General features: G+C 38.5%; 4 protein-coding genes across 7 annotated transcripts; 3 read left to right on the top strand and 1 right to left on the bottom strand.

Annotated features, from left to right (window-relative positions):
• The first annotated feature begins 3,546 nt into the window (after positions 1–3,546).
• LOC141716796 (uncharacterized) lies at positions 3,547–6,910 on the top strand. The gene is made up of 2 exons (XM_074518978.1): positions 3,547–6,288; positions 6,375–6,910. The coding sequence occupies exons 1-2, from the start codon at positions 3,879–3,881 to the stop codon at positions 6,773–6,775; spliced, it is 2,811 nt and encodes a 936-aa protein (XP_074375079.1). The 5' UTR covers positions 3,547–3,878; the 3' UTR covers positions 6,776–6,910.
• Positions 6,911–15,668: 8,758 nt separating this feature from the next.
• LOC141718688 (uncharacterized) lies at positions 15,669–16,463 on the top strand. Its single transcript, XM_074521068.1, has one exon. The coding sequence runs from the start codon at positions 15,669–15,671 to the stop codon at positions 16,461–16,463; it is 795 nt and encodes a 264-aa protein (XP_074377169.1).
• A 10,590-nt stretch (positions 16,464–27,053) lies between these two features.
• Positions 27,054–32,269, top strand: LOC141718126 (uncharacterized). 4 transcript variants are annotated; one of them, XM_074520496.1, is made up of 2 exons: positions 27,054–29,275; positions 31,867–32,269. In XM_074520496.1, exon 1 carries the CDS (start codon positions 27,151–27,153, stop codon positions 29,167–29,169), a length of 2,019 nt encoding a protein of 672 aa, XP_074376597.1. In that variant the 5' UTR covers positions 27,054–27,150; the 3' UTR covers positions 29,170–29,275; positions 31,867–32,269. The 4 variants fall into 4 exon arrangements, with proteins under 4 accessions (XP_074376597.1, XP_074376596.1, XP_074376594.1 ...); XM_074520495.1 differs by having other exon boundaries at positions 31,861–32,269; XM_074520493.1 differs by lacking the exon at positions 31,867–32,269 and adding an exon at positions 29,801–30,037.
• An 8,475-nt stretch (positions 32,270–40,744) lies between these two features.
• On the bottom strand, positions 40,745–42,697 carry LOC141718124 (AP2-like ethylene-responsive transcription factor BBM2). Its single transcript, XM_074520492.1, has 6 exons — positions 42,306–42,697; positions 42,163–42,171; positions 41,983–42,071; positions 41,810–41,883; positions 41,594–41,721; positions 40,745–41,481 (listed from the first exon to the last, which is right to left on the bottom strand). The coding sequence occupies exons 1-6, from the start codon at positions 42,616–42,618 to the stop codon at positions 40,901–40,903; spliced, it is 1,194 nt and encodes a 397-aa protein (XP_074376593.1). The 5' UTR covers positions 42,619–42,697; the 3' UTR covers positions 40,745–40,900.
• Between the last annotated feature and the right edge of the window lie 9,081 nt (positions 42,698–51,778).

Raw genomic sequence — 51,778 nt, 5'->3', positions numbered from 1 at the left:
TCCAGTCCGCTCAAAGAAATATTTTACTTGAATTGCTGGACTCACGCCTTCCCCGTCCAACAAATGAACAGGAAGAAGATATTATTTTGGTTCTTAATCTAGCATCAACATGTTTATCTTCAGACCAAAAGCTTCGGCCAACAATGCTAGCTGTATCTCGAGAATTTTTAGACTGAAAAGAGTAATAAAGAGTAATAGTTCAGTTACCAAATCTATGAATGATACAGATATCCTGGGGCAGGTTAAAAGTTGTGAGAAAATATATTGCAAAAGTGTTATAAGAAGCAAAAATTGTTTCTGTTCCAGCGAGTAACATTGTGTATGCTCTTTCTTGTTTTTCTCATACAGAGTGTTGATCTATGGCTACTAACCATGCTTTAATAACAAAACAAAAGGATGTCTGACATAGTGACATGTGATCTCCTTTGTAAAACCTGTAAGCTGAGCTTCTATCAGCAGAACCTGTAATGATGTATCTGTCTTCGAGTATATATATGATTGGTTTATCTCATAAGTATTGCTGCGAATTCTATTCGGGTTAAATATCAAAGTGGTCACTCAACTCAAGGTCATATATCGTTTAATCATTAAACTTAACGGGGTATCATTTGGATCACTAAAGTAATAATAAATATCAAACAGATACCTCAAAATATGTGCTCGAGAATTAAAATTTATTTTATGGAGTTCTAAATATTTTTTTTAAATATTATTACAACCAAATGAAAAGTTATGAATTCATAGTATTTTACATGATTTTTTGAGATTTTTAAAAATTTATCTACTAATTATTTTTATTTAAATAAAGCAAATGACTACAAAATTAAAAATAAATAGTAGATAAATTTTAAAAAATCTTATTATATTATAGAAAATACTAGAATTCATACATTTTCATTTGGTTGTAATAGGATTCAAAAAAATATATATAGAACTCCATAAAATAAATTTTAATTCTCGAGTACATATTTTGAGGTATATGTATGATATTTATTATAATTTTAGTGATTCAAATGATACCCCGTTAACTTTAATGATTAAACTGATATATGAACTTCAGTTGAGTGACCATTTGATATTTAACCCGTTGAATAATTAGTTCATTTCTAGGGGTAACTGGAGACATAATGGCGAGTAACACTGATTTGGTTCAATATATTCAATTATGTTGTTATCTTGTATATTCTGCACGATAATCTATCATGCAAGGCCTAACCATGAAGTCAACTAGTTTCCTACGAGCTCAGATAATGCATCAGGAGAATCTGAAATATAGTAAGAGGCAGTTGCATTTTGGTGCTTAAAGTTTCAACTGAGTTTTAATGTTAGTTGTGGACTTGTAGTTTGAAATTTGTAACTGAGTGGCAAAATTTTTAACTGATTTTTAAAAGAATGCCCTACTTCGAGATTTACAAATTAGTGGCTATACTTTACACCTATTTTTGGCAAGGTGGCTTGCTTTAATAAATTAACACATATATTACTTCAGTACGTTGATATTTTAAAAAATATTGTAGATTTACTGATCAAAGTAAATTCTCCTTGTATGTTTGACTTCTCTGAATAGTTACCCATATGGTCATGAAGAATTTGTTGCTAAGAGAGGATATTGATCAGGTATGCCTATTTTGAGGTTCCATATCACATCTATTCAATTATTATCTGTTACTTCATGAGTAATAATATAAGTTAATGGCACACATTCTCTTTACTCTCTTGTTGTAGGTTCGTGGTGTCATAGAAAATATCCTCCTTATGAGTCCATTTTTGCCAAGTGATCATATAGAGAGTGTCAGATCCTTGACAATTTTCTTATGAAGGAGAGGTGAAAGGACTCTGCTTATCATTTGAGCAACAGGTTTGTACTTTGTGAAACTGCGCTAATTTGTGTATGTATGTATGTATGTTCTGAAGACGAAATCAGAAACAGCTGAAGGCGTTTTATGAATTTAGAAGCCTATTTTTGTTTGCATTCTTGATTTGTGAATCCTTTGTGCGCTGAAGTTCAAGTAGGCCGTATATTTTCCATACATGAGGTTAGGGTAACAGGAAATCTGAAAACTGATACAGATATCTGAGTGTGGCTCAGAACCAGGAGTCGAGGTGCATGCCAGTGTTGTCTTTATATTTTAGCTGTTTCATCAATATTTCTAAACCAACTTTTGAGGCATATTGTTGCTGAAAATATATTCTAAGGCAGTACTAATTGTTGCAAGTTTCCAGAAACAAATTGTTCAACCTGCAATGTGGGCAGCTCTTTTAAATATGCATAATTATCATTTCTTTTTAAGAAAAAATCTGTATTTTAGTGTTTGTTATGCAGAGAGAATTGTAAGATTCCTTATTAATGACACTGTAAGTTTGAATACAAATTATGGTGTGATGTCTAAAAATAACTTTGCCGCAATATTTTTTTAACTAAATTGTGTATTTAATTTTTCAAGTAATAAAATCTTGCAGAAGTGCTGTAGTAGACTGTTGTATTGGGTATTCTTAATTTTAGTGGGATATCAACTTTTTACTCTTTTGTAGTGTTTGAGAGAAAAAAAAACCAATAATTATAAAATCCTCAAAGTCTGTTAGATTTAGAAATTAAAATAACATTTAGCTCTTTGGCCTCTAGCTTGATACGATCATACATTTGTGAACAAACTAAACCTCAATCTGTGAGGCGATCTTGGTTGAAGACGGAAATGAAATTTATGGTGTCCTAAGCTATGATGTTGAGACTGTTGAATTAGATAGACCGGAAAGATTCTTTAAAAGAAAAGAAAAATGTGATTTGGAAAGACAAAAAGAGACATTTTGACATCAATGGATACAAACAACAGAGTTTGTTGAGAAATAGGCTAAATATTTAGCATCACAAAACATGTTTTGCAAAATTTAGAAATCTTTTTAGGTGACAAGTAATTGTCAAAATTTGTATCAGCAATTATATCAGTACTGATTAGTCGGTACCTTCTTTCACACTCCCACTGTTATATCTAAATACGGATTTCTGATAATGACCGATGGTAGTTAGCAAAGCCAGGGTCAGAGCACCTATAGAGTTGGAATACAATTCTTTGTTTACATTGAATTAGTGTTACACAGATAATCAGATATAGGTTCTTGAGAATAAACGAGTTCATGTGTGTGTTGCAAGCAAATATCACAGAGAATTTGTCAACTAATTAGATTGAGATCCAAGTTCTTGGGGATAAATGAGTTGGCGTTGAGCATGTGTAACATGCAGTGAATATTTGTCATATATTAAATAATTCTCTATTCAGAATGGCCGGAGGTCATTGCAGAGGTGATCGAATTTAGGCCCTTGAGAATGAATGAGTTGGAATTAATAAGGTTAATTATATATGCAAGCAACTAAGCAGCGAGTATCTGTAAACTTCTTTGGTTGACAAAGTTTAGGTTGTGTGTAAACTGTAAAGCCAACTGCTTAACTTAGCTTCACCAATTACCTGTCATCTTATTGCAATTGACTGTTCAGAGCAAACAATAGATTTCTATTTAGACACATTGAGACCCTCTCAACCAACCTCTAATTTGATGTGTACTTCGATCATGTGTCAAAATTTTCAATGAACCTGTTGCAAACTGCACAAGAAGACACATGCATGAATTGTATACTAATAATAATGCAGCAAGTAGACAAAGATATCTTCATTCACAAATTAATTAGTCAACCTGTAACAACTGTGATCAGAACATAAATGTATAAAGTATAAAAATAGTAGTCATATATAAGGCATCCATTGTTAGTCAATCCAAGAAGCTAAAACCATCTCTGTACATTTCTAAACTTTGACTCACTTGGGTTTTTGGAGATCTGAGCATGCATAACTAACCCATTAGTACAGTTATTGTAACGATTGCGCATGATGTCTTTCTCGGTAATTATTTCAGCTCTGATTTGCACATTAGTGGTGAGTAATATGGCTTCAGATATCAAATCCACTCATCCTTCAGTAGAGGCGCAAGCTCTACTTGATAGTGGTTGGTGGGGAAAATTCCATACTCCTGTAAATACTTATCAAAGTCATTGTACATGGAAAGGCATCAGTTGCAATGGCGCCGGGAGTATCACTAGAATAAATTTGAGTGGTCTCTATGTAGGACTTGAACTCGGCAATCTCAACTTTTCGACTTTTACAAGCCTTGAAAGCCTAAATCTCCGGTCCTGTAGTCTCAACGGGAGCTCCCTCAGTCATCTAAGTGGCACCCTTTCAAAACTCACCTATCTTGATCTCTCACAGAACCTTCTCACAGGTCAGCTACTTCTTTTCTTGACTAACCTCACTCAGCTAACACAGCTTGACGTCTCTGATAATTATCTTAGTGGTTTTATCCCCTCGCACATGGGATATAATCTCAAGAATCTTGCATTTTTGGATCTGGGTCGAAACAACTTTGTCGGCCAAATTCCTTTGTCTTTTGGGTCATTGACCCATTTGACACATCTTCACATGGATGGGAACAATTTTACAGGTCCAATTCCACCTACTTTGACACTTTTGAATGGTAGCTTGGCTGATTTAAACCTTGGAGACAATCAACTCAAAGGTCCCATTCCCTTGGAAATGGGAAATATGACCAAGTTGGTTAGTATTGTTCTCAGAAGAAACAATCTCACAGGTCCAATTCCTGCAACATTGGGTTCTCTGGCAAATCTTAACTACATTGACATAAGTTCCAATCCTTTCAATTGCACTTTACCATTAGAGCTAGGCAATTTAAGAAGTCTTGGCGTGCTAAGGCTCAGTCGCAGTCAATATTATGGTTCAGTCCCTCGGGCTCTAGGTAATCTAACAAACCTGACACTTCTAGATCTTGCTTACAATCAATTGCAAGGCTTCATTCCTCCTGAACTAGGTAACCTGAATAATATTGTAAGTTTGAGTTTAAATGGTAATAGGCTCTATGGTCCAATTCCTTCATCTTTAGGTCGCTTAAAAAATATAATGTACTTGGAACTTGGAAGGAACAAGTTGAGTGGATCCATTCCTCTAACACTTATGCAGTTAACAAAATTAAAATTTTTAAGTCTCACTAATAACAAGCTCATGGGTGCAATCCCTCCCTCCATTGGTAATTTAAGTGTTCTGAACTTTCTTAACCTTTCCTCGAATCAGTTTGATGGCTTGTTACCACCTGAGATTGGCATGCTTCCCAATCTTCGCACTCTTATTCTACACTCAAACCAGCTTGCAGGAAACATACCAGTTTTTAGATATTGTCACTTCCAGCATCTAGATCTCTCCAAGAATCTGCTTAATGGAAACATACCTGATGAACTTGGATTGTGCAACTCTCTGATTCACTTATCTTTAGATAGTAACAACTTAAGCGGACCCATACCAAAGAAACTTGTGAATTTGACGCACTTGCTGTTTCTCAACCTCTCATCAAATAATTTATATGGCACAATTCCTTCCTGTCTTTGCCACTTGTGCCAGGAGTCCTCATTTGACTTCACCCATAATGCTCTGGATTTTGTAAAGACCTGTCAAAAGAATTTTACAGGCAGCCAAGGTAACAATGACATCAAAGAAGACAAAAAGGAAAAGAGAGACCTGAGCACTGTCTACATTGTTCTTTCTATCTCTATTTCCATGACATTCTCCGTGCTTACCCTGGTATTATTTTGCTGGAGTAGGTTTGCAGTTAATCAAAGTAAGGATATTGATATGGAGAATGGAGATGTTTTTTCAGTATGGAATTTTGATGGAAACATTGCATATAAGGACATCATTAAAGCAACAAATGACTTTGATTTTAGATATTGCATTGGAACTGGTGGCTACGGCAGTGTATATGAGGCGAGGTTGCCAAATGGGAAAGTAGTGGCCGTCAAAAAACTTCACCGGTTAGAAGCTGAGAATCCAGCTTTTGGCAAGAGTTTCAGGAATGAGGTGCAAGTATTAACAAATGTAATGCACAAGAATATTGTGAGACTTTATGGATTCTGCTTGCACAATCAATGCATGTTTCTTATTTATGAGTACATGGAAAATGGAAGCCTATTTTGTGCTTTGAGAGATGATTCTGAAGCAATAAAATTAGATTGGAACAAAAGGGTGGAAATTGTTAAAGGGATAGCACTGGCATTATCATATATGCATCACGACTGTCCTCTGCCAATGGTGCACCGTGATATTTCAAGCAATAACATTTTGTTGAACTCCAAACTGGAGGCGTTTGTTGCTGACTTTGGTGCAGCAAGATTGCTAAGCCCTGATTCTTCTAACCAAACCATCCTTGCAGGCACTTGCGGCTACATTGCTCCAGGTCAAATCATTATCTCTAGTTTTTATATTTCTTCCCAGGTTTTCACATTGTAAAATTTGTTATGTTAACGCCCATCAATTCTACAGAGCTTGCATACACCATGCAGGTAAATGAAAAATGTGATGTATATAGCTTTGGGGTTGTGGCGCTAGAAACTATGAGCGGAAGGCATCCAGGAGAGCTTCTGTCAACTTTAAAGTCTTCCCGGCCTGCTCAAAGAAACATTTCACTTGAAGTTCTGGACACTCGCCTTCCCCATCCAACATATGAACAAAAACAAGACATCATTATGGTTCTCAATCTAGCATCAGCATGTCTATCTTCAGACCAAAAGCTTCGGCCAACAATGCTAGCTATATCTCAAGAGTTTTTAAGTGAAAAGGGCAGCACTTGTGTTACTAAATCTATTAAGGACACAGAGAAATCCACCGGGCTTAATAGAAGTTGGGAACACATTTGTTGTGAAAGTGATAGAAGCAGCGAATAACTTAATTGTATGGACAAATAATCTTTTACATGCTCTATCTTGTTCTTCTGCGGTTACAAACCATGGTTTGATATTCTTTTTCCTGTATAACCTAATGTTTCTTACATGAGATTCATTCAATGTTGTTTGATTTCATTTGAGCTTATATGCTACCCCTATCTTTCATGTGAGAAAACAAAGCAAAGTGCGCAACTTATCTTAACAACACATGGCATACATTATCATGTAATGGGGCATATGAGATCCCTCATTCATAATACGATGATGTCTTTTTCTTCAAAAATGCTAAATGACTAAATTTTTACCTATGCATCAAGCTTAATGGGAACATGTCTCAGTTCTTACCAAATTGAAATGCTTTCAACGCTCAATTTTCTCTTGGTGGCACCAGATGTTTAACAAATGTTTTACCTTTTTGGCTCTTATTTGAAATGCTTGATATCTCTAATATTCTCCCTCAGTGGCTTCATCAAGTAAGTGGTTACCTGGTGATAGTACATATGGCTCCTGGTAGGCCGACTCCTAAGCTCCTAACTCTATACAGCTCCTGCAAGGCCTACTCCTAGGCTCCTAACTCCATACAGCTCCTGGCAGGCCTACTCCTAAGCTCCTAATGTTGGAAAATATGGGTATAAGTCCCATATTGGTAAGTCATATTTTTGAGCATTATGACTAAAAGATGTGTGAGATATGATGATATTCTCTTAATAATGGAAATTATTATTTTCCATTAGAATTTGGCTCAAATATTATGGCATAAATTAATTTGATTTTGTTTCAGATTAATTGATATGGTGTATGTCTTGATATATTTAATCTGATTCTGTTTCAGATTATTTATGGAATAGAGTAGCTTGCAAGTATTACACCGATTCCATAATTAATGATATTTAATTATGGAAAAGAGTAGCGCACAAGTCTATCTACACCTATATAAACACCTCTAAGGCGTTAGGGTTAGACACACCAAAAACATATTCGCCTCTAAACACAAATCTCTCTCTCTCGGTGATAGTTTCGTGCCCGTTCAAGCTCGCTGAAGGTGCTCGTTATCCGTAACGCCGCCGTTACCTCGTTTTATCCTGGGAGGCTATCGACTCGCACATACAGTGAGAGGCGAAATAGCTTTAAGGAGACAGTTTCAACTGGACTCGAGGATCTCTCTTCTGTTTATATCTTTTCTTCCTCCGTTTGATTTCGTTTACTCACGCACACACTTGTTTGATTATTTGTATTAATCGCAGATTATTTTCACAATCTTAAAGCTATTTATTTTATATACATCTGTGACTGATACATCTGTATCTGCTTGTTTTGTTGAGTAACAGATCGATGGAGAACCAAACTGTGAACGATTCGATGAACATGACGGCCGATCCCAACGCACAGATCACTGGATCTGATGGGGTTCACCAGCAGCCGATTAACCCTAACGCACGGATCGTACGATCTGATGGGGGTCAAACGCCTGTTGGACATGTGCCTTCGGGACATGTGCCTGTGGGACACACTATCATTGGACAGTTTAGTGTTCCTCTTGGACAGATATCGGCAGGATTCACTCCTCCGATCATACCTGCGGTGCCTACTGGTGTGCATACACCTGTAGTACAGACGCACGTACCATCTGTTCCACCCGTGGTGCCTGCTGCACCTGTTATGCCAACTGTGCCTGCTGCACATGCTGAAAAACCTGAGAAGTTCAACGGAACGAACTTCAAACGTTGGAAACAAAAGATGCACTTTTATCTGACCACGTTGCATATGGATCGCTTCCTTAAGGAAGAACCACCGTTGCTCACTGCTGAGAGTAACATGCAGACTGTGTATGCTGCTGATGCTTGGAAGCACTCCGACTACATCTGTCGGAACTATATGTTAAATTGTTTGTCTGACTCGTTGTATAACGTATATAGCGCGAAGCCAACAGCTAAGGTCTTATGGGAGTCACTTGACCATAAGTATAAAACCGAGGACGCTGGGGCAAAGAAGTGGATTGTTGGCCGCTTTCTTGATTATAAGATGGCAGACTCTAAGACTGTGGTCAGTCAGGTGCAGGAACTGCAGGTGATCATTCATGACATTCATGCTGAGGGAATGGTCATAAGTGAGTCTTTCCAAGTTGCTGCTGTTATTGAAAAGCTTCCACCTGGATGGAAAGATTTCAAGAACTACCTTAAGCACAAGCGAAAGGAGATGTCTATGGAGGATCTTATTGTTAGACTTCGTATTGAAGAAGACAACAGAGGGTCCGAGAAGAAAGTTAACGTTGCCACTGAGAAGGCAAACATGGTGGAGCATGCTCAAAGCTCCAAGCCCAAGAAGGCTAATTCTGGTAAAGGGGCAAAGCTGGCACCCAAGGGAGGGATTTCGAAGTCGAAATTTCAAGGGAAGTGCTACAACTGTGATAAAGTTGGTCATAGGTCTTCTGACTGCAAGAAGCCCAAGAAGCCCAACAAGAAGAAAGAAGCAAACATGGTAGAGAATATCTCCAAGGAGATGGGTGACATAGACCTCTGTGCTACGGTCTCTGAAGTGAACCTGGTCGGTTCTAATCCACGTGAATGGTGGATTGATACTGGTGCTACTAGGCATGTTTGCTCAGACAAGGCGGTTTTCTCTAGCCTCAAAGCTTCCGATGCTGGTGAGAAGCTCTACATGGGGAATTCAGCAACTTCTACCATTGACGGTGAAGGCACGGTGATCCTGAAGATGACCTCTGGGAAGAATCTGACTTTGAAGAATGTACTTTATGTGCCTGATATTCGCAAGAACCTTGTGTCTGGTTCTCTGTTGAATAAGCATGGCTTTCGCATTGTAATAGAGTCAGATAAAGTTATTTTGTCTAAGAGTGGTATGTTTGTAGGCAAGGGTTATTTAACTGATGGGCTTTTTAAGCTCAATGTAATGTCCGTTAAGGACGATAATGAAATGAAGAATTCTTCTGCTTACTTGCTTGACTCTCCTAATTTATGGCATGCTAGATTAGGACATGTAAATTATGACACTTTACGACGTTTAAGTGCAAAAGAATACATACCTAAACTTACTATCGATCCAAAACATAAGTGTGAGACTTGTGTTGAGGCAAAATTAACGAGATCATCATTTAAACGTGTGGAAAGGAACACCAAAGTGCTAGACCTAATACATAGCGATATATGTGATTTAAAATTCGCTCCAACAAGAGGAGGAAACAAGTATCTTATTACATTCATTGATGATTGTACAAAGTACTGCTATGTATATTTGTTGAAAAGCAAAGACGAAGCTATAGATAAATTTAAAATCTATAAGGAAGAAGTTGAGACACAACAAACTGAGAAAATCAAAACGATACGAAGTGATCGTGGAGGTGAATATGTTGAACCGTTTGGGGAATTCTGTTCACAACATGGTATAATCCATGAGGTCACTGCACCATACTCCCCTCAGTCAAATGGTGTGGCTGAAAGGAAGAATCGCACTCTGAAAGAGATGATGAATGCGATGTTGTTAAGCTCTGGGCTCCCACAATCGATGTAGGGAGAAGCCATCTTAAGCGTAAATAATATTTTAAATATTACGATGCGCAAGAATAAGGATGTAAGTCCTTATGAAATGTGGAAGAAAAAGAAACCAAGTTACCAACACCTGAAAGTGTGGGGGTGCCTTGCAAAGGTACTGATCCCTACACCGAAGAAGGTGAAGATAGGTCCTAAGACTGTGGATTGTGTCTTCATCGGATATCCTCCACACAGCACTGCATATCGGTTTCTTGTTCATGAATCCAAGATTCCTGATATTCAAAAGAATACCATTATGGAATCAAGGAATGCCTCATTTTTTGAGACGATGTTTCCCTGTAATCCAGGAAACCAACAACCTATGACGTCTAAACGATCTCATGAGTCTGTAGATGACGATAATGAGAGTGACGAAAGTGAAGACGAAAATGTGGGGGTAGTGAGAAGGAGCAAAAGACAACGAACGGAGAAATCCTATGGGTCTGATTTTATGACCTATTTGCTCGAAGAAGGTGACCCAAAAACTTATAAGGAGGCGGTTACCTCACCTGATGGGCCTATGTGGAAAGAGGCCATCAAGAATGAAGTTGATTCAATTATGCAAAATCATACTTCGGAATTAGTGGACTTGCCAACTGGTTGCAAACCATTAGGTAGCAAGTGGGTTTTCAAGAAGAAGTTGAAAACTGATGGCACTATTGATAAGTATAAGGCCAGACTTGTAATTAAAGGATACAAGCAACAAAAAGGCCTTGATTACTTTGATACATATTCTCCTGTAACGAGAATAACGTCCATAAGGATGATGTTTGCTATTGCTGCAATGCGTAATCTAACTGTACATCAAATGGATGTGAAAACAGCTTTCCTAAATGGAGACATAGATGAAGAAATCTATATGGAACAACCTGAAGGGTTTGTTGTCCCAGGACAAGAAAGGAAAGTGTGTAGATTGGTAAAATCATTGTATGGTTTGAAACAAGCGCCTATGAAATGGCATGAAAAATTTGATGAGGTCGTGCTGGCCAATGGTTTCAAAATAAATGAATGTGATAGTTGTGCCTATTACAAGGATAACGAGAACAGCTATGTCAAGGAGAATGACAATGGCTATGTCATGATGACACTATATGTAGATGATCTACTTATTGCTGGAAGCAATGATAAAGTTATCAAATCTACAAAGGACATGTTGAAATCAAGGTTCGACATGAAAGATATGGGACTAGCAAATATAATTCTGGGAATTCAAATTTCTAGAACATCAGAGGGTCTCGCATTAAGTCAACCACATGATGTTGACAAGATCCTTGAGAAGTTTCTTAAGGATGACTTTGAGAAAGCTAGGACACCTGTGGATATGACTTTGCACCTATCCAAGAACAAAGGTGTAGCTGTTTCCCAATTGGAATACTCGAGGATAATTGGTAGTCTGATGTACCTCATGAGTTGTACAAGACCAGACATTGCATACTCAATTAGCAAGTTGAGTAGGTTTACGAGTAATCCGGGAGCTGATCACTGGAAAGCGATTATAAGGATACTAAGGTACTTGAGGGGAACTCGAGACTATGGACTGCACTATGGCAGATACCCAGCAGTATTAGAAGGATATACTGACGCAAATTGGATATCTAGCAAGAAAGCACTTAAGTCTACGAGTGGCTATGTGTTTACATTAGCTGGAGCGGCAATATCATGGAAATCCTCAAAACAAACGGTGATAACTCATTCCACGATGGAAGCTGAGTTTATGGCACTAGATAAATGCGCCGAAGAGGCTGAATATCTACGTCAGTTTCTGGAGGATATTCCAAGATGGCCAAAGCCTGTAACTGCAATAGGGATTCACTGTGATAGTCAATCCGCTATTGGCAGAGCACAGAGCACGATGTATAATGGAAAGTCTCGTCATATACGACGACGACACAGTTCCATTAGACAATTGATCTCAACCGGAATTATCACTATTGACTATATACCGTCAAAGGATAATATCGCGGATCCACTAACCAAAGGGTTATCAAGAGAAGTGGTTGAGAAATCATCGAGAGGGATGGGCCTTAAGCCTATTGCTTAACGGCATCATGGTGGACACCCAACCATTGCTGACTGGAGATCCCAAGAACTTGGTTCAATGGGACAACTAAATCATGATGACCAAATCACTGTGGGGGTAACCCCTGGCCTGTTCCTATGATGAGGAAACAGTGAGACCCGTAAGGTACGAGGTTAAGCTTTGAGCCTTTAATGATCTTTGATGAATACATGGAGCTCAGGAGTGAACGCATGGAATTCAGTTGAGTAAATGCGGGTTACTCTATAAGATAAAGATCACCTATGTGGGAGAGAAGTGGGGCCGCTTAAAAGGATAATTGCGAGGCATAATTCTTTAGAAACTTCTGCAGAACCAGGACGATGTTCCATGGCCAAAATGGACATACTCATGAGAGCTGAACGAGTCAGAAACGATATAGTGATAAGTATATCATCGTTTACATAAACGGTCGAACAGTTCAATGACAAGCACGTCTACTGTCTACCAGTAAAGTCGGTATGCTTACTCGAGCGAAGGTTCAAGGAGCATTCTCTACCTATCGTATGCTATATCTGATCGAAGAAACTATCACCAAGTCAAACTCCGTGTCTGTCTGTCTATCTGTCTGGTGTGTGCTACTAAGATCACCAATCTCACCCATGTGGGGGATTGTTAGAAAATATGGGTATAAGTCCCATATTGGTAAGTCATATTTTTGAGCATTATGACTAAAAGATGTGTGAGATATGATGATATTCTCTTAATAATGGAAATTATTATTTTCCATTAGAATTTGGCTCAAATATTATGGTATAAATTAATTTGATTTTGTTTCAGATTAATTGATATGGTGTATGTCTTGATATATTTAATCTGATTCTGTTTCAGATTATTTATGGAATAGAGTAGCTTGCAAGTATTACACCGATTCCATAATTAATGATATTTAATTATGGAAAAGAGTAGCGCACAAGTCTATCTACACCTATATAAACACCTCTAAGGCGTTAGGGTTAGACACACCAAAAACATATTCGCCTCTAAACACAAATCTCTCTCGCTCGGTGATAGTTTCGTGCCCGTTCAAGCTCGCTGAAGGTGCTCGTTATCCGTAACGCCGCCGTTACCTCGTTTTATCCTGGGAGGCTATCGACTCGCACATACGGTGAGAGGCGAAATAGCTTTAAGGAGACAGTTTCAACTGGACTCGAGGATCTCTCTTCTGTTTATATCTTTTCTTCCTCTGTTTGATTTCGTTTACTCACGCACACACTTGTTTGATTATTTGTATTAATCACAGATTATTTTCACACCTAACTCCATACAGCTCCTGAGAGGCCTACTCCTAGGCTCCTAACTCCACGTAGCTCTTGGAAGGAGTAATCCCGCACACTACCACTCCTAACTAGCTCAGTCCCGCAAGCGGAACCTTGATAAACCCCAGCACGTGAGACGTTGGCCCAAGCACGTGACAGAGACAACTATCACACATCAATTATGGGAATAATCAGGGCACGTGTCAGAGGATCCTCAGAACATTCCTCGACCAGTCCCGCGCTGACACGTGTAAAGCATCCACTCCCGCCAGGTGTCCTCCGCTCCCAGAACCAATGGCTACGATTCAAAGGTACCAACCCCAAAACCCTATCTTTGGGCTATAAATAGCCCAAGAAGGTGAGGTTTTGGGATTAATCATTCTTTCATACTCATACACACACACAGCAACCTTACATTCATATTCATCTCCATCTTCCCAAAAAGCTAGTTCTTACTCTCACGCCGGAGGCGCCGCGGGACTCCAACCCCCCTTCCGGTGTTGTTTTGTAGGAACCCAACCACAGCTACACATCTACAGCGGAGAAGGATCCAGGACGCCGTCGAAGGAGCAGTCACACCACCAGGAGTTATCATTATCATTTGGCGCTAGAAGGAGGGGTCGCTCCATCCTTGGGTCTCGGTGCCCCTGGATTCACCTTAACCAACAAGCTCTTCAAAGAGTCCATTTATTCAAACTTGTAAGAACCCAAGCAACCAACCTTTTCCATAAGCATGAATGTTGTTTATTTCAGCCACGTTTGTGTGTGCTCATTATTTTAGGCCACGTTTGTGTGAGCCCGTTTTGTTAATTTAAGCCACGTTTGTGTGAGCTATCGTTAGTTTTAATCGTTATTGCTCTAGTTTGAATATGGCATTTGCGTTGTACTTCATCGTTGAATAGTCCCATAAAATTGTTTGAACTGCCCCCAGGAAGCTACTTGTTAGTTTTTGTTATTATTCTGGGTAGTTTTTGCAAATTTTATAAAGCAACCATAGACCGATATTCTCTGTGGCATATTGTTGTTATTTGTTGTTGGTATTGTTGAGAAATGGCAAGACCAGGAAAGAATACCTCTGGAAGACCATCTGCTAGTACTCAGGTCCAGGAGCCGGACCACTCCCAGGCCCTTGACCCAGGAGCCGAGAGAGAAACGTTCCAGGAGCAACCACTACACACTCCCGTAGTGGAGAGAATTGTAAACACCAGGGATGCCAGGACCCTCATAGAGCTCAATCAGTACAAGTACACCAATGTCCCGGTAGCCGAAGAGCACATGGCCAACCTTATAAGCGATGAACTAGCAGAAACAATTAGACTATACAGACAGGAGCAAACACGGCTCCAAGAAGAGGTCGAACTAGAGGAGGAGCCGGAGGAGTCCGGGGACTCCCAGCAATCAAAGAGGTCTGTGTTCGACCGCATTGGAGCCAAAGGAAAGAAAAGCAAAAAAGATCAAGGCAAGAAAAAAGCAGAAGCTGCTAAACAGAGAAAGTTGGAAGAAGTCCGGGAGCAAATCAGGAAAGAAGAAGAAGCAAAGCTTGAGCTAAAGATCCAGAAGAGAATACAATTAGAAGAAGAGAAGCTGTTGGCCAAGTCTAGGAGCAAAAGAACCCAGAGAGACCCTACTCCGGAGCTGATTTTTGATGATGAAGAAGAAGAGAAGCAGAAGGACCTCAAAGACATGATATATGAATTACAGAGGAAGATGGACAGAGACTCAGGAGTGGAGATTGGAGAAACACTCACTCCTTTCAGCCACTCCTTGGAAGCTACCCCCGACAGCGGGACTTGAAACATTACAACTTTGACTCCTTTGATGGTCTGGGAGACCCGGAGGAGCACCTGAACTACTTTGAGCAGATAGCGTAGATATACTACTACAACGACTTGACGAAATCAAGGTTCTTCGCTTCAACTCTTAAGGGAGGGGCCCAGAGATGGTTCAGCAGAATCCCCTCCCGCAGCATCCACTCTTGGAAGAAATTTCGAGCCTCCTTCCTTCGGAGATTTCGGGCAAACAAAATGCACGAAATGCACATGTGTCACCTGGAGACGATCCGGAAGCATGACAATGAGTCCCTCTCTGCATACATGCGCCGGTTCCAGGAAGCAATCAATAAAGTTTCAAGTCTGGATGAGAGGGAAGCTTTAAGCATTTTCAGAAGAAACCTGGACCTAGAGCACAACGAGAGGTATATTGTGGAGCTAATCAATAAGGAGCTGCAAAGCCTGGCAGCAGCTTACTCAATGGCTGCCAGATTCATTAAGGAAACAGATGTGCTCCAGGCAATGAGGATGACCCGGAATGGGGGGTCCAGGAGTAAAAACACTGATGACCGACCGAAAGGGGCTTACCATCAGGACAAGAAATTCAATCAAAACAACCAAAGCCAAGAAAGACAAGCCAACCCGGTTTTTCAGAGACTTGGTCCGAAGCAGGAGTCGAACATCGACCCAGGACCCGTAAAGCAAGCTCGGGAGCCGAAGCAGGAGCCAGACTGGACTCCTCTCAAAAGGACCCGGGAGGAAATCTTGAAAGAAGTCAAAAACAAGCCTTTCTATTTTCCTCCAAAGCCAATGCAAACTCCCCCGGAGAGCAGGCCCTACAATAGGCAGTGTGATTATCATGAGACCTATGTCCACAAGACCGAGAATTGCTTATCACTCAAGTACTTCATTGAGGACCAAGTGAAGAAGGGGAATATGAACAAGTACTTAGTTCGGGACAGCAGCAGAGGGGAAGTGCAGAAGAAAGGAAAGAATGTAGTCAATGTGGTCCTAGGCGGATCCTACTCCCCACCCCGGAGCCCGGACTTCGGTGAATAAGTGCTCTCAATCCAATCACTCCCAGATCTGGTGATATCCTTCAGTAGCAAGGACTACGAAGGAGTCAACCCTCATCACAATGCAGCTTTGGTTGTCACTCTGGACATCTTTGATAATGAAGTGAGAAGAATGCTCATAGACAATGGTTCCTCAGTAAATATTCTCTTCAAACACACAGTGGATAGAATGCAGTTAGGGAGAGTCCGCTCAAATGAATGTCGGGAGGACCCACTCTATGGCTTCGGCCATAACTTAGTCCCGATCCAAGGAACTTTATATCTGCCAGTCATTTTTGGATCTGCTCCTAACCAGGTGACTCATGTCATCAAATTTTACGTGATCAACGCTCCTTCTTCATACAACGGAATCATTGGCAGATCCGCTCTAACCATGATGCAAGCAATAACTTCAATCTCCCATCTCAAGATCAAATTCCCAACCCCGACAGGAGTCGGAGAGATTAAAGAAGATTATGGAGTTGCTGAAACATGCTACAACCAGGGGTTAGTTATGGCAGAAACCCATCAAGATAACAAGAGGAAGGCTACGGTCCTTCGTAAGCAACAAAGCATGAAGAAGCACTGACCCCGGACAAGGGAAGAACCAAACAAAATAAGTTCAGAAGAACTGGCAAGCAACCAAGTCATGGTACTGGACAAGACAAGTCGAGTCCTAGACCAAACTTGTTCTATCATGCAAGAAACCAAAGAACCTGAACAAGCAAACACCTATCTGAAGAAGAACTCTGAAGCCCGAATTCATCAAATGGTTTCAAACAAAGAACAAGCAAAACTCAAGGCCGCAGTCGAAACAGAAGAAGTCGAAGTGGATGAAAATAATCCTAGCAAAAAAGTGAAGGTTGGGTCAGGACTCGAGGAGTCCTTCAAGGAGAGATTAGTAACCCTGCTCCGGGAGTACATAGATGTTTTTTTCCTGGAGTCCAAGGGACATGCCAGGACTACATGAGTCCATAGTAATGCACAACTTGGATGTCAACCCCAACAGGAAACGAGTAAAATAGAAGAGAAGAAACTTTGCTCCGGAGAGGCAAAGAGCCATTGACGAAGAAGTAGAAAAGCTACTCAAAGCAGGAATCATCAAAGAAATCAAATATCCGGAGTGGCTAGCTAATGTGGTCATGGTTAAGAAGTCCAAGGCAAATGGAGAATGTGTGTGGACTATACTAACCTAAATGATGCATGCCCGAAGGACCCGTATCCTCTTCCAAACATTGATCAACTGATAGATGCCACCTCAGGACATGTCATGCTAAGTTTCATGGATGCCTTCTCCGGATACAACCAGATAAAGATGAACCCAAAGGACATCCCCAAGACAGCATTCATAACTCACAGAGCACTCTACGCTTATGTGATGCTACCTTTCGGGCTTACCAGCGCAGGATCCACTTACCAAAGAGCAATGAACAAGATATTCAAGTCCCAGATTGGGAGGAATTTGGAGTGCTATGTCGATGACATGATTTCCAAATCAATAACTATACCAGGGCATGTGGAAGATCTGAAGGAATGCTTTGAAGACCTAAGGAAGAACCAGCTCAAGCTAAATCCAGAGAAATGCACTTTCAGAGTAGGAGCAGGCAAGTTCCTAGGATTCATGATCAGCAACAGAGGGATAGAAGCCAATCCGGAGAAAATAAAAGCAATCCAGGAGATGAAAGCTCCCAGGACCCAAAAAGATGTGCAGAAGCTAGCAGGATCACTAGCAGCACTCAAGAGATTTGTCTCAAAACTAGCAGAGAAGTGCCTACCTTTCTTTGATTTACTCAAAGGAGCAACCAACAAGAAAGAGGTAAACTGGAATCCGGAGTGCCAGAAAGCATTAGAGGAAATCAAGTCCTACCTCTCTCAACCACCAGTCCTAACTAAAGCTAAGCCAGGAGAGCCTCTCTACTTATACTTGTCAGCAGGAGCACAAGCCGTAGGAGCTGCCCTAATCAGGGAGGAAAATGGAACGCAGCAACCAGTCTACTATGTAAGCCAAGTCTTAAAAGATGCAGAAACAAGATACCCAAGATTGGAGAAGTTTGCCTTTGCTTTGGTTACAACCTCAAGGAAACTCAAGCACTACTTCCAAGGGAGGGAAATCAGAGTAGTGACAAGTCAACCACTAAGGAAAATAATCCACAAGCCAGATATCTCGGGAAGACTTGTCAATTGGGCTGTGGAATTGAGCCAGTTCAACCTAAACTTCATTCCCAGGACTGCAATCAAAGCTCAAGCTCTTACAGATTTCATAATCGAATGCAACTTCCCAGAAGAAGACCCAGAACCAATGGACATGGATCAGGAGCCAAAAAAAGGAAATGAGTCCGGGATCCTGGACCTTAAAGGTAGATGGCTCTTCAACAAGCGAGAGGTCAGGAGCCGGACTCATACTCAAGAGTCCAGAAGGATTCAAAATTCAGACAGCTATATCTTTTAGCTTCCCAGCAACAAACAATCAAGCAGAATATGAGGCGTTGATCGCAGGACTAAAGCTCTTCCGGACTCTAAGGGTCCAGGACTTAAAAATCTACAGCGACTCCCAGATAGTGGTCAAGCAAACAAATGGAGAATACATAGCAAAGGACCCTACTCTGGCGAAGTACCAAGCACTGGTTCAGAGCTACTTAGCTTCAATTCTAAGCCACCAAGTCCTCCAGATATGCCGAGAAGAAAATGAAGAAGCGGATATCCTATCCAAATTAGTCCGGAATTCATCAGATCTGGACTGCTCAGTCTACATCGAAGAACTCCACAAACCATCAATTGAATCCGGAGAGATCTTGGAAATAGAAAGCACTCAAAATTGGATGACTCCCTTCATAAACTACTTGGACAAAGGGGAGCTCCCAGAAGACAAAGGAAAAGCTCAAAGATTGAAAGCAAAAGCAGCCAAGTTCTTCCTCAAAGAAGGAGTACTCTACTGCAGGACCTTCTCATCTCCTATCCTGAAATGCATTGGCCCAGAAGAAGCAAAGTACTGTTTGGCAGAAGTGCATGAAGGGATATGCGGAGACCACATGTCCGCAAAGGCCCTAGCTCATAAGATTATAAGATAAGGCTACTACTGGCCAACCATTCATCATGATGCAATAGAATTCGTCAATAAGTGCAAGAAATGCCAGCTCTTCAGCAATGTGTCCAGGATAAGCCCAGTCCTACCATCCTCAGTCCTGTCACCTATCCCCTTCGCTGTTTGGGGTATTGATATTATGGGACCCTTCCCTCGAGCAAAAGGAGACCTCAGGTACCTACTAGTCTCTATTGACTACATGATAAAATGGGTTGAAGCAAAAGCAATGAGGACAATCAATCAGCAGGACTGCATAAAGTTTATGGACAACATTTTGATGAGGTTCGGGATACCACGAGTCCTAGTATCAGATAATGGGCCCCAATTCATCGGATCAGAGTTCGAGTCCTACCTCCAAGAGCGCGGGATCAAGCATAAAAAATCATCAGTGGCATATCCCCAAGGAAATGGCCAAGTAGAAGTAACCAACAGAATTCTGCTCCAAGGTATCAAGAAAAGACTCAAAGAAAGCAAAAGCAAGTGGCCAGAAGAACTACTAAGCGTACTTAGGTCCTACAGGACAAGCCCAAGGACAAGCACCGGAGAAACTCCATTCAAACTAGCCTATGGAACAGAAGCAATGCTGCCTATTGAAGTTGGCTCTCCTTCCCACAGAGTAATAAACTTTGAAGAAGAAGCAAATAAAGAAGGACTCAAAACAAACATGGAACTAATTGATGGGGTCCGGGACCAAGCTGTGGAAAGAATGGAAAAATACAAGGAGAAAACAAGAGAGCACTTCAGTAAGAAGTCAAGAGTCAAAAACTTCCAAGTTGGAGACTTAGTTCTTCGAGACACTGAAGCATCAGATCCCACAAACACCGGAAAGTTAATGCCCAAATGGGAAGGACCATACAAGATCAAAGAAGTCCTCAGGCCAGGAACCTACAAGCTCCTCAACATGGACGGCTCAGAAGTCCCAAACACCTGGCATGAACTAAGGCTAAGGAAATTCTACCAGTAGTAAAGCAAACAAAGCAACCAAAAATCTTGTAGCCAATATGGCAAACAACCAATATGTTTCTCCTTCTATATTGTATGAGTGATCAATGAAAAGCTTTTTCTTTAACTCGCATATTTTTCAAACGCACCACTAGTCCGGACAAGCTATTAGTCAGGACTAGAGCAACTAATTTTTTACTTAGAATTGATTTTCTAACTAAAAGCCATCACTAGTCCGGACAAGCTATTAGTCAGGACTAGAGCAACCAATTTTTACTTAGAATTAATTTTTTATCTAAAAGCAACCACTAGTCCGGACAAGCAACTAGTCCGGACTAGAGCAACCAATTTTTTACTTAGAATTGATTTTCTAACTAAAAGCCACCACTAGTCCGGTCAAGCTATTAGTCAAGACTAGAGCAACCAATTTTTACTTAAAATTAATTTTCTGTCTAAAAGCAACCACTAGTCCGGACAAGCAACTAGTCAGGACTAGAGCAACCAATTTTTTACTTAGAATTGATTTTCTAACTAAAAGCCACCACTAGTCCGGACAAGCTACTAGTCAGGACCATAGCAACCATTTTTTACTTAGAATTAATTTTCTAAGCCACCACTAGTCCGGACAAGCTGCTAGTCAGGACTAGAGCAACCATTTTTACTTAGAATTAATTTTCTAACTAAAAACCACCACTAGTCCGGACAATCTACTAGTCGGGACTAGAGCAACCAATTTTACTTGGATTGAATTTTCTACCTAAAAGAAAACATTAGTCCGGATAAGCTATTAGTCAGGACTAGTGCAATAAATTTTACTTGGAAAATTATTCTAAGGCAAAAAACAAGCAACAAAAATAAAGCTAAACAGTAGAAAAAAATCAAGAGTTGCCGGACCCAAACGACCCCGGAGCAAAGTACATATTACAAACACCAAATTTATCAAGTTTCAAATCAGCAGCAGAGTTATAAATCAAAATTACAAATTCAAGGCTCTGGAGCATCACAAGGTAGGAAACTAGGGCAGGGCCCGTCAAACGGCTCCGGATCCCCTAGCCCCAGCTCAAAGTCCTCCTTCGCCTTGATGAATTCAGCGACAAAGCTATCCCAATCGGCCTCCGGATTGGTCTTGATGTGTCGTTCAGCAACCAGCCAGCAGCGAGCTATCTCCTGAGCACCAGCATTGGCAAGGGCCCTATCGTACTCCTCAGATCTTTTAAATTCGGCTATAACTTCAGACTCCGGACGTACAGCGGACATCTGTCTCCGGAGCTCAGCTAACTCTGATTTCAAGTCAGAAACCTCCTTTTCAGCATTTTCCGCCCGGATGGTTACTTCATTCAGGTGCTTATTCAGTCCGGACAGAGAATTGTCTTTCATAATTATCTGATCCCGAAGCTGGATAATCTCAGCATCCTTATCGGCAACAGCAGTCCGGAAGCCTTTGAGCTCATTATATGCAAGAGAGGCTGAACCGGCCATATACCCACCAAGCTGCAAAAAACAGAGATACTTAAAAAATATTCTAAGGCAAATCAAAGCAACAAGAAATAACAGAAAGCAGAAGTACCTGGCCCCAGAGCCGGGAACATTCCTTCATAGTGGCGTCGAATCCGGACTCATTCATCCTCCTCCACTCAGTTTGAGTAGGAATCCCAGCCATGAAGCGAGCCACTTTCTCCTCCAGCCCCGGACCACCCTCATCCGGACCCTCTTCATCAACGGCTTTTCCTTTACCAGCCCCGGACCCAGAGCCAGCTTCAAAATTTTCAGCCCGGGGAGGTTTTGACCCAAAAGTACGGAGCCTCTTTCTCCTCCGTCCAGAATCAGCACCCGGAACCTCCCCAATAGGCCCAAGATCCTCAAGATTATCAAACTCATTTCCGATATCAAGCTCAACATTGTGCTCCGGAGTAGATTGGTTCACATGAACTTCAGGTTCCGGATTCAGATGCGCATTGCTCTGGGATCCCTCCTCAGCCGAGGCATTAGATCCGGACCCAGCAACAGCGTTCTTCTTGGGCAACTTGAAAGCCTTGCCCAGACTTTTCAAAGCATCACTGTACGCGGAGGATGACATGTCCGGATTGTAGTGTGGCAAACCTGCAAGAAATAAAGAAAAAACACAAGTCAAAACCAACAAACAACCAAAGCGAACGGAAGCAGCTAAGAAACATATGAAAGGTCCGGACAAAAAGCAAAACTACTTACAGCCTAATCTATGCATAGTCCTATGATTCATAAAAGTGTCTCGGGTCATTTGGAAACCCAAAGACTCACAAAATGCAAACATTAACCGCATAGCATCGCCCCGGAGCACATCTCTGCGGAAACGAGTTTGGACCCCTTCTGAAGCAATGTGGGGTAAGTAGTGCAAGTCTAACCCCCGGAGAATGATCAACTCCCCATTCCAATACTTCAGCGAAGATTGCTAGATGACAGGTCTGTAGGAACCACCATAGCCGCACTCCGGAGCCCGAAACCGAAGTTCATATAAGGGGAACTGACTAGACCGGACCAAATGAAAGATATGATGCCATAGCTTGAACGTGGGCTGAACCTTGAACTGATTGCAAGTAGCAATAAACCAGGTCATCCACTTTATACCATTAGGCGTAATCTGCATCGGAGAAAGCTTGTACACATATTTACACAGATGCTTCAAAAACATATGCCAATATGGATTCCACCCGGACCGGAGATGCTCCAGCCACACCGGAATAAACCCATCAGCCGGTCTATGATGAGCCCTCTCGTCCGGAGTCGGCCACCTCCACTGGACCCGGGGGTTCAACTGAAAGGCAGCCCGGACCGCAGAATCCTGAGCCGCATGATCTAGGGCAGCGTACTCATTCTTGAGCTCATAGTGCTCCTTAGACACTATGCTATCAGCAAATTTCCTATCAAACGCCTCCCTATCATAAGGCCCCGGATCAGCGTTCTGCTGCCTAGCGTATCCGGACCTAATGCTCCTAAAATAAAAGCTGTTTTCTATCTCCTCGCTCTTAGTAATAAAATAACCCAAATTCTCCACCCACAAACCCTCCGGACTGCAGGGTACCTTTCTTGAAGATATTTTAGCAACTGTAAGATTCGTTATTGCCTCAGAGTCCGAAGTGGAAGCCCTCTTCCCCATCTCAACCCGTTTAGAATCAGCAGAAGACTCAGAATCTGAACTTGATTGCTATGTAGGCCTTGGCAAGAGCTTTAGTCCGGACCATAAACCTAAAACAAGTGACAAAGCTTAGTCTAAAACCCTACAGTTTATTTATCTTCAATGCTAGATGGTCCGGACTACCCTATTATCAATTTTATTACAAGTCAAAAACAGACAGTCCGGAGACCCAATCCAAAATAAAACAAAAATCCAAAACTAAGTAGGCGCTCTGAACTGCAAAAACCCCGAAGCCAAGCAACCAAAACTAGCCTACTACTCCGAACTCAAACGACACAGAAACACAAAAACACCAACCAATTACAAACTACAAATCCTACCCAATGATTCCGGACTAGGTATCCAAGTCCGGACCCTAACAGAAAACCCTAATTCCAGAAACACTATCAAAACAGAATCAAACACCAAAATATAGACAAAAACACACATATATACACATACATACAAAAACATCCAACAAAAACCAAACACAATAGCACAAAGAAAGAATTCAATACAGCAGCAAACTAAAAGAATGGAACAAAAAGCAAAAAAGCAGGGGAAAAAGCTTACAAAGTAGAGATAACGGAGAGATTGGGGACGACCAAGAAACAGCAAAGAACCACCATAAACTCCTGTAATAAGCGGCGGCGGCGGAATAAACGGCGGCGACGGAAAGAGCAACAAAGAACAAGAGTCACAGAAAACAGAAAAAGTGGAGAGAAAAGATGAAGAAAGATAAAAAACAAGAAAGGAGGGCAGGGCCTCCTTTTATAGAGGCAGTGAAAAACTTAACAGCCACGCCACGTGGCACGATCCCAGCCACCCATCATAAGCAGTAATTATTAAAGAGTAATTATTACGGCACGTCTCTCCATATCCTTATAGCTGTAATAATTCAAATAATTGGGGGGAAAACCCCCAAAACCGTTTCAACTTCCAAGTCCGGACTACTTGCCACTCAGCAATCCGGACTGGGGGGCAAGAAAAGCTCAACTCCTGACAAGGACAACCACCTTAGTCCTGATTCGCCGAACTCAGCGCAATCCGGACTGGGGGGCAAGAAAAGCTCAACTTCTGACAAGGAAAACAACCTTAGTCCTGATTCGCCGAACTCAGCGCAATCCGGACTAGGGGCAAGAAAAGCTCAACTCCTGACAAGGATAACAACCTTAGTCCTGATTCGCCGAACTCAGCGAAATCCGGGCTGGGGGGCAAGAAAAGCTCAATTCCTGACAAGGACAACCACCTTAATCCTGATTCGCCGAACTCAGCGCAATCCGGACTGGGGGGCAAGAAAAGCTCAACTCCTGAGAAGGACAACCACCTTAGTCCTGATTCGCCGAACTCAGCGCAATCCGGACTGGGGGGCAAGAAAACCTCAACTCCTGACAAGGACAACAACCTTAGTCCTGATTCGCCGAACTCAGCGCAATCCGGACTGGGGGGCAAGAAAAGCTCAACTCCTGACAAGGACAACAACCTTAGTCCTGATTCGCCGAACTCAGCGAAATCCGGACTGGGGGGCAAAAAAAGCTCAATTCCTGACAAGGACAACCACCTTAGTCCTGATTCGCCGAACTCAGCGCAATCCGGACTGGGGGGCAAGAAAAACTCAACTCCTAACAAGGACAACCACCTTAGTCCTGATTCGCCGAACTCAGCGCAATCCGGACTGGGGGGCAAGAAAAGCTCAACTCCTGACAAGGACAACAACCTTAGTCCTGATTCGCCGAACTTAGCGAAATCCGGACTAGGGGCAAGAAAAGCTGAATTCCTGACAAGGACAACCACCTTAGCCCTGATTCGCCGAACTCGGCGCAATCCGGACTGGGGGGCAAGAAAAGCTCAACTCCTGACAAGGACAACCAACTTAGTCCTGATTAACCGAACTCGGCGCAATTCGGACTGGGGGCCAAGAAAATCTCAACTCCCGATAAGGACAACCACCTTAGTCCTGATTCGCCGAACTCGGCGCAATTCGGACTGGGGGCCAAGAAAAGTTCGACTCCTGACAAGGACAACCACCTTAGTCCTGATTAGCCGAACTCAGCGCAATCCGGACTGGGGGGCAAGAAAAGCTTAACTCCGGACAAGGACAACAACCTTAGTCCTGATTCGCCGAACTCAGCGCAATCCGGACTGGGGGGCAAGAAAAGCTCAACTCCTTCCAACAAAACAATAAAAAGCTAATGTTCTACAAACAAACCCAAATTCACTCCCCCATCCAGAAAATCTGCATAAGGGAGTGGGGGGCACATGATAGTACATATGGCTCCTGGTAGGCCGACTCCTAAGCTCCTAACTCCATACAGCTCCTGGAAGGCCTACTCCTAGGCTCCTAACTCTATACAGCTCCTGATAGGCCTAATCCTAAGCTCCTAGCTCCGTACAGCTCTTGAGAGGCCTACTCCTAGGCTCCTAACTCCACGCAGCTCCTGGAAGGAGTAATCCCGCACACTACCACTCCTAACGAGCTCAGTCCCGCAAGCGAAACCTTGATAAACCCCAGCACATGAGACGTTGGCCCAAGCACGTGACGGGGACAACTGTCACACATCAATTATGGGAATAATCAGGGCACGTATCAGAGGATCCTCAGAACATTACTCGACCAGTCCCGCGCTGACACGTGTAAATCATCCACTCCCGCCAGGTGTCCTCCGCTCCCAGAACCAATGGCTACGATTCAAATGTACCAACCCCAAAACCCTATCCTTGGGCTATAAATAACCCAAGAAGGTGAGTTTTTGGGGTTAATCATTCTTTCACACTCATACACACACAACAACCTTACATTCATATTCATCTTCATCTTCCCAAAAAGCTAGTTCTTACTCTCACGCCGGAGGCGCCGCGGGACTCTAACCCCCCCTTCCGGTGTTGTTTTGTAGGAACCCAACCACAACTACACCTCTACAGCGGAGAAGGATCCAGAACGCCGTCAAAGGTGCATCCCCGCCACCGGGAGTTATCATTATCACCTGGACTAACATGTTTCTAGAATTCGATATGTTAAGCTGGTGCACTGGTGCTTAAATGAACTATAATACAGTGGCTCAAATTGTTCCCATACAAGACATCATTTTTGAAATCATCACAAACAAAGCACTAAAAAGAAAAAACAAACCCTCCTTAATTTCCCAATATTCCATTCAATACATTATACATAGAATTCTACAAAATTTAAAAATTACTTGCCAAATTACAACATATACAACATCAAAAAACCAAACAGAATTCAAGAATTGCAACATTCCAAGAACCATGACTCTGCGTTTGGTGTAGAATGTAGTAGTACTATACTTATATGTAGTGATTACATTTTTATGTACAGGTCATTTGGAAGTCTCAATTTACTACACACAATTTTTTTACCGCACAGTAAATCTTTCTACCAAAAAATTGACCACTCTATTCGCAACAAGTAAACCACCAAAACAAGACTCATCTCTCTCTCTCTCTCCCTCTCTCTCTCTCTCTCTCTGTGTTTAACAAAACCCTAGTGGGCAAACAATGATCAAACCCACCACCATCACCGCCATACTCCTCCACATACTCCTAATTACCACCACAATCACCGCCGCCCCAATTCTAGGTTTAGATTCATTTCTCTCCCAACAATCTCGTTTTGACCCAAAAGCCACCAATGATTCTTTCATCTCTCTCCCACCTTCCGTCAAGAAATCTCTCTCTCTACCCTCTCTCCCTCCACCATCTCTCTCCTCTCTTCTCTCTCTAAATCTCAACATCCCCATCACTGTCAAGCTCGTGGGCCCCACTTTCCCATCTTCATCTTCCACTCTCCTTGCAAACTTCATATCTGCAGCTATTACTTCGGATAAGTTTCAGATCATAGCTCCATTTTCATATCAAACTCATCATTTATCTATATCACATTCATTACATACAGATATATTACATTCACCTTCTTCATTGTCTAATCTTTTGTCTAATGCCCTTAAAGATGAAATCTTGAAAACCCCGGCTTCGTTAAGGTCTCAGTTGGTTTCGATAGATTATACGATTGTCGATGAAATTGTGAAGAAAGATTTCGAAAAACAGAAACCCCATGAAGGGGTTTATATATATTTGATGAATTTAGGTGCCCAAACAAAGACTTATGCTTATAATTATGGTTATGGAGAGTCTTCGCCTGCGTTTACCAAGTGTTTGGGTAGTGTTTGGACCGGGAAAGATAGGTACTTGTGGATCGATTTAGCTGCAGGACCTGTGGATTATGGTCCCGCTTTATCGGGTGATGGGGTTTTACCTAGAGGTGAGTTTCATCCTTTGGCAGCTTTACACGGAAGACCGAAGTCGCAGAAAGCGTTGTTGGCTGACTTGGCTTCACTTATTTGGAGTGCTTATCAGGTACTTCTTGTGCCCTCTTTAAGAATTCCTGTTCCGTTTGAGAATTCTTTACTTGTTCAGATTATTCATATACATTCGAATAATAAGGATAGTAAAGGGCTTGATTTGAAGTTAATTGAGAGTACTTTTATGGATGAGGTTCGTGATGGTGGATTGTTGTTAGGTGATCAGTCATTGAAATTTAAGAATTATGAAGTTAGTTTACAAGAGTGCGCGGTTTGTTCTTTTGCTGTATCGCGATCGACTACTGCATATACTTCTAGGTACTTGTTTGAGAATTACACTTTGATTGTTAGCGAGTATTTGGATTCCAAACGATTGCACCAGGTTTTGTCTGATTCATCTGAAGAGATGCGGAGGTTAGCAAAGCTTCCATTTGAGGATGACTATGGCAGAGTTCTTCCTGTTTATGTATTTGATTTGGACCCGAGTAATATTTTGTTGCTTGATCGGTATCATCAGTCTGTTGCGTTTAAAGACATGGTTATTGCTGTTAGAACAAAGAATACACAGACTGTGAGTGATTATAGTTGTAATGGACGTCATGTGTTTACACAGACTCGAGAATTAGAGAGACCGCTTGTTGGTTCAATTTTGCAGAGTATGTGGGGAGTGTCACCTACACATTTGTTGTGGAGCCCTAGACACAATACTACTTTGGTAGACTATACTTGGAGTGTTGGGCAGACACCATTTGGGCCATTCTCAGAGATCATTTCACTATCTTTTGTACAGAAAGATGCAGCTAGGAGGAATGTTCTTCTCACATCATTAAATTACAGCATTACAAGTGCTATTGATGTTCTTGACTCAATAGCAGCACATGGTGGGGAAAGAAAGCTTCTTAAACAGAATCAACATGCTGAGTTTATACAAAGGTGGAACTTGTTTAAGTACAAGCTGGATAAAGCAGTATCTGCATTGTCACATTTTGACTTTGAGATGGCTTTGTATTTTGTAAAGTCTTCCGACCATGATCTATATTCTATCCATTCTCTGGTGTATGCCGCTTCTCAAGACGTGGAGGCATCACTTGTTTGCTTCTCAGATCCACCAATTCCATGGGCATCTCTTGCTACTCCTGGAGTGATATGTTTTATTCTCATTTATGCATACACACAAAGAGAGAAATTATTCAGAAATAAAAGGAAGCAGTTTTGAAGCTTTTGTACCAGAAGTTTGTAACTATTCAAATCACATACCACCTGTATTTTCTGTACGAGAGAAAGTCTAAAGGTCAGCCAGCAGCTAGCACTCGGAGAAACAAGTATGAACTAGCTTTGTCGACTTCTAGCTAATTTGTTTTTATTTTCTGTAAAGTAGCTACTTTCGACTCCAAAGCTTCCTTTGGTAAACTCTCTTCCATCTTGCTATGTAGCTGTGATGATATTTGCAATTAGTTTCGGTAGTGAGCTAAACAAGATCTGAACCTCTAAAAGTAAGCACTTTTGAATATGATATTTGAGAAGGTAATACACAATCATATGTTGTCACAAGCACTTTTGTCGATAGGAATTGTGCAATGTGTTATATGGTGGAAACCTAGTAAACATAGATTGTACAGCCACTGATAGATCTTATTTGTTTGGATTATGATTGGTAGCTGTTATATTTTTTGCTTCTGTGTGTTGTTTTTTAACTCCTTTCAGTCCCATAGTTATACTTTGTGAGAGTAAGAACTTAAATGTCTCCCTGTATGAATAAATATAAACTCTGGTCAAGTATATTCTGATATCTAAATACCATGAGACTTGGTACTTGATAATAATAGATAATGCTTCTGAAATTACAGTGGCCGCATATGAAACATATCAGTTTGGCTAGAAGAACCTGCTCAAGGCCGAACTGCTAAATTTTACTGTTGTTTTCTGAGATCTGCTTGATGGCATTAATGTGGTTGTATGTCTCTTCTACATCTTACAGATAGAGATAATAGTCCTTGGGCACTTGCTTCTATTATTTCATTGTAATTTTGGCATTTTGCTACATCTACATTTGTTGTAATTATCTTTACTCACTTATTGTCCTATTTTATGTGCAGCCATTTCTCAACTACAATATCTGCTGTAGTATATACTAACAGAACTTATGAGGGGGTCTTTAGTTAGTCAGGAATTAGAATTACTACATTTCTATAGAAACAAGGAGATGCAACTACAGACATGTTACTCGCCACTTATGAACAGATAGGTCCTAACATAAAAGTGCTCACATAGTAGAAGAGAGTACTTTAACTTTTGAAGAAAGGTTGTTCACCCATAAATCTTTTCTTATTATATAGGAAATTGTTAACTTTTGGAAACTTGGATGGTTTCATCTACTAAGTAACTGAAGTGGGTTATAGTAGCAAGTAATAGAAAGATTTGAAATCAGGATGCAGTAATCCATATGGGCTCCTGCTGTACCAATAAGTCAGTAACCCAACCCAAGAGCATATTTTGGTTGACCTCATTAGAGACTTTGTTAGGAACTCTTCTTAGTAACCATGTGATCCCAGCCTTTTCTTTTCTTAAATATGTTGTTATTTATAATTTCTACAATCTGACTTAATAATTTATTTTACTTTCTATTATATGCCCAACTTTTGTGTAAATATTAGGAAACAAAAAAATTGAAAGTCAACTTATTACAAATTACAATCACTGAAACCCTGGATCATAGAAAATGGCTTATCACTCAATCCAAAATCAACATGATTGAATTATTCCTTTCCACCACTTTTTATATCGAATCTTTTTTTACAATTTAAAATTTTATGACCCCGTCTTAGATATATCATTAAAATAGAAGAAGCAAAGTTGAAGTGGAAAAAAAACTCAATTTGCCAGTAAATTGGTAGAAGCAAAGATCAGTGGACAAAAACCTCAGTTTTGACTAATCACCAAAGTAAGCAATTTAAACATGATACAACAGATTTAGTCACTGGCCATAACCATATTAAATTGAGCGAGATAGAAAATATCAATGGAGAATCGGGACATAATAGAAATGAGAAATTTAGTACACAATTGTATGAAAGAAAATGCTAACTTACACCAATCCTAGAAGCGGAACTTATTGCCTATAATTTAGCATCTAAGAGCATCTGCGGTAGCGATCTGCTAAGAGGTTGCGAACTATTGGTGTTGTATAGTTTCCTGGAAATTGTCAAGCAAGATTGCTAAACGTTCTCAATTGGCTAGCTTCTTTCAGATGTTGGATAGGTGGGAACAAATGGGGTGTTCAGTCATAATAACTCAGCCGCCCTGCTTGTCAGAATCAGTTAATATGTGCTGTTGCTGGGTTTATCTTTTAGTTGTCTTTTGTTGGTCTGTTTAGTTTGGTTATCTGCAGTTAGGTAGTTCCAGTTTCCATTTCAGTCTTTTGATTTACTAGTGCTGTAACTGTTGTTCTGTCAGTTTGTAGTGTTTTGTCCTCCTATAATTGGAGATTTGGAGGAGTTTCTTAATGCATAGCTTTTAAAAAAAAAAAAAAACTTTGCCCATTAGGCAACATTTATTGGAGATGCTCTATTGGTATGGTCTAAATGCCGGGTGAATCTGGACTTTCATGGTTCTTGATATTAATTATGGCCAGCCTAGATTTATCAATATTGCTTAGATCTGGATGTGTTTATGGTTTGTTTGGATTTGAACACCAGAAAAAGTGGTTCGATGTAATCTTTTTGGTATTCTGGATAATTTCAATAAATTGAAATTCGTAGCATCAATTTGATACAATTAGTGTGGCATCCTGGAGAACCTCGTTATGCTAATTTCTTTTGGTAGTGGAGTGCTAAATAATAGATTTGGGGGGGGGGCAATTGTATTATTTACATTTATTCTTCAGTTATTTCACATTTTGTTTGTGAAGGTGCAGACTCGTGGATTACGAACTTGTTACATCCTTTTACGTGGCTGCTAAGGGATGTATATTTTTAGTGAGTGAAGATGGCTCGTGCCTCTCTAGCTCTCTTCTCTTTGTTACTAAATGATCGAAATGTTTAAGCCTTAAGCTGCTTACTAGAAGACCGTCTCCATTTTAGCTAAAAAGGAATTGATTCCAATGTGGACAGTTAGAAAAGGTTTTCCGACTTCAGTAGAGTTCTTTCTTTGTCATTTATTCTATATATTTTTATTTAGCCATGTTCGGAATTTGATCAGTGCTTAGTGCAGTAGGTCACAGTCGCACTGCAGAGTGATTATGAGTAGACGAGTCTTTGGCAGAGTTTGCTTTTGTAATTTACTTTGCTTGCCAATAAAATTAGGGAAGATTCCAGGATTGAACGAGAGCCGTATATCTTTGGGTTTAACATGTACTTGTGGACATTGATGTATGTCATTCCTTTTATCCTTCATATTCATATTCTTTTCCTAAAAATATATTTATCCATACTTAAGCAACAAGTTCAGTTAACTGAATTCAGCTGCTTCATAATTTTGTTTTAACAACCTTTACTCTCGAATAAACATCAGGTGCCCCTAACAAATTGCATGAAGCAAAGGATGCAAAACTCATTCATGGTCTGCTTCTAATTTTCCTTGCATCTCTTGCATAAATGAACATGCAGCGAGTAATTATCGCATTTCACACGTTAAAGAGAAGACTTCTCATATGTATTTTTTAGTCTATACTAACTTACTACCTATAATACGTAGCGGTGATGTTAGGCACGGGCACGGGGCACTTGGGTAGGCCAAGCTATTTCCATAATTTTAATAAATTAGGGATAGGTGAGAGGTATTCTTATCTCGATCCCCAAATTTGATAAATATTATTTATTTTTAATAAATTATTTAATATAATATATTAAATATTTTAATATATATATATAATTGGATATCGAAGCGGAGAGACTTATTTCCGAAATATTTATAAAACTTTCCCTGTTTTACGTCCCATTCCTGAAAATTTTTCCTATACGACCCGAACTGGAGACGGGAATTAGGCCTGGGTTTGGTAGGGGCGAGGTGAATGCCCATTCATAGTGATGTAGATTAATTTAGGTTATAGCTAATGTTTTCATGTTAGTTTTTATCAACATATATTTAATCAATTATATGACTTATATCTAATATTAAAATAAATATACTATCAAAGATCTAAGGTCGGAATCCTATGATTATCATATTAATGATTGGTTATTTTATGTAATTTGATCCCAAACACACTTCACATCACATTATGGTTATATGATAGGTATTTTTTACTATATTATTCTTAAGAAAGTTTTAATTTTTTTATTGAAAATGAAATAAATTATATATATAATTATAATTTCTTGAAATATATATTTGTTAAATTTAAATTAATATTAAAAATACTTTAAAAAGTTTTGTCAAAGAAAATATAAGTAAATATTCTTATATTGCACGTGTATTAAGTTCGTATTCATTATTTGTTTTCATTTCTTTTGGTATGAATGTCCGAATACTAATTTAATCTATACTTTAGTCTCACAAATTGGACTCAGTCTTGTCCATCTTCTGCACAAACTTAGTGCACATTATTTAAAAGGTAAAGTGCATTTTACATATATGCATTTTGTATGTCAAACTATTTTAGATATCAAAATTTAAAAATTTCTATTTTGTATATTTACATTTCAAATTTCGTACCAATATATGTACATCCGTCAAATTTTGTTAACGTCGTTAAATTTTTTAGAACATTTCAAACAATATATAAATAAGGTTCATTTGTCCTAAATTAATCTTATTAACAATTATAGATCTTCCTCACCATCATTTTTCATCATATATTCCCGTATTTTTTCCCATCACAATTCATCTCTTGCCGTTCTTGGTCCGTCCTCAATAATGGTGTAATTGCATAGAGATTCCAAAAGATAAAGATATTTACAAGTCAAGTGAACCTCCTGATTATGAAGGTAAAACTTCTTATCCTTTAATTATAGTTTTATGTTTAATTAGGGTTTTCTGTATTTAGGATTGTATACGTGTAGGGTATGTTGTTGTTAATAATGATATGTGTGGGGTATCTGTGTAGGGTCGGGGAGAGCACGTTTCGGTTCGGTTTATTGATAAAATGAGAATCGAAACTGAAGATTTTCGGTTTTAAAAATAGAAAATCGCAACTGCATCCGAATCACAAGTTTTGGTTTCAAAAGTCCCTGTTAGGTTAAAATTATTCGGTTTCGGTTTAAAAACCGGCAACAGATATATTATTACAACTTGAAAGTATTTCGCTTGGGAGTGGAAACCTGATATAGGAAAGTATAATATATACGAATGACATGGCTACAAAGTAATTAATCCCATAAAAGGAGTAATTGATCCTAGAAAAGAATTTCAATATGAAGCATTAATTTTGTAGCGAAAACCCTGCATTGGAAACATTACTACTTGACGAGAGGTTCTATTACTCTTTTACAATGCATGTTTTAGTTCATTTTCGGTTAACATTCTGTAAAAAATTAAAACTCCCTCACTATCCAAATTAGCATGTTATTACGTAGTTTAAGCTTATATCCGGTATCAGAGTAGGACTAAGAAAAATTGACCGCACGGTGATAATTCTAATTTAGGGGTGTATTCAATTGGGATTTTAAATAATTTTTATAGATTTTAGAAATCATGGGTATTCAATTTGGATTTTAAATAATCCTTTAAAATCTGAAGGTATTCAATAAGGATTGGAAAAAATATTTTAAAATCTGAATGTATTCAATTTAGATTTTAAAAAGTCAATCAAAATTTGGTGGTATTCAATTTGGATTTTAAAAATCCATCAAAATCTGATGGTATTCAAAAGTACATGAATTTTCTTTTATTTAAAAAAGTTGTGGATTTTGATGGATTTGCTAGTACATTTTTAATATCTTGAAATCTCTTCAAAATACATGAGATTTTGATGGATTTCTAATAAACTCCACAAAATCTGCAAGACTCTACAAGATTTTGGATCAACTTCATCAAAATCCATGAATAATTGAAATCAACGAAAATCTTTTAAAATTCATAGATAATTAACAATTTTTTAAAATCTGAAATGAATACACCCCAAAATCAAATCACTGCTGCCTAAATCACTACTGCTACTCCAGTTGATTACATCAGTAGCTAAAGACTTTAAAGAAGCAGCAGAGACTCTATTATCAGTTAGGAGTTAGGACTCTATTATGAATTTGGACAGCCCCAAATAATAAAAATACTGGCCCATAGTTTAATTTCATAAATTATATATTTATATTTGTACGATATATAAATTTTATATAACATATATTTTTATTTATTAATATATTATAATAATCGATTAGATTTCGTTTTTTCGGTTCTATTTAACTCCAAAACCGAAATTGGACTATTAATAATGGTTCAGTTTTTCGGTTTCTCGGTTTTAATTCGGTTCGATTTTTATCGGTTCGGTTTTAATCAATTTTTATCGGCTTTGGCTTAGTTTCAATTTCATTTCAATTTTTATCTCAGCCCTAAAGTAGGGTACATTTAATTAAGATTTTATAGAAAAGTTATGAATTTTGTATGCGGTATTGTGGAAGTCATAGTCAACATATAGATACGGAAATGAGTATGTTTTCTATAAATAGGGTTACATGTGTGTAGGGCATGTTGTTGTTAACTAGGGTTTGTGTAGGGTATGCGTGTGGGGTGTGTTTAATTAGGTTTTATGGAAAAATTATGAATTTTGTATGCGGTGTTGTGGAAGCCATAGTCAACATATATATACAGAATGTGTGATTTTTAATATTTGTTTACAACGTATATTGACCGGAAGCATGTATAAAGTAATATGATTGCTTTGACTTGTGGGTGGTTGATATGATTACTTTGACTTGTGTGAATCTGATAATGAGTCTGCTATAGTTGATAAGTATGTGTAAGGAGTGTGGGTAACTGAGGATATAAATCTTTTTTTATAAGTGGCCATGAACTGATATGCAGAAATGACTTATCGATATCTCTGAGATCTCTACATGAAGAATTTGACTTGTCGATATCTCTGAGATCTCTATATGCAGAAATGACTTGTCGATATCTCTGAGATCTCGACATGTAGAAATGACTTGTCGATATCTCTTGGGACTTCTCTGCAAGTCATTTTAGACTTCTCGATAAACTTCTCGATATCTCTTGATCCGTGACTTGTCAATATCTGACTTAGAATATTTTTCATAGAACAGTGTTATTCAAATCCAAGCTACTACACTTCTCTCTGAGGTTTGATCAGTATTTGATCTTCTTCTAGAGTTTATTCCTTAACTTGAAAGGTTATTCACAGAAAAATCCTCCAGTCTAATTTACTAAACATTTTTACGGACTCATGAAATACAATTACAGAATACAAATATAGGTTATCATACAACTTAATTTTAGGGTTGTCAATTTAACTTAATCTTGTTATGTACATGCATGTCTTGCACAACATGTCATGTTCTCTGGAGTGGAGGTGCCAAGTACTTGATAACCATGTCATCAGGAGGTTATCAGATGGTTGCAGATTTAGATGCTCATACATGTGCATGTAAGAAGTGGGATCTTTCTGTCCTCCCTTGCTACCATACCTGTGCATGTGTAGCATGTAGCAAGAAACCCTATGAGCCCTTCATTCACTTGTCATATAGCAAGGACATGTTCCTATCTTGTTATACCAGCACCAGCATAGTGGAGCCAATATGTGGGAAAATCGAGTGGACTGAAACTCCATTTCTAAAATCTTTGCCACTAGATGTTAAGGTGCAGCCTGGTAGGCCAAAGAAGAAGAGGAACAAGGCTAGTGACATGGTTGATGCATCTGGAACAAAGCTGAAGAGGCAAAATACTAAAATTAAGTGCACCTAATATAGTGTGCTAAATCACAACATCAGGACTTGTCCAACCAGGGTAAGTACATTTTATTTTGCATTTTCCTCATCAATGTATAAATGTATAATGATGGTGTTTGTGATGATGATTGTTATGTAATGACACAGGCAACTAATAGAGACAATGGATGTGAAAAAACTGTCAAAGTAAGGGCCAAAGCTTCAAAGAAGAAATCTATTGCAAGTAATGAAACCCAATGTGGTGGGGGATCTACTGAATGTAATGTAAGTGCTGCTCCTGAGACTACAAGAAGTTGTTAGAATTCAAACTCTTCCATAATTTGAAATAAATAACATACAGCTGGGTTATAGATGTAGTAATATGAAGGAAAGAAAATAAGAGCAGCAACCAGAAGTTAATTCCTAAAAATATGGTGGGCACTAGATTACCAATACATGCAAGGTGGCGTGTGTAATAAATTATGGTGATAGTATTCAAGGTTGACACTACACCAGGCACCAGCTATATATCCAGCAACAGAGAAGCATATATTATGGTAGGCAACCTGCATGCATGGTCAAGAATTCATACAAGAGATGTGATGAAGTCTCCCTTGAAATGCGTAGCATATAACAGTTGTTCAAGATTAGAAGGCTGGGTTGTCAAGATAAGGTCTGAAGGCTGGCAATAATTATAGATACGTAAAATATGGTAGGCTGCATGTTAAGTTAGTCAGTATTGTAGGCTGGTAAAAGTCTATGTAGTAATAAATAGTAGTGATGTAAGCCCTGATGTAATGCATGCATATATGAACCTATAAATAGGCTGGTCCTCTCTGAATGTAATAGTATACACAGAAGTGAGTTTGTAAAGCAACAGAGAGAAAGAAATAAGGCCGTACCCTTGTGTCAAGCTGTAGCTTTGTGGTTGTGAGATTTAAAATAAACTTGGTGTTTGTTTCAATATCAAAGATATACAGTGTGTGTTTGAGTCATATCAATTTGATCTATATGTTTGAGTCATATGGGCTTGGGCTTAATATAGATCAAATTGATATGACTCAAACACACACTGTATATCTTTGATATTGAAACAAACACCAAGTTTATTTTAAATCTCACAACCACAAAGCTACAGCTTGACACAAGGGTACGGCCTTATTTCTTTCTCTCTGTTGCTTTACAAACTCACTTCTGTGTATACTATTACATTCAGAGAGGACCAGCCTATTTATAGGTTCATATATGCATGCATTACATCAGGGCTTACATCACTACTATTTATTACTATTTATGTGGATAATAAATCTGCTATTTCACTCGCGAAAAATCCGGTGTCACACAGTCGCAGCAAGCACATCAACATAAAATATCATTTTATTCGAGAGCAGGTGAACGGAAAAATTGTGGAGTTGGTACATTGTAGGACTGAAGAAAATTTAGCAGATATTTTTACAAAGCCGTTGAAGCCGGACGTATTTCAAAAAATGAAAAAGAAGCTTGGAATGGAAAGTCGAGTTTGAGGGGGAGTGTTAGAAGTCAAACTCTCCATAAACATAATAAATAAAATACAAGTGTGAATAAGATGAGAGACACATACAGCTTCCTGAAAATATGGTAGGCAGGAAAATCCAAAGCACATGCATGCATACACAGTGTGGAGAAAATTGTGGAGCAAATAAAGGTAGGCTGCATATGTTCTCAATACACGGTTTAGTTGTTATAATAAATATGATGCTGTAAGCAATGATGTAACCTTATGTTTGTTCAAGCCTATAAAAAGGCTGCAAATAGGTATTGTAATATGTACAAAAAGAAAAGAAAAAGAAGAGTTGTAGTTGAGAAAAAAAATCAGAGCCGAAGCTCTTTGTTAAAGAAAAAGGCAGGAGCCTTGTGTTTGTGTCAAGAGTATATAAGCTGTAGTTTATTATTGTTATTAATATATACAGGTGTGTGTTTGTGTTATACAAAGCTTTTATATATTTGTTCAAGGCCAATCTACGCTTCCAACAGAAGTAAGGTAAGGAACAATATTTCTACAAATGCTTCTGGACAGCACCAAATATTGCAAGGAGACCCCCATTGAACAAAATGGCTGAAGGCACTCAAGGAGGGGTGTTACAGAAGAGAACTAAAAGAAGTAATGTTCAAAATACCCCACTTCACATTCAAGCACAGAAAATAAATGCTCAAGGACAAGGGACCACAACAACCGGCGAGCATGTAAAGACCAGAAGAACAGAAATGCAAGCAAAATTGAGGAAAAATCTTGTTTGGAAGATTTGAACCATGACAACTATCTAAAGTCATGGTTTTATAATTTTCATAGTCTCCTTAGTATGACATGTTAATTTGAACTAGTGTATTTTGGATTAATTGGAAGTGATCATTGAAATAGAAAATTCCTAGTGATTATGTGTTATATTGTAATTTAATGTTGACTATGTCTATTTTGGATGGTCTTGTATGTGACCATTGAACAAGCTAATGTAATCTCTACGAGGTTCAATTTGAATGATATTTTTGTGACCATATATTTGTGTGACCATTAGACAATATAATGTAGTCGCAATAGATTATGTAACGTAAAGAGTAAGTTTCACATTACATTGAAAATATAAAGATTACAGTAATCTTAAGATTCAAGCCTAACATAACATAACTGCCATAGATACAGAAGATAAGAACTACCACAAAACAACTACTACCGACAACAACCACCACAAAACAAATACCATTCATGGAACTACAAGTGCGCCATTCGCCTTATCATCCAATGACTCGTATCATTCATCTTCAACCACAGTTTTCTGTCCAACGGCACCGGAAAACCATGTTCATCATTAGCGAGAATAATAGAAATATCACGATGACAGTGAAAACTTGATTCTTCCTGACCCCACTCATCTCAGCTTCAATTTATTAGATCAGACGATCCATCCTGCGCTTGAAACTATGCACCTGCTCAGCATACTGGTCCTTCAGCTCCTCAATCGCTGCTACAACTCGAGATCCAAGTGGTGGGTTATACACATGTGATAGCCACATTCTTCTTCAACAAATTCTCTAAATCTCCTCACACCGTCTTCACCGTACCCACGAATCTTAACTACGCTCATGCACATACAATCGCAAGCCAGATCGAGAATGTCGTCATTGTTAGCTATATTGTCTGCCATTTCTGTGTTGGGAGAGAACTCAGTTATATAATTAGGGTCTCATGTTTGGGGATAAATAACGAGGAAGGCAAAGTCCTGTCATTGCAGCGTATATATAACCATTATGTGATAAATTGGCAGAAATGTTCTTAGAAAAAGTAACGACATCAATACCATTTGACGGATGTGCACATACTGCTACGAAGTTTGAAATGTAAATACACAAAATAAGAGTTTTTGAAATTTGGTATATAAAATGGTCTGACACACAAAATGTACACTTTACTTTTATTTAAAATTCTTCATTTTGATTTTTTACATACTTTCTAATTACCTGACTCCCTTTTTTTGAATTTTTTCATACTTTCTAATTACCTGACCACCTTTTTTAAAGCGGGAAAAGGTATTTGCACCCAATATCAAATATTTCGAAGCGGTTTTCGTGGAAAATTTAAAGGGATGTACACTTTCCTTCCTTTGTTTCATGTCAAGTACACAAGCTATCCCGAATTGCATCATGGCACAGAATCGTATAATCAAGAAAAAGTTACCTAGAATCCATAATTTTCGCTGAGGTTTATCATAAAATCGATCTGCCAAAATTTTGTACTCGAATTTTGTTCAAGAGGGAAAGACGAAGATGTCCTACCATATTGCATGAACATCAGGTGGCCTATATTCGATAATCTCTGCCTAGGTTTATCATTAAAATCGTTCACCCGTATTTTCTTTCTCGAATCATGTTTAAACTTGATAGGCATATATGTAGAAGAAAAAAGAATATGCAGACGACGGTTGTCTAATTCACTTAAGAAGATATCAAGAAGGATGTCTTCTGATTTATATATGTACAGTGAAAGTTTCTTATCACATGTAGATGCGATTGAATACACTCATAACTCTTCCTATAAATTTAACACGAAATGAAGATTATCAGGTATCCAGTTATACTGACAGTCATGACAAGCTTTTTCTATATCAATGTTCCTAGCAGGCTACTAAAGCTGAACTGTCCTTGAAACTCAAAACTGTTATCAGTAGTAGAAGACAATGAAAACGGGATTTCACCGTTTATTCCATCATAAACTACCTCACCAAACTCATCGTCGCTGCTCATCTGTGGCTGGTTTGTTGTTTCCTCGATAATATCGTTCTCTTCATTATTGATAAGGGAGTTCTTCTCTACCAGTTCCTTGAATATTGATGACTTGAGGAGTAGGCTGAGTGCCGTTGGAGAAGAAGATTTCTTGTTGAATGAAGTAAGAGAGTGATTTCTTGGCAGTGCCTCTTGCTTTTGCTCAGTTTTTATTTCATCTACGGAGAAAGCTTTGGAATTGTAGAAGGAAGATTGGCCTTCCTTGCTTGTATTGAAGTTATCGTATGTCATTGATTGAGATTCAACGTTTATTTCTGGTACCTGAGGGATACCTGGAGATGTTGCTCCTGGCTTCAACCATCTTATGTAAGTGCTCAAGTCAAAGTTTGTGACTGCGTTAATCCCTCTGTATTCTATTGCTGCTATGTCGTAGGCACGAGCAGCCTCCTCTTGAGTACCTGTGAACACATGAGCCATCTGATCAGGTACTAATAAACTAAATTTCAATTTGAATTTGTTATTTTCTAAGTTTTAATAGGTAAACCATACTGCACAAGAAGAGCAACTTACTGTAAGTTCCAAGATAAAGGTATTTGTTTCCAAAAACTCTCCCGATTCTGGCTTCCCATCTTCCATTGTGATGGTGCCTTGCGACTCCTCTGTACTTGGATACACCTCTAGAGAAGCCACTGCTCTTTCTGTAACAAATAAAAGAAATTAATGTTAATGACAGACATAGGAGGCTAGTGACTTTTTTGACAAATATTCATCGTTAGGAAGTCGTACCTTCGTAGTGAGGCTAGGTACTCCTCCTTTGTTACACCTTGCATAATCTGTAGCTCGCTAGCGTATTCAAAGACCTTCATAAGATTCAAGTGTTGGTTAGATGTTTGAACTCACTATGTGCATATTTTTTTACTGGTGTAACGTGTAATGATCAAGTATATTAGCTGACATACCGGGAAATTAGTAAAAGTCGTCGTCCCCCAATACTTGAGTGCAGCCAAGTCATATGCTCTCGCTGCAGATTCTTCTTCATCATAAGCTCCTGGAATTTTTTAAATATGAAAGCTTGTTAGTTTCTATTGATGCATGGTCCCAAAAATCATGAACTGAACAGTCTTATAAAATTAACTCACCGAGATAGACTGTCCAGTGCAACCATAACAATCCAAAGTGATCCAAATAATAAGACACAAGAGAAAATTTCATATCAGCACCAGAATTTAAGCAGTGAAGTACCAGAAAATTAAGTATAAAAATAAATAAACAAAATAATTACCTTGTTTTCCTTTCTTCTTCTGTGTAACGTTCCAAGAAAGTTTATCCCACAAGTGTGCCTCATATCTCCCTGTCCATCTATGCCTGCTAACACCGCGGAATCTTGAACTTCTCTTAACAGTCGTAGGAGCAGGCGCAGAAGCCGGATCAGCTTGTTGTGGCTGTGGCTGTTGAGTAGTATCACAGCTACGAGCAATTGCAGCTGCATCTCTTCTTCTTCTTTTGACAGGCTTTACGTCTTGGCCTTCCCCGTCAGCCATGCTCGAACGTCTCCTTGCAGGTTTTTCTTCCCTCTTGATGAGCATTGTTGCCATTTATCCTTTCTTTTACTCTTTGATTATTTTGGCTTTTGTCTTCGATTGTGTGCTTGGTTTTCCTATAAGGTGTGCCTCTACTATATATAATTAGTTGCCTTCTTTTGGTTATAATATAATTTTTGTTTTTAGTTGTCACAATATAATGTTAGATGAGACATGAAAGGTCGATGAGTTCAATGTTCTTGAAGCATCTTAACAGTTTAAAAACAAATTTGGCATGTCCACACTCTGTGTGCTAGCTGTAGAACCTATACCAAGTTATTTAACTGTTTCAGATTGTTCAAATGCTTGTTATATATAGTAATGAAGTAAATTAAAAAAACCTACTTTTTGCCTAAACAACTTATACAACTTGACATTTTCTTGCAGCATCAAACAAGGATATGCATATTAAAATTTTCTCATAATATATGAAATTTCTCGAAAAGATGAGAAATTTGAGATTATGAACAATTGTTAATTGCTTAAGATCAATATAAATTAAAATTTTAGTTATTAAAGTTTTACTAGTTATAAATTTTGAATGTGTAATGATGTTCCTAGTCATCCAATATCCGAAAATGGCCGTCACTTGACTTGGGGGAAATTAAACATCTAAATCCTGCATGATCCAAGTTTTTGTTTGGCTTAATATATAAGAGAACAGTTTGTATTTAGTTAGGAAGTGGTGTTGACAGGCTGACAGCAAAAATCTAGACATGTACCTCTTTACTGAAGAATTTTCTGGGGTTCTTCGCCTACCAAGATTGCAAATATTTTATACTATATTTTATGTAGTAATCTCTTAATGACGATTACTTCTATGGAATTAACGGATGCTAACTACTTGTTTAAAACTAAAGGGTTAGTTATCGAATTGCATGTTATTTTTACCAAAATTTGGGGGTTAAATGGTAAGGATAACTCTAGATTATAATGAAATAAATGCAAGAAATAGTATGAACGATAATATAAATGAGATAACGAATTGGTGACACGAAAAATCAACGAATAGGTAAAAATCGCAGGTGAAGCTGATTACCCAATCTAAAGTATTTCACTATGATATTATGTATGATTACAATGTGTGGATATTTATGGAAGATAGAGTAACAAACTAGAGATACATTTGTGAGTGTTTTTTCTTGTGTTTGCCGTGTTCAGTTTTTATGTGTTATATGTGTGTGTTTGTGTTGCCGTCTAGTGCCTTCCTTTTCTATCACTTTTCCCCCTTCTCTTGCTCGATTCAAATCTTTTGTATAAAACATGCCTGTACCTTAAAAAGACTAAGACAATTCGTCAACTCTAAGTAAATTGTATTGTAATCTAAATTTGTATTTTGTACTTGTAATACTTAAAGTCTGTAAAAATGCAAAGGAGCTGACTTGAGTCTTTTTCCTGAAACAGTATCAAGCCTAAGGATTCTATCTGGAAGAAGATCAAGGTGATCATGTCTCAGAAATTTTTTGAAGAAGCTTGGAGTTGAATAAATTTGTTTGGTTAAAAATACTCTAAGTCAAGATCTCTACAAGTCACAGATTTAGTGTTATAGAGAAGTCATTCGAGAACTACAAATGACTTATCGAGAAGTCAGGAAAGCTACTAGAGAACTCAGAGAGATATCGACAAGTCAAGAAGACATGAAGGTTGGAGATATCGACAAGTCATTTCTTCACTAGAGAACTCAGAGTTATCGACAAGTCTACATTTATTAATGAACTCTGAGTTATGGATAAGTCAAAGTTCACTAGAGAACTCATAGATATCGATAAGTCAAAATTCACTAGAGAACTCTAAGATGTCGACAAGTCAAAGTGAAAACATGATACTGAGAGATCTCGACAAGCTAAAGTTTCATTCGAGAACTCAGAGACCTCTATAAGTCAAATTCACTGCATTGAAGATCTCGATAAGTCATTATACTTATCGAGATGTCAAGATCTCTATATGCCTAATTGGAGATCTCGAGTGAAATTCTCAAAGTACAAAATCACAGACTAGTTCAATATTCAAGATAAACAATCAACAAACAATTCAACCAGATGAATTGACAAGTCTACAAAAAGCAGTTTGAAGAATGTGCAAGATCAATGGTGAAGATTAACTGACAGAGGAAGATCAAGATAATCACAGGATGCTAAAGATATGCTAAGCCAGAAGTGGAAGAGTTACTTTTCTATAAATAGAAATGACAAGTGAAAGTTTAGAAAAGCTAATAACATGTCTTATTGTACACTGTATAAACCAACAATTAAGTGAATTATAAATTTAACACTGGTCCTTCAGTCAGAAGTAACACTTTAGATAGAAATCTTGTAACTCTCTCAAGAAGAAGCTAAGCTCTTTATCAACAAAGAGCCTAGAAATTTTGTAGCAAAACATTCTTAATTTTAATATAAAATTAAGTGAGTTTTGAAGATTTGTGTTCTTTATTTTCTGCAAGCTTAATTTCTGCATGAACACATTTTACTACAAGTTTTAATTTATTTTGTTCAAACATAATCATTCAAGAAAAGCCTGAAAACATTTAAAACACATTCACCCCCCTCTGTGTGTTATTCATTTCCTAATAAGTGGTATCAGAGCAAAATCTGAAAGTAAATAGATTCAAGATCTTGGAAGAATGAATACACAGAAAATCAGTAGCATCAAAATTCCTACCTTTGACAAAGCTAACTACACTCTTTGGAAAAAGAAAATGATGCTGTTTATCAGGATGACCAATCCACTCTACATTCAGATCCTCAAGAATGGGCCCTTCACTCCTATGGTTATAGTTGAGGAATCTACAGATGGAGATATGGTTATTCCAGCTCATTATGCTCCCAAGGACCCTGCAGAATACTCTGAGCCTGAGAAAGAGAAAGTCTCCCTGGATAGTGGCTTGCAGTTAATCTTAATCGAGTCACTTGATAATGTAATGTATAACAATATTGTCAACTGTGACATTGCAAAACCGATCCGGGAAAAGATAGAGATATTGTGTGAGGGAACTGAAGAAGTTAGATCAAATCAGAGAAGGATACTGATTTCACAATATGAGGGTTTCATGGCTAAGCCAAATGAAAGTATAACATACGTGTTTGAAAGGTTTAACAAGCTGATAAATGATTTGTAGCTCCATGACAAATACTATGAAGCTGAAGAAGTGAACCTGAAGTTCCTGCTTACTCTCCCTGATCATTTGGAATAGAAAATCTCAGTAATCAGGGAAGGGAGAGACTTGAGCAGAATAACACTGGAAGTTCTATATGGAATTCTCAAAATATATAAACTAGAAATGATTCAAAGGAAATCATTGAGATCTGGTCAAGGACATGTTGTAAATGGCTCAAGTGCTTTAATTGTAAATGAAAGCCAAACATCTAATGATGAACCAAGATCTCAAACTCCAGTTGCTTCAACAAGTGCGCAACGAACAAATGATTCACAGGAACAAGTCATTCTGAAATTGGAAAAAGATGAGTTCTACACTCTTGAAGAACTGGATGAGCTAGATCATTCAATGACCTATTTGGCTAGAAAATTCTCTAATATTAGAGTAAAGAAGCCAAGATACTTCAAGAGTAAAGGACAGTCTTTCAACAAAGACAGCAGTTGGAAAGAAAAAGAGAAGTACAATTCTGATAGCAAGAATGACTACAAAACTGGATCTGTTGACAGATCTAAGATAATGTGCTTCAATTGTGATGAACTAGGCCACTTTGCTACAGAATGCAGGAAACCCAAGAAGGCAAAGAAAGACAAAACTTATCTTGAACTTAAAGTAAAGTATGAAGCTCTTCCGAAGAAATAACAAATCAATGCTTATATTGTAGAGGGTAAGAGTCGGGATGACTCTGAAAATGATGAAGAGAAGAATTTGGAAATTGTGCACTCATGGTCTTGGAGCAAGGAGAATCATCCTCATCTAAATCACATGTACCAACTCTTACCACAATTTATCTAACTGTGAATCAATATAAGGAAACTGTAGAAAAGATGAGCACAGAAAGGTTTCACATCCACACAAGCATGGTTGCTGCTAATGAAGAAGTTAGCAGATTAACAAAGATAAATGAGAAATTTGAAAGAGAGAAGCAAGAAACTGAATTGTTGTTGGTGGAGCTTGAAGCTTTAAAACAAGAAAATGCATATCTAAAGAACAAGCTCAAGTGTACAAATGAAATTGAAGCAGTGCTAAGGGAGAAACTTGAAAAGAATGAAGTGAAGCTGAAATCTTTCAGAATTGCATCTGAACTAGTTGGACAGTACCATGAGAAAAACAAGTCATGTGCAAACATTCCCATTGGCCTTGACTATATGCTTTGATTGACAAAAAGAAGACTGTAGGTGACAAAGGGCAAGCAAAGAAAACTGAAAATGCTCCTACCTTCTTGAAAAAGGTTAATGCACCTATATTCAAAGCATGTGAAGTCAACTTCAGTGAAGAAGAATTAATTATCAAGTAAGAAATTGCTAATGAGGATAAAGAGAAGAAAACTGAAGAATCAGTTCAGTCTTCCAATACTGAAGAGAAGCTCATGGATAAACAAAGTCCCAAGACTCCTGTTAAAGAAACCAGAACTGAAGATACAAGAAAGAAAAAGAAAAATGGAAATGGAAAAATAGGGATAAATAAAAGCAACAATTTTTCTTATGTTGTAGATGCTCCAAGAAAGAAATATGAAAAATGTGGCTCTGTGAATTACCTAACTCACCTTTATAAAAAGGCAGTTAGCAAGCCAACTGAAGGAGCCTACAAATACAATGAAGCAAGTGCAAGTGATCCCTACTCCTTCTATGACAAGTTTGACTGCATTCCTTGCAACTTAAAAGTGATAAAAAGTTGTCACAAACCGAGGGTAGACCTCAAAGAAACAAAAAATGGGTCTACAACAGAAAAGGAAAATGCTCAATAGTCAATGAACTCTTTTATCTAAAACTACTCATTCTACTTCTGCTAAATCAGTTAACAAGAAGAAAGTACCCAACACTACTTGGGTTGCTAAACACACTTAAAACTCATTGTGTGCAAAACAAAGTGAAGAAAGTCATCTGGATCATAGATAGTGGATGTTCCGGGCATATGACAGGTGATAATGCCCTGCTATCACAGCTTGAGGAGAAAGCTGGCCCTTTGGTGACCTTTGGAGACAACAACAAATGATTCACAATGAGCTATGGCAACATTGTTTCTGAAAATATTGTCATTGATGATGTAGCACTGGTAGCCGGTCTTGAAGTGAATCTTCTAAGTGTTAGCCAATTTGAAGACAAAGGTTTTCAAGTTTTATTCAACAAAGAAGACTGCCCTTTTATCAGCAAGGAAATTGGTGAATTCGCTCTGAAAGGACAGGGAAATGAAGCTTGTTTGTTGCAGAATTGGACTCAACAAATAAGAATGACATTTGTTGCTTCTACACCAAGGCATCAGAAGAACAAAGCAAGCTCTGGCATAAACAGCTGTCTCACTTGAATTTCAAGACAATTAACACCTTGGTAAAAAAGGAGTTGGTAAGAGACATGCCTTAACTGGAGTTTGCTCAGGTTGAAGTTTGTGAAGCTTGTCAGAAAAGAAAAATGAAAAGATCAAGTCACAAGTCAAAAACTGTGATTTCTATAAGTACTCCTTTGCAACTAATCACATGGACTTGTTCGGGCCAATAAATATCTTATCAATTTCAAGGAACAAATATACACTTGTAATGGTGGATGATTTCTCAAGATACACTTGGATAGAGTTCATGCACTCTAAAGATGAAACTCCACACATCATAATTGAACACATCAAAAAGATAGAAAAATAGGCTGAAGATCACAACTGTGTAAAAAGATTGAGAAGTGATAATGAGACAAAATTCAGGAATGCAACATTGAGTGAATTCTGTAAAAGCAAGGGCATTGTTCAAGAATTCTCAGCTGCTAGAACACCTCAACAAAATGGAGTAGTTGAAAGAAAGAACAGAACATTGGTTGAATCTTCTAGAACAATGCTGCAAGATGCCAAACTGCCAATAAGTTTATGGGAAGAGGCTATTAACACTGCATGTTACACTCAGAACAGATACCTCATTAACAAGGCACATGGAAAATCACCTTACTCAATCATGTCTAAAAGAAATCCTACTATAAAGCATCTTCATGTGTTTGGAAGCAAGTGTTACATTTTGAAAGACAACTCTGAATATGTGAGAAAATTTGACTCAAAGGTTTTTGAAGCAATTTTTCTGGGATATTCACTGGAAAGAACAACCTACAAAGTTTATGTGATTGATCAAGAGAAGATTATGGAGAACACATATGTGATTTTTGATGATGACAAGTGTCCAGGCTTGGAATGACTTGATGATAATGAAGCTGAAGCCCTTGCATTTGAAAACCTCAACATTGATAGTGATTCTGATGGGGAAGATGGAGTTGATGCACAACAGATTTTAAATGAAGAGACTACTCAACAGGAAAATCATGAAAATGGAAGCTCATCTCAAATACCTAATTTTGATAGCACAAACTCAAGGGGAGAAAGAGAAGAAGGATCTAGCAGTCAAACCAACAATGAAGAAAATGATGAAGGCACAAGTTAACAAACTCATACAAGAAAGTGGGATATAAGTCACACTAGAGAAGCAATTATTGGTGATCCTACTGCTGGTGTGAGGACTAGAAGTGCAACTGCTAATGAGTGCCTAAATGCATGTTTTCTGTCTCAAGTAGAGCCTAAGAAAATTGATGAAGCTTTACTGGATCCTGATTGGATATCTGCCATGCAGGAAGAGCTGAATCAGTTTGAAAGAAACAAAGTTTGGAAATTGGTTCCTGCACCAAAGAATAGAAGCATAATTGGAAAAAAATGGGTATTTAGGAATAAGATGGATGAAAATGGTATAGTCACCAGAAATAAAGCAAGGTTGGTTGCAAAAGGCTACTCACAAGAGGAAGGAATTAATTATGATGAAACTTTTGCTCCAGTTGCAAGACTTGAAGCAATAAGAATCTTTCTAGCATTTGCTGCACATTCAAATTTTAAAGTGTATCAAATGGATGTCAAGAGTGCCTTCCTGAATGGTGAGCTAGAAGAAGAAGTTTATATACAACAACCACCTGGCTTTGAAGATCCAGAATTTCCAAATTTTGTGTACAAGTTACTCAAAGCTCTATATGGACTAAAACAGGCACCTAGAGCCTGGTATGACACACTGTCAGAATTCCTACTGAAGCATGGTTTTACTAGAGGTACCATAGACAAGACTCTCTTCTACAAGAAACATGGTGAAGATATGATCTTAGTTCAGATTTATATGGATGATATCGTCTTTGGTTCTACTAATGAGAAGCTTTGCCAAAGATTCTCCAAGCTTATGCAAAGTGAATATGAAATGAGTATGATAGGGGAACTAAGTTACTTTCTTGGACTTCAAGTCAGTCAAAGAAGTAATGGTATCTTCATCAGCCAAACTAAGTATGTCAAGGATCTATTGAAGAAGTTTGGTATGTTTGTTTGTTCACCTGCATCTACACTTATGTCTACTGTAACAAAGTTGGATGAAGATAAAAAGGACAGAAGTGTAGATATCTCAAGCTATAGAGGAATGATTGGATCATTGCTTTATTTAACAACAAGTAGACCAGACATCATGTTTGCAACATGTCTATGCGCAAGATTTCAAGCCAATCCAAAAGAATCACATTTAATGGCTGTAAAGAGGATTTTCAGATATTTGAAGGGAACTCCAAACTTGGGATTATGATATCCTAAGGGAACTGGTTTTGAAGCTATTGGTTACACAGATGCAGATTTTGCTGGATGCAGGGTTGACAGTAAGAGCACTAGTGGAAGTTATCAATTTTTTGGACAAAGACTTGTGTCCTGGTATAACAAGAAATAACAATCTGTATCAACTTCTACAGCTGAGGCTGAATACATAGCCGCAGGAAGTTATTGTGCTCAAGTGCTTTGGATTAGAAATCAACTAATGGATTATGGTCTAGTGTTACACAAAATTCTTATTATGTGTGACAATACTAGTGCTATATCTATAGTGGCTAATCTAGTTAATCATTCTAGAACAAAACACATTGATGTAAGGTATCATTTTATTAGAGAACATGCTACAAATGGTACCATTGAGCTCATTTTTGTTCCAACAGAAAAACAATTAGCTGACATTTTTACTAAACCTTTGGATGAAGCAACTTTCACTAGACTTATAGGTGAAATTGGAATGCTTAATTCTTCATCCTAAGGCAATAACTCAGCTAATATTTTGCAGCAGATTAATCTCCAGTAAATCAAAATTAATTTGATTTAATTGGAAATTAACTGAAATATGAACTATAAATATTTCAGAAATCTCTGCATATTTATTTTTTAAAATTCTAAATTCAACTTGGAATTTTTCAAATTTTAAGTAAACTGCCCAATTGTTAATTTACATCCTTAATATGTAAAATTAACACAAGGCAGAATTACATCAATCTAAAGTATATAGAGAAGTGACTTCTCGACAAGTTATTTTAAGACTTCTCGAGTGAGTTCTCGACAAGTCAATTTACTGACTTCTCGATAGGCTTAAAAATGACTTATCGATATTGTTGGGAATATGTTGTGAACTTGATGATTTCATTAACAAAACACTTTAGTAGATTCAATTTAGTGAAAAATGTAGCACTCGACGGATAATCAGATATAGTCCCGACGGATGACTCAATATAGTCCCGACGGATGATGATTTGACATCCATCGAGTGAGTAGCTTATGTGACAATAAGTCATGTAGCACATTTCTGCAAACACCTTTGTATAAACTCTGTAGTAGCATATAAGTCATGTTGACTTTAACTAGATATGCAGAATAGGTTGATTAATTGTAAATATAAGATGTCTTATAATTCTGCATAAGTGAAATGAAGTCAAGTGTCAAATAGCTACCCGACGGATGATCAACAAAGCTACCGACGAATGATCAACAAAGCTCCCGACGGATGATCAACAAGGAAACCCGATGGATGATAATCATGTACCCGACAAATGATCAATTCAAACATCTGTTGACAGTGACAACACAGTCACATGCGTCGAGTGTTTACAAAAGGAATGTGGCAGCCTATTCAGCTGTTGAGAACAAAGAAGCATTACCATTTCCATGCTATTATGAAGATATTCAAAGATGCTGGAATAGAGTAGTGAAGCAGCATGG

This window comes from Apium graveolens, chromosome 4 (genome assembly GCF_009905375.1).
Source record: "Apium graveolens cultivar Ventura chromosome 4, ASM990537v1, whole genome shotgun sequence".
NCBI lineage: Eukaryota > Viridiplantae > Streptophyta > Magnoliopsida > Apiales > Apiaceae > Apium > Apium graveolens.
The sequence above is the reverse complement of the archived record's forward strand: the minus strand, read 5'-3'. Positions and strand labels throughout refer to the sequence as shown.

Excerpts from the sequence above, each read along its gene's own strand:
- LOC141716796 (XM_074518978.1), top strand. The coding sequence starts at position 3,879 with ATGATGTCTTTCTCGGTAATTATTTCAGCTCTGATTTGCACATTAGTG. Across the intron at positions 6,289-6,374 it reads TTGCGGCTACATTGCTCCAG|AGCTTGCATACACCATGCAG; the intron begins GTCAAATCATTA and ends TCAATTCTACAG.
- LOC141718688 (XM_074521068.1), top strand. The coding sequence starts at position 15,669 with ATGCACATGTGTCACCTGGAGACGATCCGGAAGCATGACAATGAGTCC.
- LOC141718126 (XM_074520496.1), top strand. The coding sequence starts at position 27,151 with ATGATCAAACCCACCACCATCACCGCCATACTCCTCCACATACTCCTA.
- LOC141718124 (XM_074520492.1), bottom strand. The coding sequence starts at position 42,618 with ATGGCAACAATGCTCATCAAGAGGGAAGAAAAACCTGCAAGGAGACGT. Across the intron at positions 41,884-41,982 it reads CGACTTTTACTAATTTCCCG|GTCTTTGAATACGCTAGCGA; the intron begins GTATGTCAGCTA and ends AATCTTATGAAG. Across the intron at positions 41,482-41,593 it reads CCTTTATCTTGGAACTTACA|GTACTCAAGAGGAGGCTGCT; the intron begins GTAAGTTGCTCT and ends ATGTGTTCACAG.